The 72089-nt window shown below is 35.2% G+C and overlaps 4 protein-coding genes across 7 annotated transcripts; 1 reads left to right on the plus strand and 3 right to left on the minus strand.

Annotated features, from left to right (window-relative positions):
* Window positions 1-8942: 8942 nt before the first annotated feature.
* Window positions 8943-27868, plus strand: LOC125652337 (uncharacterized). Its single transcript, XM_048881454.2, has 23 exons — window positions 8943-9070; window positions 9362-9473; window positions 11306-11437; window positions 12649-12762; window positions 13286-13405; window positions 14404-14517; window positions 14760-15047; window positions 15174-15392; window positions 15596-15739; window positions 16085-16204; window positions 16494-16631; window positions 16715-16834; window positions 19911-20027; window positions 20257-20388; window positions 20569-20688; window positions 22147-22272; window positions 22966-23091; window positions 23272-23391; window positions 23532-23663; window positions 23777-23902; window positions 25912-26034; window positions 26839-26973; window positions 27338-27868. Exons 2-23 carry the CDS (start codon window positions 9389-9391, stop codon window positions 27469-27471), a joined length of 2985 nt encoding a protein of 994 aa, XP_048737411.2. The 5' UTR covers window positions 8943-9070; window positions 9362-9388; the 3' UTR covers window positions 27472-27868.
* On the minus strand, window positions 27704-36723 carry LOC125647939 (annulin-like). The gene is made up of 15 exons (XM_048874842.2): window positions 36435-36723; window positions 36109-36351; window positions 35688-35957; window positions 34731-34849; window positions 33989-34102; window positions 33318-33492; window positions 32653-32797; window positions 32419-32522; window positions 31627-31789; window positions 31402-31505; window positions 30383-30465; window positions 29493-29697; window positions 28957-29117; window positions 28739-28878; window positions 27704-28467 (listed from the first exon to the last, which is right to left on the minus strand). Exons 1-15 carry the CDS (start codon window positions 36721-36723, stop codon window positions 28296-28298), a joined length of 2487 nt encoding a protein of 828 aa, XP_048730799.2. The 3' UTR covers window positions 27704-28295.
* Window positions 36724-48333: 11610 nt separating this feature from the next.
* On the minus strand, window positions 48334-55844 carry LOC125652338 (vacuolar protein sorting-associated protein 4B-like). 2 transcript variants are annotated; one of them, XM_048881480.2, is made up of 11 exons: window positions 55652-55844; window positions 54667-54778; window positions 54428-54569; window positions 54224-54306; window positions 53147-53266; window positions 52969-53006; window positions 52714-52832; window positions 50269-50499; window positions 49460-49679; window positions 49236-49376; window positions 48334-49030 (listed from the first exon to the last, which is right to left on the minus strand). In XM_048881480.2, the coding sequence occupies exons 1-11, from the start codon at window positions 55673-55675 to the stop codon at window positions 48929-48931; spliced, it is 1332 nt and encodes a 443-aa protein (XP_048737437.2). In that variant the 5' UTR covers window positions 55676-55844; the 3' UTR covers window positions 48334-48928. The 2 variants fall into 2 exon arrangements, with proteins under 2 accessions (XP_048737437.2, XP_048737427.2); XM_048881470.2 differs by having other exon boundaries at window positions 54870-55811.
* Window positions 55845-63773: 7929 nt separating this feature from the next.
* On the minus strand, window positions 63774-69475 carry LOC125647866 (uncharacterized). 3 transcript variants are annotated; one of them, XR_008799546.1, is made up of 7 exons: window positions 69364-69475; window positions 67790-68179; window positions 67536-67577; window positions 66272-66407; window positions 64169-64224; window positions 64047-64074; window positions 63774-63911 (listed from the first exon to the last, which is right to left on the minus strand). XR_008799546.1 is itself a non-coding variant. In XM_056152537.1 (6 exons), the coding sequence occupies exons 1-4, from the start codon at window positions 69431-69433 to the stop codon at window positions 66286-66288; spliced, it is 624 nt and encodes a 207-aa protein (XP_056008512.1). In that variant the 5' UTR covers window positions 69434-69475; the 3' UTR covers window positions 63774-63911; window positions 64169-64224; window positions 66272-66285. The 3 variants fall into 3 exon arrangements, 1 of the variants encoding a protein (XP_056008512.1); XM_056152537.1 differs by lacking the exon at window positions 64047-64074; XR_007361546.2 differs by lacking the exons at window positions 66272-66407; window positions 67536-67577; window positions 67790-68179; window positions 69364-69475 and having other exon boundaries at window positions 64169-64241.
* Window positions 69476-72089: the final 2614 nt, after the last annotated feature.

Consider the following 72089-nt stretch of genomic DNA (forward strand, 5'->3'; position numbering starts at 1 on the left):
ATATTCATTGTTTGATTCAAAATATTCAGTGAATTGTGGATTCATTGACCTCAAATGTTGCGATCATCACTTTAAAGGCCCATGCCTTAAACCACACAGCATCAACTTATGAAATGGGCATAAACTCTCTTCAAACTTTTGTACCAAATATGAATTCCAGCTATGTTCACCAGTTCACCAGTGTATCAACTATATTGCTTTCTTAAGTGTCACCTAAGTATCGTTTTCAACGGCTAGGTGCATTAGTTAAAAAATTCAGTTAGAGGGCGGTATTGACAACACAAATTATTCATAGTAAGCTAAATCCTACAGGGATTCCATAGGCTGAACCTAGTAAAGCATGCCGGTTTCCCTATCACTCTTCGTATACTGAACCTAGTTAATATCTATCCTACCAATAGTTTGTTCAAGTTCATACGAAGCCGCCACGTTTCCCACCGCATTTCAGTTGGCATTTTTTGCATTGTTGCGGGTTGTTGTTAGTCATGCCGCTCCTACACTATTGTACAATCACGTATCAATAGGCGATGTACATATTTCGTTGTTTATAACTGTCTCAAAACATCAATGCAATAGGGGTTCTATGTTGCACATTTCACTCAACTCGCGAGCAGATTCATTGTTCAAGCACATTCACAACTTTTTGTCCATTAGACCAATCACGTGGCCCATTTTACTGCCACCTTAATGCCAAACCGCTCACAAAATATCAACGTGCATCATTATTGCACAGGCCTATTGAATTCATCGGTCTAGCTCCCCAACACGAAATTGAGGCTAGAGGCAGATGGAATTGCCTATATAGGAGCCTAAAAATTTAAATTTTTAAGTATACCTGCAATATTGTGTGTCCTAATTCCATCCTGCCCGCCGTATATAGATTTACTACAGCATATCTTTTTTGTGTGGTAAGAGTGGTATGGTGTGGAAGGAGGTGGAGCCTATTGTTGCACAAAGGGGCAAGTCTGATGTTATATTAATTAATTGGGGAGGGGGCCGTATTGGTACAACGCCATTGGCTAGATTGCAAAAATTTCTGAAATTAACTATTGCTATGATGCCTATTTACAAACTTCTTCCACAAACTCGGTTCATATCGTCCTAGATCCTCCCCAGGCGTTACTATACACATACGTTCTCAGTATTGCAGCAGACAACGCACGTACGAGTATTATCAAATCTTTAACTCCATTCGTAACATCACACAATGCCGAATACATAAAATACCTAGGTCTTCAATAATGCTTTTCCAAATTTCACAGACACAGTATGCAATGTCTGATGATTTTAAACACTATCTGGGATGGATTGCTCAGCATTGTCCAAAGAAACGCTAGAATATTTCCTTAACCTAACTGCTATTTGGTAACCAGTCTCCCTGTCATGGCTCGAGCAAAATTTTGCCCGCTTGTGGCGGATGTCTTCATGTACGTAAACATTTCTTATATATGAAGACATATGGCCGAATTTTGCTAAGCCTGCCACAGATTTTGTTTCGGTCCAGGTCCGTGGCCAATAATTGGGCTTATTGACATTGAATGATTGATTGATATATTGATTGATTGACACATTGGTGGATTGAAATATTGATTGATTGAAAATATTGAGTGAATTATTGATTGATTGACTCAAACATGCATGGACTATTGATGCTACATTACTATCCAAAAGTCGTTGTAGATCATGCATTTCATTACAGAGTGTATATGATATACATACTGATGGTTTGTATTGATATGAACATTGTCGTTGAATTGAAAATATGTTTTTATTAGACAAAGACTGCCAATACGTGTTATCGTTCTGTTCTATTGAAATAATCATACGAAAAAATCACAAATGCAAATATCATGCATATTCATTCTCAAGATATTCATGCGAAGATCATGAGCTAATCATGCGATTTTTTCCCGTATCATATAGGTTTCGGCGAATGTTATGTGATAATTAAACAATAAAATGCTTTCCTTGTTGTTTCATCGGGTGATGCAAGTAGCTAGCATTGCAGAAAAAATGCTAATTTTTTCTACATTGATTGCTACCTTCACCCGATGAAACAACAAAGAAAGACATTTTATTGTTTATCTTTATATTTTTATGCATCATTGAATAAACTAGAATTAAGATCTAAAATATCATATGGTTGACCCATATGTTACGTTAAATGGAACAGCCAATGCATCCTTTGACCTTGATGACACTCCATATTTGGTAATGAATTTTCAGACAGGTGGTACTAGAAAACCGGATCGAACTAGTTTGCAACAAACATGTATTTATTGCTACATTGAACTGTGAAGAAATGAAAGAACATAGCTTATAAATATCATTTTGGATATTTCCATGTTTTAAATGCACAAAACTGATATATTACGTCATTTATGATATTAATTTTCATTTGCTATCCTAATGCTGAGTAAATTCACATCTTTTTAATTATCAACAAACTTAGCAGTGCCTAGATATAGACAACCTTACATTTAATCCACCTACGTGTTCTTGTTCTTCATCTTCTTTCAACTATAGTCCAGCTGGACATGTCATTACTGGTCATGTTGATAGAGTTGAAAATGAGGACTTGAAATCAATTATTCTAAAAGGTCCTAAATACAAAGAATCTCGGCCTTTCAATTGGCGACAAAACTTCATCTCTATTATGAATTCTGTCGACGATTATGCAGACGATGGGCTAAATATGAAAAAGAAGAACTTATACATTATCAGAATGGGTTAAAAGCATAAGAGGAATATTAAAATCCCGTATTAGACTTATTAAAACAAAAGTACTTACCATCTATCCTTCTGTGTTTAGTAAACCAGAAGTAATAAAAGAATTTGATAGGTTACATGAGGAATATGTTTTGGTTCCAGCTGACAAAGCTTGTAACAACATTGTCTTTGTTTGTAAGGCTCATTATTACAACTGGCATTCATTCCACTTTTTGTAATCGTACTTATACTCCAACTGCCCTTTCAAAAGATGAAATTCTTCAAAACCATTATTCAGTTTTAGACACATTTAATATCCCCCAGACCGCCGCGGTGCCGAGAGGTTACAGCGTTCGCCCCGCATGTGGAAGGCCGGGGTTCGAATCCCGGCCGCGACAGACCTATGTCGTTAAAAGAGGCAGTGACAGTTCCATCGCCAAACGATCGGTATAAGGTGTGAATGTCACGGGTCCTCAGAGATGACCTTTAAAACGGATGCCCCGTGTCACAGTAGGTGTGGCACGCTAAAGAACCCTCACTGCTCAATGGTCGTAAGCGCCAAGCATAGGCCTAAATTTGAAGCACTTCACCGGTCTTGGTGACGTCTCCGTGTGAGTGAAAAATTCTCGAGCGAGACGTTAAGCAAGATACAATCAATCAATCATTTAATATCCCAGTCAATGGGTCGAATGACTATCAGATACCGGACCAATACTGGATTCCTAAACTACATAAAACCCTTACAAACAAAGATATATATTTGGATCCAGTAAGTGTTCTACCAAGCCCCTATCTTTGCTTCTCGCTGTATCTCTTCAGTTTCAACACTAATCCACTGGATATCGGTAAATGTGCGAACTTTCACAAAGATTCATCCCAAATAAGGCAAACCTTTTTTCCTCATCGGACTCGTTTGCTTTAAGATTTGATGTGATGCATAAATGTATTTTATACCAGGTGTAGAACTAAATTCAAATTCAATTATGTTAAACATATCTAGTTCGATGAAAATCACGTTCGATTTAAAAAGACCATGTTTGGGAAAGGCGTTCAAAAAATTATTTTATCTTTTGCAATGTTGGTTGGGTTTTTTTTTTGGGGGGGGGGGTACGTTTTATTCATTGGATAGGCTCTTTAAATGTTTTCTTAAGGTAGTTGCCAGATTAAAGTAATAGAATATGAAAGGGTTTCAATTATAATTCAAGTCTTTTTCAGTATGTTTATCTTATGTTTTTCTTCATTTGTGAAACAACATACTGTCACAATTTGAGGAGGGGGGGGGGTGACAAAGCCGGGAAAAAGGATGATACCAACAGGCGCTTGCTTAATATTTCTATTAAGATTTACTATGCAAAAACTAACCAAGCGCCTGTTGGTACATTTATCCACAAAATCCACCTTTTAAAATACATTAATGCATTAGTTTGAGGTATTGGTATGAAATGGTGGATTCTGAGTATGACTTTCTGTTCTCTCTGTAATTTCTGCTTCCCTTGTTCATAATAAGCCTTTTGATTTTACAAAATGCTGACCTCCTCAAAACATTATTGTATAAAATATTTTCCGTTCCGTTCCATTTTCCGTTCCGCGTTTTAGCAACACCCAAAAACCGAGGCCCCGTGTCACAGCAGGTGTGGCACGATAAAAATCCCTCTTTGCTCAAAGGCCGTAAGCACCGAGCATAGGCCTAACTTTTGCAGCCCTTCACCGCCAATGGTGACGTCTACATATGAGTAAAAAATTTCGAGAGGGACGTTAAACAATATTTAATAAATCAAACCAATCGCCATCAACCGCTATACAATATTTACATGTATTTACTTTCTTCCCATCACCAACTGAATTTATACCCTGCACAAATAAAACTGGATACATGTATATACATATCGTTAGCCAATTTGTATGTTAGCATCTAATAATATGTGTTTAAAGGACAAGTTTGTCACCTTTAGAGGAATTCTTTAATATGACTGTACTTTCTAAAGAGAGTTTGGGTATATTGTTGTTATCCTGATCCGTCCTTCCGTCTGTCACCCATTTTTCTTCCTCGGACTACTCTTTTATTTTTTAAGCAATAACCAATCAATATTTTGGGATATGATAGGTGGTATCCTGTAGATGTGCAATAACGTTTCGGAAGTTTCATTTGTGGGGATCAAAATACGGCATTTTTTCAACCAAAAACAACCTCCTGCTTCGCAAAACTTCACTTTCGTTTAACGCAGTAGCCATTTCATCTCTTCGAAGGTAATTGGTAGTATCACATAGTTTTAAAATTTTCATTTTCACTCTGAGGGTCATTTAGGGGTTGAGAAAATGATGCTTTTCTATAGAAAAACCTGTTTCCCAAAACTCGTCTCACACTTTATACAGTAGCCAAATTATCTTTTGGGAGGTTATTGGTGATGCCCTTTTATATGTGCAATAAGTTTTCTTTTACACCCTGAGGGGCAAATGGGTGGAAAGATGAACAAATACGTGCTGTTCAGTGCATTGTGTCATATGCAGCAAGAATATATTTACATTAAGGGCTGGAATCGCAACCATTTTAAATATATTTGAACAATAAAGAAAATGATAGGAGTTGGGATGACACCAGGGTACTTGCCCACCAGAATTCTTAATGAATCTGGATATGTGAAGCAGGGATATATATGGTTTAGGGTTCAGGACCTAGGAAATAGACATTTGATTATGTATTGACTCCTTGATGGCAAATATCATTTTCATACAATTTTAGATAACGAATGAAGGTATACCGTAGAATAATGACCACGACATTCCTTTGACCTATGCAATAACCGTGGTAGAATTATGGGCAAACACTTGCGTGTGGGTATCCCCCTTTTATATACATCTAAGCGGTAATAAAAGGTTCTGATGCTTGTTTTGTACGTGCGGGGATCTTGGTGTAAAACAATCTTTGTTTGGCGTTAGACCTTTCAATGGTGTGCAAATATGTTTTCTAACAGATGAGAGCGATTTAAATACAGGGCTTAGAATAGATGGTATACATGTAGTTACAGTTTGCAGCTTTTAAGTTTCAGTTTTGCGGATAGCCCACTTTTCGTGCTATTCCTAGTAAGATTGTAATCTTTCCAATCATATTTTATTCTGAAATATGAAAAGAAAACTGACAAGTATGTGATATAAAAAGGATCATGGTAAACTTCATGTTAATCAGCCCAAAGGTCAAAAGTTTTAAAAGGCTTCACAATACAGTAAAATATATGTAGCATAGTCCTCGTGGGATGCCAGATTTTAGTCGTCATGCGACACATTACAAATTGGTATGATTTTGTGCAAATTGCGTGTGAAATGTAAGTAAAAGAGTTATATAATCATCAATAACCATGGTATCGGAATATACATACTATCTATCAAACAAATCAAGTAGGCAAAGAGATGAAATGACCGAGAAAGATGGGTTTAAATCATGAACTTCAACTTTTTATACCTACTCGTGAAACGCGAACGAGGTGTTTGAGGTAAGTACGAGAATCTCAGAAATTCGGTGAAAAATTTGATTGATCATGATATATCTACCACACTCTATGCAATATGATGTTTGCAGAAATATGGTGTATTTTATGAGAAACTCTGTGATACTGCGTTTTCTCCACTTCGGAGCCGAGCCCTCATGCTCCACAGAGACGACTCCGTGAGTGTGACGTTGTATACGGTGTGTCTTGGACCATCATTTTCAGCCTTGAAATCAATGATATATGATTGAAGTGTGCTTTGCATGACCGATCATGATCAGATGATTTCCCTACTAAATATTTCGCATAAAAATCATGTGAATATTTCATGCGAATATCACGTTTGTATTTTTCATTTTCTTTTCATGCACAAGATTTGCATACGAATTTCAAATGAGAAACATGTGAGCCACGTTTTCTTGGGCTGAATTCATTTGTCCGAGATCGGAGTACACATAATTGTGCCGGTCATATGACCTGCGTAAAGCGGCGTACTGACAAATGCAACAAACTGGCGAAAAAAATATGGCATAGCATGTTGCTGTCTATGATATATTTAATTCATCCAAATCCTTGACATGACCCACAAAAATTCCATAAAAGCATGAAATCCTACGATAGATATAAAAATAAACATGGATTATGTTTTGGCACAGTAAAGAAAATTTTCAATCTTTTGCACTTTTTATCATGATCGTTTAACATGATTGAATATTTGCGTAGTAATGTTATTTGCATCTCTACATACTGCAAATTGCACTTACTTGTGTTATCCGCCAATTTTATAAAGCGACGAGAAATTCGGCAGACCAAAAACACGTAAATGAAGTGTCACAACGGGTTATCAACACATACCGATTTGACAAATGACATCCCACCCTTGTATAGGGTACCAAGCTTCTTCCAATACAAAATCTACTATTAAGTTTGAAAATCTGTAAACGTTTATACATTTGAAAATCCTGTGACCAGAGGAAATATATCATTTGCTAATGCTATATTGCATTACCGGTATAAAACGAACCATCAGCATAGCAAATAAAGCAATATGAAAAGTCATTTTGTAGAATTATCCAACAATATCATTATTATTTATTATTATTACATATTTATATAGATTTATATAGCGCTTTATCTAATTAAGACAATTACCCTAAAGCGCTTTACATGTAAGACAATAAAAACTAACTAAAACAAATAACAATGATACACAGAAAAAGACATAAAATAAAATAATACTAAAACTGATGTTTTCTAAAAACTGTATACATAAATACCCAACTACAGATTAATTGCAAGTTTAAAAAGATATGTTTAAAGTTTGTTTTTAAAAAACAGCTAATGAACCCTCGACACGAAGATTCAACGGGAGGCAGTTCCACAGGGTTGATGAAGAAACAATAGACTACTCTAAACACAAATAAAAACAAAATTTTTAAATCGAGGTAGGCTACTGACAAATAAGTTTATCATGAGGGATGTAATAGTTTCACCATTTCGAAAATTTTATGGAACTTATTTGCAAATGCAACCTGTTATGAGGTCGAAAGCCTGCCTTCGCTCAAATATTGATCATATGCAGAACATGATCTCACTTATCGAATCAAGTGAGACATAAACACCTGATGACATTTCAGTATGAGTGAACATTTCTCGAAGGGACGTAAAAAAAAAATGAACAAAAACAAGCAATATTTTGCTCTTGGTCGTGATAAAACTTCTGATTGACATTTTCACATAAATCAATAATCTAAAATTGTATGAAAATGATATATGCCATCAAGGAGTCAATACATAATCAAATGTCTATTTTCTAGGCCTGGATTTCTCGAGAAAATAATACAATGTCCAAAGTTGGACTTCAGGTCTGGGAATTTAACTACTCAAATAAAAGAAAACTCAAACTTAAGTTTGAGATTTTTTGGAGAAACCCAAGCCTGCTTTCTCAAGTCTATTTAATGACATATTATCGCTTGAGGAGTCAATATAATTCTCGGTCACTTTCAAAATCTTCGATGAACAACGATAACACCTCGGCTTGGTGAAATGTCCCCTATTGTGATCAAAGTCTTTTTCTCCATAGATCAATATTTCATGATAGTGACCTCAGAAATGTTAAATAATTTTACATTAAATGTTGAACAAATAGAGATACAATTTGATATTCTGTTTATCACGTGTTACATGTAACCTCTGAGTAGGATTAAAAAAAAAACCGGGACCGTAGCAACACGGAAGGGATAGAAAAAAAATTACAACGAATTAGATAGAAATCATCATCCAACCACAAGACATGGAGTGTGTGACGTTATGATCTACAATGTGTACACGTCTGTGTAGCAAGAGATCATGCTTAAAACCCAATGATGTTCTTCCTAATCATCGCCATTGCATTTCTTGGGGGGGGTGGGGGGGTTGAAGATACTGCGCGTATAACATGCTTATGATAACTTGTCAGAACCGTCCATGTATCATATTTTCTAATGATAAATCTCCTTAAAAACAAAGGATAACATAAAGATTTTAGATCATCCCTTATTTGAGGAAGAGATGTAATTGAATTTAAAGATCAACATGGTGTCCCTTCATCAATTATATTTTTTTCACGGCTTTAGACACAAGTAAATAAGTAGTATAATACTTTGTTAATTGATTGTGCAGATGGCAGCGAGTTCTGACGGGGCCGGTATTAGATATTGACCAGACATAAATGGAGACCACTTAAGGAGGTAACAGCTGGGAAAACGACTAGTAAAGAAATGTTGGGGCATCAATCGATTCAAAATATATCATAAAAAACGGGAGTGAAAGATTTCATTACTTTGGGTGTCGTATTTAACACTTTACGTTAACGACACATTGGATATACGGATTGCGAGGTTAGTTCCTAGTAAATATGATTAACAAAATATTAAAGATATATGTTTATCATCTACGCTTTTGTCTAACGAAGATAAAAGAAATTCAAACATTGATGAGATGGAGAAAAAAGATTGTAGAATTCAGCAGTTTAAATGGTTGTTGTAATCATTTTTTTTTAAACCATGTAATTTTCATACATATTTCCACCGTCAACAGAATGATACCCTAAGTGGTTATGACGTTATAAGATTGAAAGGTATATAAGTGTATCGCGCGTCCTTTCTAATTGGAATTTTGTATGTGTTCAGAATGATGCAGTGAGACAGCCGGAGAAGATGATTTTACCCCTATGGCTGATAGCTCTCGTCAGCTATGGTCAGTCAGATGCCAGTAACCCTCTCATATTTGGAGGGGCACAAGGTAACAATAATTGTTTTTCTATTTGGACAATCATAATAAACGGACTAGCTTTTTTTTTTTTTTTTTACAACTATGTACCGGTACAAACTCATGATTACATTAATATTCTTAAATGAAATAGAGAAACAAAAGAAATATAAGTAGCTATCCAACTATCTGCATGTAGAAATGACCTCCAATAATAATTCTCAAAAACATGGTCCATAATTACTATATGTTAGCGACAACGTTTATGTCGTTGTTATATATTTGTTTTACGTCCTATCGAGAATTTTTCACTCATGTTAACACGTCACCAGCTGTAGGTGAAGTACCACAAATTTAGACTCACGTGTATGCTTTTTTGGTTCTGAAACATGTGGGTAGGAAGTCAGATTATGACAGACTAATGAAAAATCGTATTCCCTTTTATGTCAATACTTGTATTTCATATAGGGGTAGTTAATAAATGATGACCCTGAATTACATGCAATCCATACATACTGGAGTTGGTGTTCAAAACATGCTCTAAGCAGGTGCCCCTTTCTCACTTTGATTTTCTCTCATTTGGGCTATATCCGCACCACCCAAACCCCATCAGAGTACCGTGTGAGGGGATTTAGACACTGATTTTGACTGCGGATAACTCCGTTTACCTGATCAGGATATGGGGCTCACGGCGGGTGTGACCGGTCAACAGGGGATGCTTACTCCTCCTAGGCACCTGATCCCACCTCTGGTGTGTCCAGGGGTCCGTGTTTGCCCAACTATCTATTTTGTATTGCCTGTAGGAGTTATGAGATTGATCGCTGTTCGTTGTCTTCGCCTTACAATCAAGAACTCTGTCGGCCATTCTTAAAAATCTACCTTACATCTTGGGACATCCACCTTCCCTCCCAGCTATAGACCTTTTGCTGGACCATGTAGGTTTTCGTCTGAATTTCTTCAGCAACTGACCAAGTGTCTTAGTTTCGTATTTGCTTGCACCCATCTATATGCTAGGATTCAGGGTGACACGCCTATATGTTGAATATCACCTTTTTTATTAAGCACTCGGCTACACTTGACATGTGTCCTAAAATTATTTTTACACAAGTAATATCACTTCGAATAAGGGGTATTTCCATTTCTCAAGGAAATGACCGGAACTATAGTGCCTAACCATTCCCTTTGCTACCTCATGGACGTAACAGTGAGGGTTATCATACGTGCCAATGCCTGTCGCGACACGGGACCTCCATTTTAAAGGTCATATTCAAAAGACCAGTGATTCTCACTTCTAAATGCCGAGCGTTTGGCGTAGGAACAATCACTTCCAATATTTACATCTGAGGCTTGACGCGGCCATGCCACGAGCAGAGCTGGAACTCATAACCTTCCGGTTACGAAGCGAACGCTCTACCACTGAACTACCGCGACCGATTGAAAACGTGTGTGGGGCACATCTATACTCGTAAAAAAACGTTTGTTCCTGTTCGATGAGTTCATCGTTTTACAATTCGTCTCAGCAATCTGTAATAAATTTTAAACATGAATATCTATCATTTATATGTTTAGTACTCCTGCAATATAATTTTTCCCTTAGCTATGTAGAAGATTTTAGGTCTATCAATTCATGGTTTATACGTACTCTTTAATAATAACTATCTGTATATGCGTCCATGTGCATGTTTGTCCAATGTTTGATATGGTTAGTAAATCTTATAAGTCCCCGTATATTGAAAGAGATTGTAAACCAAATTATATGTTCACGTGTATTGCAAAAAGTCTTTGTACGTTTTATGAAATTGTAAACCTACCTGTCTGATTATGATATGTTTAGCACTCTTACAATAACTAGATGTACATTTTAGGAGACTGTAAACCCATCTGTCCATGTTTGATGGATGGTATCAACTATGACCATGGAGAACAATGGAAGAAAAAAGGATACCCCTGTACCACTTATGAATGCTTCAACGGATTTTACAAAGCTATCAAAGAAGGTCCACCATTACCAATGCTTAACTATTTATCTATGTCTATACCCACACGTCTTGATGGAAGTTCGGGTATACTAGTATATTAGTATCGTTGTTGTCCACGTCTGCAGTCCATCCATCTGCTCGTCAAGTTTTCTTGTCAATGGACCTTACATTTTAAGAAATTGTGAAAACATCCTTTTGCAGATGTACAACGAGGTATTGGAATCTTAAGTTCAAATGTCCTGATACTGGACAATTGGGGTCAAATTCTAACAAGCGACCGTCAATGAAACTCGTTTAGGGTTTTGATTTTGAGAAAGAGTTGTCGTTTTAGGTTGTAGGTGTGCACTATGGTTTCCAATGCAGTAACTGAAATAACGATATAATTTCTGGTTAAATTTCGACAGAAGGCAAGTTCAGTCCAGAGTACATTACACTATGTACCCAAGAAATTTAAAACTTGCGTGGACTATACATGTTAAAATGCATAGCATAATACAATGTACTTGGCTCAGATGTTGTCATGGCCTATATTTGACAGTTGAATGACCAAGTAAAATATTTTGTAAAGCCTTTATTCACAAATAACTTCCTCTTCAAGAAAGATGAATTGTACAAGAGCATACCAGATGAATTGGGTAAATATCGTCAAACCTATTTTACGTGTATTTGCTTACTTCCCTTGACACCTGATTCCTACTGTGGAGTGTCCAGGGGTCCCTGTTTGTCCAACTCTCAATTTTATATTCTTTATAGGAGTTTTGAGATTGACCACTGTTCGTTATCTTCACCGTTTTCATACTGCAATTGGTTTATGTTCTCCGGATAAATGATCAAACTAAATTTTGGAGACCAGGTTCAATTCCTGGTATCTATGTATGCCATACTGATAAAACTTTCATAAATGATGCTTATTGGGATCGATGCAGAATCAATCAGACTGACTTCTGATATGTGGTGGACTTATTTTTGGACTAAATCATATTCCAAGTTACTGAACAAAAGATTCTACATAGGATCGAGACATGAGAAAATATTTCGTGTGTTCAAATATATCAAAATTTCATGATTTTCATAGGCAAACATCAGGATGCGGATGTTATAGTCTTAATTATTTGTAAAAGCTTCCTTCGTTTGCCAAGAAAGAGGGGACTAGCATGGTTTATTGATACTGCATTGGTTGCTATTAATATGATGAATGTGTTTAGTCGTACTGTCAATGTATTTAACAGGCTGTGATTACAAAGGAACATGTAAGAGCTCGGGAATCACCTGGACGGAAAATTGTTTTACATATAAATGTGACACTTCAGATGATATATCCCACTACTCTTTAGTGGAAGGAGGTAAGATGTTACATCAATGACAGTGGCAATCTTTGATGGAGGAAGGTAATATGTTTCAATGACAGTGACAATATTTGATGAAGGAAGGTAAGATGTTTCAATAACAGTGACAATATTTGGTGGAGGAAGGTAAGACATTTCAATGACAGTGACAATGTTTGATGAAGGGGGGTAATGTGTTTCAATGACAGTGACAATATTTGGTGGAAAAAGGTACGATCAGATGCTCAATGTCAGTGAGAATATTTGGTGGAGGAAGATCAAATGTTTCAATGACAGTGACAATCTTTGGGAGGTAAGATGTTTCAATGACAAAGTCTTTGTTGCAAGAATATAAGATGGAGGAAGCTATTTCAAAAACTGTCGTTCTTTTCATATTTTCCATTTTACAGAAAATAAACTGAAATAATCTTCATCATAGAGTGAAACTTTTATCGCATGGAACTTTATCCAAGATCTGTGTTTTGCCTCTTTGCTGGGGGATTGTGTTGTGATACTAATCGTCCCAGTATTATAATGACAGGTTGCTTAGACTCTTATGGTAACTGCCGAGCTGTTGGAGAGAGGTTTTCTCAGAACTGTAATACGGTTGAGTGTCAAGTAGTGAATGGATCCTGCTTCCATTTGGTTACAATAACAAAAGGTAAACAAATACGATTTCGTAATTGGCATACAAAAACTTGATGCAATGTATGACAAAGCACACTATAACACATATCTTATACACTGCAAAGGTACTACTAGACAATTCTTGATAATAACTAAATCATATATATTATCATATACCTATCACATGTCCTTGTGTCGATACTTTGGGTTTTACAGATTGTAATCTGGCTTTCCGGAGCAACACACTGAGGACAACCTCGACTTGGACTATAGTCCTTACCATCATGACGACATTTTATTTCTAAAAATGAATTTTGCTTAGTACATGAGGCAATCATAGCCGAATAACATCAGTGCGTACCCGAGTATATTAGACAGTGGCAGACTATTTTCTGTCTCTTTTAATATAATAATTCCATTTGTAATTATCTCATTGAAAGGAGTAGATTTGCTTTCAGATAAATAATTTCATTTTATGTTTTGATAGCTTATATTTTTCAAAGATTCTCCACCTTTTCCCGCCACCATATCCTAAAATTCCATCACCTCTGACTGGAAGCGGGATTAAGATTGAAGGGACGCAATTTTAGTAGGCTGTTACTATAGTTACCATACTATATTTACATACTATTTTAATAGTTCCAGTCAAATTCATCCTTAGTTTTTTAACATCTTCAGAAATTGACGTCACAATAGCGTCAATGCAAGTTTATGTGAGAAGTCATTGACCGCGTTACAAACAAAGGAATACACACACACACACAAATTTCCTTTTATTTTTGTCGTTTTGCTAATCAGGTCATCTATACATGCTATACGACAAAAGTTATCATTACTGTAGTAAGTTGGATCACGACTCGATGATAGGAGCGGATCAATGGATCAAACGCGATGCTTCGCGTCTCGTTTTATTTAATGATCCACGCCTGTCAAGTCGAAGTGATCAGAATCCTCTAGTAATGATATATATTTACATCCTGTCTAAACGTTAACCAGGTTTCCAAATGCATACAAATGTTTCTTCTAAAACAGGGTGCATCTTTGAGGGAGATTGTCGGACTTTGAACTCATTCTGGCATGACGGCTGTTCGGTGTATCAATGCATGCAGACTCCGGGGAGTGTGACGTACCAAAAACTTACTGACGGTCAGCAGCAGTATCCTTAATTACGTAACCTTATACATACACTATTAAATACGTCAGTATACGACGGTGTATAAATTATCTGTATTAAGAAAACTTAAATTCTAAGCATCATCTGTGTCAAATAGCAGGGTTTTACATCACAAGAAATACCAATTAAAATATTTAATGGAAAGTTAAATAAACCCGTATCGGGTGTATGAACGAAAAGAAACTATATGAAGAACAAAATACACATGTTGTAGAGGTAATGTACTGGCCACAGGGACCTTATGGCTTGCTGATGCCGGAGAATGGATGTCCTGACGACATTCCGTCAGCCTGGAGCAATGGCAGCCGACTCCATTATAGCAATGGACGCTCCATGCCGTCGTTCTCCTTCCATCTTTACGGCAATTATTCAAAGATAACTTTCCAGCACTTCTTCTGCATTCATGATCATCCGGGTGACCCTTTCCTTTTGCCTCGATATCAAACCTACTGGGACGCGGGGAAATATTGCATATTCAGGGTGTCAGGGCAGTGTCCAAATGGTTAGATTCTGCGGGATGATTTTTTTGCTAAAAGAACTAAATGCCAGTGTTTTCTTTTAAAACTTATTACTGCAAACACGAAAAAAGCAATGACGTGGTTTAATAATGAACATTCTACTTTTGAAGGATTTCAGGATGGTTTTATCGGAATGGACGACCTAAATGGTTTGGAATTCATGCAGACCATGAATGGATCGGTCCCTGACGGGGTGTATGATAAAGACACAGGGTTTTTCTTCTGTTGTCGATTCGATGGTGACATCGATAATCCAATAGTTTTACCAAAGGATGAACCATTCGTTTTATTTAAGGCCAATGGTAGCACTGATTGCCAATCGGTGCGAGGTAGGTATATTATAATGTACATTGCAGCTTCTTTATTTAATGTCTGATACTTTTATATATATATATATATATATATATATATATATCCATCTTAATTGATTATCTATATATATAATTTCCATCTTCGTCCTTGTGACTATCTAAAGAAATATTAGTACATGTAGAATATAGCGTAATGTTATTTATGTGTGCTTTCTCCTAAGGCATGGTTCACCAACTAGAGTTTTTCTTGTTTGATGATGAGAATATCAATACCAAACTGTATCAGAATGGTTCTCTGCCGGAAGTCAAACGTGCAACAAACAACACTGTCATCTATTTCTGTTACTACACACCTATATCTTGTGGTATGGTAATTCTTTGTCATATCCGATTTATGGTTTCTGTACTCTAAATCCTTTGTTGCTGGAATCTGTTTGAAATAGTATTTTTTTCAAATACTTTCATGTTATATTGTCAACATCTACATGTATACTGTTACGTGGTTATTTGTTTACTGTACGATTCTATCAATACCTGTACAATCTTAAAATTCAAAAGAAATTTTGGCCAAAATTTAGACTTTTTACATAGTGTATATAAATTTAGATTTCACATCTATTATCACTGATTTGGCTTTACTTACCATGATCGTTGCCAGGGATGTCTTTCTCCCAATTTTATGCAGTTGTATATTCATTTTGCGATTTCAGGTTGTGAAGATGAAAATGGAAACATGATAAAGTTAGGTGAAAAGGTCCAAAAGAACTGTGTGTGGTACCGGTGTAAAAGATTCCAAAATAATCTACGTTACCTGGAGGTTATAAAGGGAGGTAAGAGAGAAATTACAGACTTACTCAGTTAATTCCCTGTTTGCGACATTTATGTCCACTGTGCTGTTCAAGTCCACTTAAATTCCTTTACAACAATAACTTCTGAAATTACCAAAAGGATGAAAGAGAACAGCATTAAGATTACAAAAATAGTAAGAAATATGAATTAAAAAGGAATGAAAGAAAACAAAAACTTCAGTCTTTTTCGTAAGAAAATAAAGGTTGGAAAATTTTCAATATCAACTGTTTCTATTTTTTGGTAAAAATCGCTTTACTTCAACAAGAATAGGTTGTTCGTTGAACGGGAGATGTGTATCAGAGAACAAAACGTGGACGGTTACGAAAGGAGAAATGTGCAGTCATTACATGTGTATCAGACAGAGGAGCGGACCCTTTCCAAAGTACTTCATAAAAAAGCTACACGAAGGTAGGGAATGTTAGTCGTACAATCGGATGTAAGTAAAACAATGATCCATCAAAAATACAACAACTAAAGAATCTATCCTTTAGGCTGTATTGATGGGGGCTCCTGTCGAGGGCTGGGATTCAGTAAAAGACGTGGCTGCTACGAGTTACAATGCAGATTTCATCCCCAGGTGCAAAGACCTTACTACAAACTCGTCCGTGCAGGTGAGTCTTTACCTGATAATAAAATCCCTTTAAAAAGTTGGATTTTTTTTCAGAGAACGTACAATCAATTCTTTACTATATGAGATTGTGTAGAATATATTTACAGAGTTTAGATAAAAAGTGATTTCGCTCACATATAGCCAGTCTCAAACCAAAACATATCCTTTCTTGATTATCTAGAATGGCAATACTGTCTGTATTAAACTTTCGTACTCCATAGCTAGTAGTTCCATGTTACTGTGTTGTGTAAGCTAAGTTCTTTAAAGTATGGAACTCTGGGATCGTATTAGAATGCTCAGAAAAGACAGGTAGTCACAGGTGATGCACGTAAGAGAGAGAGAGAGAGAGAGAGAGAGAGAGAGAGAGAGTATCAAAATTATCTTGAATTATATTTATAAGAAATCCTAAATGACAAGTATGTTAGCAATTTTATAGCATTTTGTGAACATTAGAGACTGGTTTTATATACATGTATTGTAATATAAGGCACTTATTATGATTCTAAATCGATGAATTAATAAGAATGAATATTTTCTAGGCGAAAATACTTCGTGCTATGTGTACATAACAAATGTCATGTAAATTTCGGATTGATTGGGTAAAAATACAAATACATCGCGACAAATCAAAGGATTCAGATAGGAAAAGATATTGACGTATTTGGCGTCAGAGGGTTGCACATTGATCGAACTGGGTGTGTCAAGAATTAAAACCCTATTCAAGTTTGTCAATCCATAGAGAAGGTTTTTTCAACAATAAAATCTTATTTGTTATTGTTAAAGAAATTAAAAAAAACTTATATCAACATTATATATAGTTTATCATGCATGAACACGTTTTGTTGACAGTTTAGAGTTAGGTATTGTAAAATAAGTACAAATTCATATATCTATTCGTGCCCTTGACAACAATTGAAGAATAACTATTTGATGTGGTGCCCTTCTCGATGTTTTGATTTGATAAATGATGGTTTTATACACCTTTTTTACAGAAATATTCATTTATAATTCATCTTTGTTTTCGATGTATTTGTGGAAATTATTCTTTCCCTATGGACTTCAGTGTTAAAGTTTTTATGCGATTATTTCAAAGATGATTACTACTTTTGAAAAATATATTGGCGAATTATTTTCATTTGCCAACTTTCAGATGGACTTAAAGGATGTAATAATCTAAATTACCATAGATCGATAAAAAAAAAAAAATTCAGAAATAAAAACTGATTAAAGAAAAGTCATTATGGATGAATTATTACGATGAATCATTTTAAGGCTGTAGTGACCTACTTATGTACATCGCCAAGTATTTAAAAAAAATATCATTTTGGATTGATTACCATAATCGCTTATGTAACAATTACATTTTTGATATACTGCAGGTATACGATAGTTATACAACCACTTATTATCACTGCATGGGACTAAGAGTATCGTCTAACTTGCTATCCAGCCTCGCCATTCTATTAGCTCACCAGACCGAAGGCCTGGTGTCCGTCTGTTGTTGTCTGTACATAATTACATTGTTAGGTCTCTTCTCCAGAATGGTTTTATACCCAAGGCTGAAGCGCTATACATTGCTCATGTTTGTCTAGTGTTGTTACTTTTGGAACTATTCGAATTTCAATATTGTCACCATAGCGTGTGATTTAATAACACAATTTCGATTTTTTTCCCAAAACGACTAATATATTATCGATCACCATAAAACGTTTCAGAAATTGAAGATCCAAATATTAATATACCCAGCGTGGCTTTCAATTTGCTTAATTGTTTAAGCCGGGTTAGCAATTCAGGCTCACGATAGCCTTTTGTATCACGTAAGAATTCAAATGACCTAGAAAAATCCTCAGGTCTCTATATGTGTAATATACTGAAAAAGTTACATGTATATAACATGTCCGCAAGAAAATCTTTTAGGGCTACGATGCATAGCTCATTCTAATCTCATTTACTGTATCTATATCTCATTCTAATCCCATTTACTATATCTATATCTCATTCTAATCTCATTTACTGTATCTATAGCTCATTCCAATCTCATTTACTGTGTCCATAGCTCATTCTAATCTCATTTACTATATCAATGGCTCAATTAAATTTCATTTATTCTATCTATATCTCATTCTAATCTCATTTGCTGTGTCCATAGCTCATTCTAATATCAATTACTGTATCTATAGCTCATTCTAATCTCATTTACTGCATCTATATCTCATTCTAATCTCATTTACTGCATCTATATCTCATTCCAATCTCATTTACTGTGTCCATAGCTCATTCTAATCTCATTTACTACATCAATGGCTCATTTAAATTTCATTCATTGCATCCATGACTCATTCTAATCTCATTTACTGTGTCTATAGCTCATTCTAATCTCATTTACTGTATCCATAGCTCATTCTAATCTCATTTACTATATCAATGGCTCATTTAAATTTCATTCATTGCATCCATGACTCATTCTAATGTCATTTACTATATCCATGGCTCATTTTAATCTCATTTACTATATTAATGACTAATTTAAATTTCATATACACTGTAATGTATCCATGGCTCATTCTGATCTCATTTACTATATCCATATCTCATTCTGATCTCCTTTAGTATATTCATATCTCATTCTGGTCTCCTTTACTATATTCATACATGTAGTTCATTCTAGTATCATTTACTGTGTCCATGGCTCATTCTAGTATCATTTACTGTGTCCATGGCTCATTCTAGTATCATTTACTGTGTCCATGGCTCATTCTAGTATCATTTACTGTGTCCATGGCTCGTTTTAATCTCATTTACTCTATCCAAAGCTCATTCTAATCTCATTTACTGTATCTATGGCTCATTGAAATCTTGGTAGTCTGAGATAGTTTTTATGAATTCAAAGTCTTCGGGGACAGGAGGGACTGAATACGAAAGAAACGACATCTCTTTGACAACTACGAAATTATAAACTACCGATTATAGCCCTATTATTCTGACACATTAGTCCTTTCTGTTTTCAAACATTTCTAGTTCATGAGAGACAATTTAAAATCTCTACTATGACAAACAAAATGTTCGTTACTATTAAGGTTGTAGTGACGGAATGGGCGGATGTTTGGCAATCAACACGACAAAGGTCATTAACTGTATATCGTACCGCTGTGAGAGGCATTCCTCCAACTGCGGGCTAGACTTCTATAAAGGAGGTAAGAATTCTTCTATTGGTGTTATAGTAATAATATCCCAAAATCTTATCCACTCACTTCTTCTTGTTCCAATTATATTCCTGTCCAAGACACTTGTTATTTTGACGCATTTCTGATTATATAACTTTATTGACGAAGAGATTGTTACCGACAGCTTTACAACGGTAATGTTAAAACATAGATTTAATGTGTGATAAAAGTGAGAATTTATTTTAACAATTGATAATAGGATGCAATGATGGAGGAGAATGTCATGACGTAAATACCACGTGGACAAGCAAAAGCTGTCACGTGATGAACTGTAGAATGACAGCCACCAAGTCGGGACCTGTGAGAATAAAGACAACCATAAAGAAATATGGTAAAGTCATTACTTCTTATAACAAAATGTTTGAATTTTTTTAAAGCTGAATTCACAGAGTATCTCCATTGTTTATGTTATCCGTAAAAATCACTTAACATGTCTCTTATTTGTTTCTTACCAATTACGATGACATCTATCATTGAATAGACAATTGACACATTCTGTGTACTGTTTTAGCCTGCAAATTTTACGGAAAATGTTATAAAGAAGGACAAATCGTGAAAGCCAGCTGTGTGACGAGACAATGTAAAGTGAACAGGGAAAAGAACACAGTTACAATGGAGGCCGTACACGCTGGCAAGTTTATCATAATAACCACTGAAAGTTCATCTATAAAAACTTCTATACATGTATTAATGATGATGTGGTACATTGACTATATAACTTATATAACTGATATTTCTATTTCAAATTCACGCTGTCCAGTCAGATATGAGCGATAGGACATGCTGTTACTGATTAAAGCCTTAACGCAATATACATGTAAGCTGTAACTGACGGTATTTTTTAAACTATTAAATTATGCACCAAATAACACCTATCGGTATATCTAATATAATTCCGAAGATCTGAAGAAAAATTCAGCAAAATATACAAGGGGATATTGTTTAAGAGCACACCTACAATTAGCGTTTTGTATATACCGTCATGCGTTGTACACAGTGACATGGGAACGATGATTGCCGAACAGAATCAGGTTGCTGAAACCGAGGTCATATACTACACGTTCATTTGTTTTAAAATATTACATCGTTTCATGAATGACAAGAAGTACTATAAAAGTAAGAAAGTAATAATATATTACACAAATGTGCCATTAAAATGAAATTTTAATTGTGAATTTGCTATAAAAATTGGCATGTTTTTAAAAATTATTCACAAATTGACACGGGCTCAGTGCCTCTCTTTTGCAATGTTCCGAACTAGGCTATGCACATCGAAGATTACGAGCAGGATTACTGAGAGGATGACAATAATTCACGAATCGACATTTTCTGCTGATTTGACGAGTTTGTTGATTCAGAATCACTTGATTCTATGAATTTATATATATTCAATCACAAATGTTAGATATTTGTTTTTGGTGGGTTTTTTTTTTAAATTATTATTTTTCAATTTATTTACCGTCAGTTAGAGCTTGTATTGCTTTAAGTGAAAAAAAAATTTAATGATAGTTCGGGGGAAAAATACCATATGGACTGTATTTTTCTTCACGGCATTTTATATACAATTGTTTTATGTGCCCTTTCACCAGAAGCTTGGGGGGGGGGGTAATTTTGCATTCTTTTTCTTTTATAGAGTTCAATGTTAAACTCGAAGAGCAAAATTTTTAAAGAAGGTGACCATTTTTCTAAAATCTAATACCTGATCATTTCCTATGGTGATGTCCTTCAAAATAATACTGTTTCCTGTCATTTCATTTTTTCATTTTTAAGGGCATAAGGATAATGGATACCTAAGCAAATATTGTTTCTTCTTAAGCTTAGATTTTCCTTAGCTATATATCTGATCCCACCTGTCCAGGGATCCGTGTTTGCACTACTCTTAATCCTGTATTCTTCATAGGAGTTACGAGATTGATCGCTGCTCGTCATCGTCACTTGTTTTTTTGTTTTAAACATCGAATGATCTCATGTTGGTCGTGGAAGGTTGTACATTTGTACATGCACCTTAATGAAGAAATTAAAATTATCTTTAATCATCCTATATGAAACTCTTAACAACGAATACGATATCAGCTTTCTTTTCTTTCAGATTGTAAGGTCAACGGAGAGTGCGTCCCTGTCAATACAACGTACAGAGACGGATGCTCTGTCAAGCGATGCTATTGGCGAAAGCAAGGGAACGTTTATACCTCTGGGAGTGATGTCGTCACGTTTGGTAAACTTCAATGAATTCGATATCCCACTTGCTTTGGCTCCATGAACTTGACTGTTATGTGTATTACCGATATTGCTTATCTGAACTTATTCTGTTTTACGTCAACAGCGTGCGCTTATAGAAATTTTTAAAACTCCGCCGTCCAAAAAGAATTAAGTCACGAATAGTAATTATTTAAGTAAGAAAATTTTAAGAAGTTGATATTTATGACATATTGTCAATGTTACAAAATAATGCATTTAAATATTTGATTGATCTTTTGTATGCGAGTTATTTTAGTATCAACAAAGCTATACCACCAATCTCTATATCCATTGCCCTTTACTGAATTCAAACACCAGCCTCATTGTGGTTTTACAAGAATGTTGTAAAACTCGAGAAAATAACTGAAATGTAAATGAGGTGCGAACGATAACTCTGGATAGAGACTGCTACTTTACTTTTTTTATTGCTTGATAGTTCCACTCGGGTACACTCCAAGTAAAAAATTTGACAGATCATTTAGAAAATGTGTTCATTTTTTTCACCTTTAGAAACGTTTACTACATGTAAAACGTAATATTTATTTAGGTCAGTCTAAATATCGAAATATGAAGTATTGACCATAAACAAGGGATTACACAAAGATGTCGCAAAGCTGATCAAATCTAAATGGCAACAATTACGTATGCCGACTGAAATTCTTTATTGCAGGCTGTAAATGGAAAGACAGCTGTATTAATGAGAGCGAGATACGACAACATGATTGTACTCATTACATCTGCCGGGTCTCTCAGAAAGGACGATACAAACGCACAGAGTTGGCTGTCTACAGTCAAGGTCAGCAATTCTCCTCACGTCGTCATTCTTATCAACGAATATAAGAATTGTTTATTTTTAGAATAGATCATTATAAGTGTGTAATTACTTCAGTATTTCCTATCCATATTTATCAGTTATAGTTTGTATTTTAACCATCGTAATTAAAACCTTGACAATGGCAAACAATATTTAATATAGATTGCAAGGACAAACAAGGAAAATGTATTTCCGTCGGAAGTCAGAGTGATGGACAAAACTGCAAAAAAGTTAAATGTGTGTCTAGGAATGGTTTATCGATGCTGGAAAACATAGCAACGGGTTGGTAGAGAGATTTTAGATAGAGCTGATACATGTATATCAGTATTTTTCAAATTAAAGCAAGTCCTTCTTTGTGCGAAAAACAACATGCGAATACATTGGTATTTGTGAAAGAATTTAGCATGTTGTCACTATTTCAGGATGTTTAGACAAGAAAGAATGCAGAGAGGACGGGGGGAACTGGACACATCCCGGAAATTGTGTCACCTACGGTTGTCGCATAAAAAGTCAAAATGGTGGGCTTTATCCTCAAGTACAAATTGTAAACGTTGGTAAGTCCCACTGTGAAAATCTGAACTGCATGACTTGGCAACATTATATAGACAAATTGAAATACCAAAAAGAATTTTCCAGCTCGTCCAGTACATGATGTTCTTAAATTTAGGATGTCAGATGGGTGGTGTTTGCTATAGTGCTGGAGAGACATGGGACTCGGGGTGTTTGGAAAGAAAGTGTGTTGTCAAGAGATCAACGAAAGGTTTCTCCCGCTCAATAACGGCAAAACTAAGAGGTAAAAGTGTAATATCGCGAAAATGTATGGTTCAAATTATTTGTTCTTGATTATAGTTTCAATTGATGTTTCCTTTGATGTCATCCATTTTACTGATATTTTAAGTGATACAATGCATGCTGTGAGACACAGTTAACAAAAAAATATCAATTGATGTATTTTGGAAAGAAGTATCGCGACCCAAAATTAGGTCGAAATAATTTATTTTGGAATGGCTTAGATATATGCATTTTTCAATCCTATCCTTTCAACCTCTAAAGGCCCAGGATCAGCAAACTTTGTGTTCATTTTCAAAGGGAGATCACTTTGATCTTGGAATGAAATGAATTATATGAAATAAATACATTACTTAATTATACAATATCATTTTTAAAAATTTTATGTACAATAATCTTGTAAATTGTTTAGATTCTAAAGCACTTAGACTGTAAGGTGATCTGTAAGATTAATATTTATACCGGCTACAGACCATATGTTGTCACTTTATTTGTATACGAGTATTTGTCTACAATTTGTTTTTAAGGTGGCTCACTACACCCTGAAATAGTTTTTCAAATCAGTACGAATTGATTTAATCACAAAGGATATGATGATATATGATAGGTATATATGCCAAAAAGGCAGAACAAATTTGGATATAAACATGATTTTCAAAACATATGAACAAAAGACTCTGCCGGATTTGAACTTCAACTCGAGATCTGCGGTTCACCAGCGCAATGCTTTAACCACAGAGCTACGATAATTGGCAAACAAATCGATCAATACAAATAATTTCACGTAACATTTAAATCGCCATCTTGTGACGTAGTGTCATAAAAAGTATAAGCTTTAGTGTAGTGAGCTACCTTAATAATTGAAATCAATTTAGAATCTAAAATATTCGTTACTTGCCATCTGTTTGTAAGATTCGAATGCTTCACGTCTTAAGGTGAAGCATTTTGTAAACCTACATCAATATAAACATAACTTCGAAACTTGAGGTCAGTGTCTCGGATAAAATATGGATTACATCAGTCTGCTTCATGTAAACCTTTCACTTTGCAAACTTCTTCCAATGGAAATGATTAGATTTAACCAACTTTCCACTATAAAAGCATTTAGGTCAGGTAGATCGTTCGTTTCGTAACCGGGAGGTCGTGAGTTTGAGCCTTGCTCATGCCATGGCCATTTCGAACCGAAGACGCAAACATAAATAGTTATTGCTCTTTCGCCAAACGCTCGGCAGTTAGAAGTAAAAATTATGGGTCTTTTGGATATGACCTTAAAATCGGAAGTGCCATGTCGCGGCAGGCGCGCTAGCACGTTAAAGAAATCTTACTGCTACGACCCCGAGCGCTATGCATAGGTCTGACTTGTGGTACTCTAGAGCTGGTGACGTCTGAACACGAGTGAATGTATTACAGTACCGAATTCAAATGAAATTTATTTATTTTACAAGTTATTCTCGACGGGATGTAAAACAAATAAAAGCATTTCTAGCAAGTTTGTACACATTCTTTCACTGGGAAAATAAGAAAGGAATCGGGAAATGTAAAATATGTGAAATGAAAATTCTGAAATGTCAATTCATGCCAAACGACAATGATCAATATTTAAAAGTGTTATCTTTCTTTTTTTATTTTTCCCCGTTTATATATTTAGATCACAACGTTGAGCATTTAAAACTTGTCATTAGTTATTAAAACTTGAATACAATTTGCATGTGTCCTTATCTTAAAGGACCTACTTGTCATCTTTTACTATTCCATGTGCAAAATAAATCTATTCTCCTATCGTTTAGAATCAAAAACAAGCAAAAAAGAAAAAGAATAAAGAATTGACCATAAAATCATAATGTGTTGCTCATTCTTATTCAATGTAACTTTATATGTTACTCGGTTATATATGCCTAATCAGCCAAATCGTACAACAAAAGAACCGTCAATGTGCGTCAAAAAGTTCCGGACTGAGCCTAAGTGAGTGGAATCTTGCAGTTCATGCAAACAATCTCTGAATATGTTTACTAGGGTGTACTGTCAATGGGAAGTGCCTGGAGATTGGATTCCAAGAGATGAGAGACAAATGTTTGAACTACGCTTGTATGCTGGATAAAGTATCGAAACGACCCGTGTACAAACTACTTAAAGGAGGTAAATTAAAAATAAACCCTTTCTGTTTTGCTTCAGCATGCAAATAGCTTTTAAAATCCGAAGTTCGGAAACTAGCAAGGATATAGTTTGCTTTATACGCAATTTTTACTTTGTCTATTTGCTTTTCTTACCGTCAAAACTGGCTGGTTTCAAATTCCGCTATTTTGATAAAGAATTGCTTTGAAATACAGTTTATACACAAAATATGTACTTGAAATGTACTAATAATTTTGTGTCTTTGTATTTTGGTTTTGTTTTGGAGGGATATTTGGTTGGGTTTTTTTTTATTATTTTGGTTGGGGGGGGTTCTTGTTTTGTTTCGTTTTTTTTAATGTAATTTTTTGATTCCCTCCTGACTGAAAACAAAAATATATACTCTGGGCTACCATAGATCTATTAGTTTTGAAAGTAAGAAAATGATCAACCGTAGAATCGCAGTTGAGCGCCAATTTTTCTCTTTTATGAAATATCAGAAATCACATGTTCCTAGACAACTGGTGCCATCTCTAGTGTGTTCAGGGATCAGCGTTTGCCTTACGCTTAGTTCTGTATTCTTTATAGGATTTATGAGATTATTCACTTTTCGTTATCTTCACCGTTAATCGTGCACTCTTTCAGTTTTTCCACCTTTCCACCATGTGTCCAGTCATCTATATAAAGATAATATTTCAAATAGTGATGTTCTCATCTTAATCGTTGATCCACACCATACTTAATCAATGCATTGATTTAAGATTTAATATATATATATATATATATATATATATGATAAGACGAAACAATAATCTTAAATTACGATTTAAGCATGCAGAGATTTAGACGGAAACTGTCGCGATGTTGGTGAAGAGTGGAACCACCTCTACAAACCTAACAAAGTCTGCCTCCGTCTAAAGTGTGCGTACTCGGGCGGAGTTTATCGAATTTCTACACTCAAAATACGTAAGTTGAAAGCGCGCCTCTTCTTCCATATTTAAAATGATACTATAGATTGGAAAATTGATACGATGGTTTTAATTTCACTATGATCAGGATTTATCGATCATCCGCGAAATTAAACCCATAGTGAATAATTCATTAAAAGTATTTCAATGCTTTCGTAAGCAAATTTAAAAGTTGGCATTCCTATAACGTAAAATTAAAACAATGCGATTACAAGTGTCCTTGTAAGAAAGCGCGAAATTTTAGCACCGTGGAATTAAAGCAATGAACACTAATCAGTTTTGAATATTTCTAGGAACGAAATCTTATACGTATACAATATGTATTTGTAAGAGGTAGATTTTTTTTTATTTTTTTTTTGTAGTGTGTAAAGATAAAAATGACAACTGTAGACAGCAAGGAGAACGTGGATTTCCGGGAATGATCGGAGGGCGGACCTACAAGAACTGTCAGTGTAAAGCCTATGGTCGCCAGTCAAGACTATCATGCTCTCCTTAGGATTATGTCAATTTCAACAACGGGCCAATCTACATTATCTATATTTTTTAAAATTAACACGAGAAATTAATAATCCCTAGGAAATTACTTTCTCGTCTATCACAAACTGCAAAACTGTATTTTGAGGAGGAATATTATATCTCTAATTCCTTTTTCTCCCCGAAAAGCTACAGTTTTTCAGCTTGTCTGTTACAAATGCAAAGCTTGAGGGAGAAATATATTTTTTTGAAAATGACAGTTATATTCATATATCGACGTCATTACGATTGTACTGCAATTTCATATGCATGTACTTGCAGTACACCGTTGAATACATATATTGTCAGAAATTGGTTTCAAAAGTTTATTCTATGTGAATTATTTGTTGAATTGTTATAAATCGAGATACAATAAGATATAGAAATATTACTTGGTTGTTTACACAGCAGAAGAAGAAACAAAATACAATACAAATGTACAGATCATTTTCGCCCCACTGTTGTAAATACAAGCTATCATGATATAAAACTATAGCATGAAACCTAAGCATAAAGTATTCTTATTCAGCATGAAAGACAAATACTGAAACAAAATACCGACTTATGTAGAAAATATTACACAGCAGAGTGCATTATTACAAGACTTCAGTGTTTCCAAAAAGCTTTTGTTGAGATATCTGGATTGCTAATTGTCGGGAATTTACACTGAAAAGAATTCGTAATGTCATATTTTGACACTATCCATGTACGATTTGCGATGCTTGATTAATTATAAAACAGGGATATTAAAGGTTTACTGGGGAATTTCCTTTGATCGTTTTGGCACTGTTGATGTTGATCTGCCTGTTAAAAACAATCAAACCGATATCCGTGTTTAGGCATGGACACCAACACGTCAACTGTTCCATTGACATCATCTATTTGGTCACTGTTGAAGGTCACAGTAATTTGCTTCCGGCCAGGTGTTCGAGGAGTCATCGTCATTTCCGCCACCCACTCGGTCCGTGCTGCGACGTCACTATAATTTTAAACGTTACGAAAGTTAATGTACAAAGTCACTTCGATGACCATTATGCTTATTCTTTGATTTTGTTTAATATTGGATAAATTTTAAAATGTTGGCAGCTAAAATGTGCACTTTGATATAGCTTCATATAAGAACGATGCACATTTCTCATCACAATTTTTTAAGAGACAATAAAATTTCTAGATGCCATTTCCTATTAACAAAGTCGGAAAATGTTCGTCTCGTAAAGACATTAAATCTTTAAGATTGAATTAAAGCTGACCTGATTCTCTGGTCAAAGTCCCCGTCTATCCCCGGTCCGTCCACGCTAATGGAGCAGTTCCTTAGAATAGAATTCAACGGGTTTCGGAATCGAAGGCGGCACAGGAATGACTTGTTAATCTCAACCGAGGAAGACAGCACCTACAATTCCAGAAGTATGTTAACTATATCGTGATATCTCACTATATTGTAATCAGAATAATGTTTGTGTATATTCACCTGAATGTCCATTTCCGGTTTTCTAAGTCTGAAATCATCGTCCCAAGTCACAATCTGTCCCGTTTCCTGAACTTCAGCCACAACAGACACTTTAAGGGCGACATTTTCACTTATTTTGTTCAGATAATCTGCGGCCAGGATTTCCATAGACATCTCCCCATCTGTAAATCAGTGTAACAATTTACAACATTCCTTTAGTCTGGTATTCAGGCAATATATACAAATGCAAGTGCGAGTTATGTTAAACGTGAAGCAATTTAACATCTACTGCTATAATGCTTTTAATAATAATCAGCAACAATTGTGGCCAGTTGTATTTCTTTAGTGCAGTGTGAAAAATATCAACCCGAGTAATATTCATCATGGTCAGTCATAAACAGTATATACGTAGTTTAATGAACATAACTGAATTGAATATATTAATACGAAACTATGACACATCGTATGACTTAAAAAGGAATAAATTCGGCAATATTCAAATATTTCTATCATCATACAGACAATGAACACTCTTAATAACTTAGCTAGTAACTGACTGGATGAAGGTGGAACCGGTATCTGATAGGACTGCTCCTTGATTTTTTGGTGCCGCAACCCCGTATATAAGATCGCCTCGCACATCATCTTGGCGTTGATCGTTCTATTCTGGGTCCCAGTGTTGGTGAAAGAAAAACTCACGACGAAGTCTTGTCCCAGATTAATGTAATTTCTGTCCACAAAACCATGGAACCGAACATCTTCCTAGATAGATTTGTTCTCTTTATGTATGCAGGGCTTCTATGATTTATAAACAAGTTTGAAACACTTGCATGCAGTCCTTGAATAATCCGCATACTAGAAAACTTACTTAGTGCGAACATACAATGTCATGCTTTATCAATTTTAAACTTAACATAAATTTACATCAAATAACGATATTCTTTTTCCTTTCTCAGTGACCGTCAGTGTTGCGAGAATTCCATCGTTATCGAAAGCAAGTTGTTAGACTTGCATAAATGGTGTTATATATATATATATAATTCAATAAAAAAAGCAGGAAAATATACAGTTCCAAAATATATTTAAATCACTAGCGCTTTCTGGATTTTAACATCCATCCTCGGGTGAATACAAATTAATAATTATCATTATTAATTTGTATTCACCTGAGGATGGATGTTAAAATCCAGAAAGCGCTAGTGATTTAAATATATTTTGGAACTGTATATTTTCCAGCTTTTTTTATTGAATTATTTTGACTGTGTGATATCAACTCTTTCTTTTTGGATTATATATATATATATATATATATATATATATATATATATATATAGGTACTTTGACACTTTCATTCATCATAGCTGAATTGACGTGCCGTTATGCATATACATGACTTCATTTAATTTCGTGGGCATACCCAATGACGATCTTATAAAATACTACTTACCACTTTGTCTTCGTTGATGTAGGAAGTAGCACTATTTCGAGAACGACTGGCCTTCTTAACTGCAAGTCTTCCTCGGGAAGATGCTGAAAAATATTGTAACAAACAGTAACATCATATATTTTTCATTTGAGTCAGAGAACACTATAAACTGTTTGGGCCCTTGCCTCGATGTGGAACAGACCCTTTTGTGACCCCTGTCTGGCACCGTGGGTACGATTTCAATAGGCTTGATTCTACATCATGTGTCGATCTGTAAGGTGAGTGTTACCTATGACAAAGGTGGTCTGACGTCACAAGATGATGGTCTATCAAATGACATTTGATTACACTGAGATACGATTTCAATTTTGGTAAAATAGTTTTAAATTTGACTTACGTCGCTCCAGTATGGAACAAGAACAGTTCATTACAAAAGGGGCGACTATTTTTGGATGGTGCATGGTTAAAAAGGCTTGTCAAAGATTATTTGATCACATGTTCATAAAGCATCCTAATCATACATCGTCACACACCAGACCAAATGCAAATGGAATATCATTTTGGATAATACTGTATGTGTATTTATATTAGCGAGATTCAAGTTTTAGCGGATTTGGTGGTGAAGTAAGAGTGCTAATTTATAGTTGCTCTAAATTATGAAAATCTCTATTTATCCATTACCATACATCGAAGAAGTGCTAAATCATGATTACGCTAAATAATGCATTTATTTAGATCCGACTGCGCTAAAATTTGGATACGCTAAATTACACATACAGTAATGTAAACTGCATAACGCCTCATCCACACAATCTATCCGTGATTATCAGTATGATGTTGATTTAGAAAAACTTGATGAAATTGCTCTCAGAACTCTTTACCATTTATACTGATATGGCATGAATATAAATAATTTACAATCTGATTAAAACCAGATCCTGAGATCCGCTCACTTAGATCGCTACACTAGTGTAGCGATTGTGAGCGGATCTCAGGATCTGGTTTTAATCAGATTGAATAATTTATGTTTTCTAATTTACCGTCTGGGTATTTGTAATCATTTGTAACATCCTCACGAATCCTAGACCTGTCTCCTCTAACTGGAAGTCCATCAGGAACTTTAGTGCTGATATTTTTGCCTATTCTAATTATACAAAAACTTTGAATTAGGGGGAAATAGTTCGCAACTGAATGTCGATTGAAATCGAATAGCGATTTAAAAGCATGTATAATGATTCAATCGTTTATGAACAATATATACTTACGCTGCTGGATCTAGACTAACTATGGACCATTTACCGCCTTCACCTCGAGCCCAGACAACTTTATCAGCGTTCACTTCAGCGAATACAAACGGTGTGTCATACAGAAGCTCACACCTGCCTTCTTTGATAGCTTTAAGTGATGCTGGGCCACACTGGTTAAAACCTTCAACAAATATTATGTAAGGATTGCAAATTCCGTGGATTAGAGTAGTGCACACGGTATGCTCACACACACAAAAGAGCAGTGTATAATAGAAATGGCATAAACTAATATGTTTTTCAGTAAATCTATAGTACACGAAAATGGACAATACAAAAACTTCCGGTTATTAACTTCGAATTCCTTACAGGGTAGATATCTAAAATGCAACACTAGAAATTTTTCTGTAAAAATTATCTCCCTTGGGATTATTCTTTGGTCTACTGGTGCAGAATCTATTTTACCAAAACTTGTCTTGCAGCTACCATTGATGGTGATTTGTGATGTATTCTATTGTTAAACTATCTTGTATTGCGTATAATAAAGCATTGATTAATCACTAGAATTTCATTATATATTGTTTAGCATAGTTTCCTCCATACCATTATTGAATACATTCATTTATCAATTTCATGTTTGTAATAATTACTGCGATTTGTCCGGAGCTCTTTATACCCCAGTTTGTAGCGTTTTCTCATCATTCAAAGCACTCCCTCTGGTTATTGATACTGTTATTTTTTCCTATCCTTGTGTAACAAAATGTCATCAACTGACTACAATTATTAAGCAACTCTTCCAACTGCTTGCCTTACCGGAACTTTCCTCTTGCGGAGTTGCGTCGATTATCTGCCATCCGCCATATCCTGGTGGAAGATCGGGCCGTTCCATCCAAGCCTCATTCCAACAATGGAAATTCCTGGAAATCAAAGTTTTGAAAAATAGTAATAGAGCCATTTGCTTGATATCACCTCAAACTGGTGCTAGGGATTCCCATGATGGATGTTTTCCCAATAGTGATCGAAACATGAGGAACAACTCTAGCTTACCAGATGCTCTCCCGCTCATGGTTCGGTGGCACCACCTCTCGTCTGGTTGCGTCTACGTATACGTCTATCTTAATGTTACCGTCTGTGTCATGGGCTGAGGAGAAGTTCGTGATGGCGCGACACGGAATTCCTAGAGCTCTACAAACTGGTTACAAATTGGGTGAAACATAAAAAGAAAACGGACAGTACCAAAAATCATATTCACTACAACTGATTACAACATGCAATGAAGAAACAGGTACAAATACATGTACAATGTAGTGGATAATTGGCGTGATCTTCCGTGATTTTGTTTTTTAGAAGTATCCTCTTAAAAGGAAAAAACTGACCTATAACATTCTAATCAAAAACAGTTAAAACACAGATATTTTCAGTGACCACAAACTCCCGCCAAGGCTACTAACATCTTATAAGATTTTTAAACATAAATCTTATCTGTCTTTGTATGCAACTGTTATAAAGAGCCATTTATCAACGATTGCTTGAATAGACATCTTAGTAATCGTAAATCTCAATCGCATATCACTTTCACATCTTATTGGTGATAATACCTATCTTTTGTGAAAATTGAAATAAAATCTACGGAGTATCTTGTCCACATGTAAAAATTAACACACAAATCGATCATAGTCTCCTTGGCGGAAGTGTCTACTCGGAGCACTCACTTGTGGTCACGATTCCTGCGAATGTGAAGCACTGCCCCCATTTTACCGGCTTCTTTGAGTTAACAAACTGTCGTAGGATGGACACACTTCCGTTCCAAGAAGAGGGATTCTTTCCACCGCTATAGTTGCCGCTCCAGTTTCCCACCAACACCCCATTGTCCTGATTGACATTAACCTAGAAAACGATGCTTGTTATATCGTTGCATTAAAATTGCATATATCGCAATATTTTCCTATAGACATAAAACCCGGAAATTGCGTAAGTTACATTTGACATGCAACATATAGATAAACAGATTAGGATGATATATATAGCGATTGTTAGGCCGTTCTCGGCACATTGATTTTGACAACGGATTACTCCGTTTACCTCATCAGGACATAGGGCTCACGGCGGGTGTGACCGGTCGACAGGAGATGCTTACTTTTCCTAGGCACCTGATCCCACCTCTGGTATATCCAGGGTTTCGTGTTTGCCCAACTCTTTATTTTGTATTTCTTATAGGAGTTATGAGATTGATCACTGTTCGTATCTTCACCTTTCATCCTTGTAAACTGCAACGCCCATGCTACACCCATTTGTTGTACTCTTTAAAGTACAGTGTATAGGGATTATTATTATTATATGGACAAAAGACACAAGGATTTCCTGCGATATAGCAATTACTTACAATCTTGGAGATTGTTCTGGACACTCGGATTGGGTTAGACATGGCGTAACCGAAAAGAGAGTCGAATCCTAGCTGAACACACAACAGGGAAGCTTCCAGAATCCCGGACTCAAACTGAAAGAATTTGTTTAAGACTATAGTTCTACAACGGCTTTATAGGATGTTTGTAAGAGCAGTTCTCTGTAAGATATTTGTGAGGATACAGTTCTCTGTAAGATGTTTGTGAGGATGCAGTTCTATGTAAGATGTTTGTAAAGATACAGTTCTCTGTAAGATATTTGTCAGGACACAGTTTTCTGTAAGATGTTTGTAAGGACACAGTTCTCTGTAAGATGTTTGTAAGGACACAGTTCTCTGTAAGATATTTGTCAGGACACAGTTCTCTGAAAGATGTTTGTAAGGACACAGTTCTCTGTAAGATGTTTGTGATGATACAGTTCTCTGTAAGATGTTTGTGAGAGCACAGTTCTCTGTAAAATGTTTGTAGGGGTACAATTTTCTATAAGATATTTGTAAGGGTACAGTTGTGTAAGATATTTGTAAGAGTAAAGCTCTGTAGGATGTTGGTAAAACAACGATTTTGATATTTTTAATCATAAAGAAACCGATTTGTTTTGGGTTGCTTAACATATATGGGGGACTATTTTGGTTGTATATGCTATCGTATGTAACGATATGAAGTATCGTCCAGCGTGAGAGATGCATTGCTACTGATACTGCGCAGCTGATGATCAATAACTACCTGGCCGTAAAACCACGGCTTTTTGTCGATGTACTTGGAATCGCCGTTGAAGATAGCCCCGCTATCGTTTAGAATATATTCGTTTAGTTTGCTCATATCCGGGAAGTAAACATCATCCTCTGGAAATAAAGACACATTTACACGTACTTCAAATCTTTTTCCTCCATATATTGGGACTGGAGACTTTCGATCCACAAATATATAGATTTTGGGAGTGTGGCATACTTAATCACGGATTTCCTCGGACTTTACGCAATGAGTGAACTTAATGATAAGAAAGAAAGTTCCGCTATAAATCTCAGTTCTAACATTTTGTATGGTCGTCACAGTAACGGATCGAAAATTTTGAGATAATTAAATGTTCAGTTTTGACTTTCTTCAGCAAAATAACATACCAATGAATTTTTATTCTTCAGCAACATAACCTACCAACGAATTTTGATTTATCATTAAAAGAAAATATCAAAAGACTGTTGCAGAGATGGTCACTTAGAGTTGTAACCATGAAATTTTTCCCTTTTCCTATCAAATTCAAAATTTTATCTAATATTTCCATGGTAACGTCTATAACTTGTCATTACTCATTTTAATAAAAGCATAATACATATAGTTGTGTGCATTTTTAGTCAATTTTTCAACATAATGAAAAATTATACATGTACATATGTTAGTTATTGAACATTTCCTATTATTCTTGACATGGTTTTCTGATCTTGTTGCCATGAAAACATCTAAAAATCACTTCATTCCCCATAGTTTCTATGTATACATTGGTGTTCTAAGGTCAAGCTAAAATTCAAACACGTTCTTCAAATTGCGCCAAAACGGTCTTCTGAACCTTGTCTGCCTGTTATTGTAACCAAAGTATGGTATATAACAAGATGTATCGTTGTATGAGAAGAAAGTCTGCCATTATGCGTATCAAAAACGCTTGAAAATATGCTAATATATACATACCTTTACACCAAGGGTTAAAAAGTATGAATATGCTCTTTTTCAGGGAATACTTCAGTGCTTTAGGCTTTACGGAATCCGGCAAGATATTCTCCACCGTGAGTCGCCATTCTGCTACTATACAGTCTGCAGGTGGCGTTACTGAGACAACAATCTCGTAATCCTTGTGTCTGCCCTTCAGAACGGCGGTCCATTCGCTGGGACCGGCGGCTTTCCGTTCAGACTGCAACAGGCACTGAACATGGGTCCCTTTCCCAGGCTTTGGATTTGTGCCTGATCGATAGAGGTCACATTAGAATTAATGGGACCGCTTAGTGAAACCATTGCTATTGTTTATATGGTATACTATGCTCGTTTATTTTCAAACATGGATATTTGTGGTTCTTACAATTACTAGTATTATACTTGACCCTATAAAACATACCAGCTTTGAAAACCAATCTGATAGTATTTTTCTTGAAGTTGAACTTTTTGTCGAAGTGTAGAATAAGATTGAAAGGTTGTCCTCTCCTAATTACCAGCCCTCCTCCCTGTAACATGTCGTATTGTCCTGTATGATGTGATCGGCCATTCTCCTCGCTCAGAACGTCAATCGCAGAAATCCTCGCGCGTTCTGCAGAGACGTTACCTTCACCAGCGTCAGTTACATTAAAATGAGCTCTGTTGCCTAGATAAAATAATAAACCCAAAGCATTGGTAGAAGTCATTCAGCAATTGAGATATCATTCAAACTGATATGTTACTGTTTACCTGGCACGTCTGGCTCCGATGGAAACGACGTGTTCCAGTCTGTCATGGGTCGTGTTGTGCCTACCCATTCTGGACGGTGAATTTCTGAAGTATGAGGCGGTGGCACTGATGGAGACCTTTCAATGTTCACCGGAATATTGTAAGTTCGATTGCGAAATGACGGCGCACGGTTAAAGAAGCGCTCCCTGTAAGACGGACCTCGAAAAATATCGCCTTCTGACATGCGATGATCTGTAAATGCTGGGAGGTTTCTGAGTCTAGGGTCCCAAGTTTGCGGATCGTAAGTCATCTGAAGCAGAAAACCAATATTATATTCTCTTTTTGTAAGATGTTTTGGTAGTTTATGTTATTTGAACTGAAGGTTTTCTGATGGAAGACTGCTTGTCACATCTTCAGCTGTCGTTTTTCACATTTTCATCTGTCGTCTGTCAGTTAGTTTTTCATATTTTCAGCTGTCGTCTGTCAGTTAGTTTTTCACATTTTCATCTGTCGTCTGTCAGTTAGTTTTTCACATTTTCAGCTGTTATCTGTCAGTTAGTTTCTCACATTTTCAGCTATCGTCTGCTAGTTAACATTACACATTTTCAACTTCTTCCCCAAAACTAATTTTATTCTTTTAAATTATATATATGAAAGGTGAAGATAACGAACAGTGATCAATCTCATAACTCCTACAAGCAATACAAAATAGATAGTTGGGCAAACACGGATCCCTGGACACACCAAAGGTGGGATCAGGTGCATAGGAGGATTAAGCATCGCCTGTCGACCGGTCACACCCGTCGTGAGCCCTATATCCTGATCAGGTAAACGGAGTTATCCGCAGTCAAAATCAGTGTGTCAAGATCGGCTTAAAAATTGGTATGAAACACGTCAGACAGCATTTGACCCAATGATAGGTTGTATTGACTAACTAGATCGTTTTAACGACCATATAATTTGCGAAATGCTGACTTCAATCGAGACTATTGAAACCCCTATACCATCAACTTGTTTGTCGGTAGCTTACCTCGATTTAAAAACTGACTATACGCAGAACAAGCTCTTGCATATCGAATCAGTTGAGATATATAAACACCATATGCAGGTGATAATGGAATATTGCTACATAAATAAGTTCACGATGGAAAAGCTGAAATTTAGCATATCTGTAAAATTTACATTAAAACTATCGGCAACATACACTTTTTCATACTCATATCTAAACAATACCAACATTTGTTGTACAAGGCCCGACTGACTTTCCATAATCTGTTTTCTAAAATCAAAACCAAAGCTGTGAGTGGGTAACTTTGCTATGGGGGAAGATGTATATAGTAAACTTCCCTCCTTAGTAGCCTTTCCCCCTAGGGAAAATGACACTATATAGCCATTTTTCCGGGAGAAAAGCTATTATGGGGAATAGGCTTCATAAACTATAAAACACCATCACTGGTATAACTTGGCCCCAATTCAACTTTTAATTCAAAACTACACACATAACAAAATTTCTAGCATAGATTTTTTGTTACAGTGATACAATATACACAAGTAATTATGATTAATTTAGTTGTGGGGTATGATTTCACACTACAAATATGACGTCACAAACACATTAATTTCCCACTGCTTTCTTTAGAATGATTAAAACTCGCTATTTTCCAACACATGTTTAGCTTCACAAAATAAATGGATCACATGCGTTGATCAAGACAAGATTAGCATATGTTAATTTTTATAGCTTAATGTTATAAATTCTTACGTCTGATTTGGATCGACACGTGCATGGGACTTTAGATAACTGATCGACAAGTTGACAGTTTTGATAATGTTTCAGAGTAAACGCAAAAATCACCAACTGTGCGATACAATATTTCAGAAGAATCCCTTTTAGGAAAATATGATTAAATTTTATATATCTTATGTATTACCTGATACTTTCAACGTTGAAATCACTGGGGAGTTTTTCAAGTTCTTCTTCAGAGAAAATCAAAGAAGAGCAGGGTGGACCTAGTCCCTAAATAAAAAATTGAACCCCACCCCGGGGCAAAATAAAAATTGTTTAAAATTAATTTGCATATACATGTAAAATATTTCGAATTCCTCCGGTAGTGTCTCTTTGATAAAGTAATCATTCAATCTTGGACGAATAGAGTCATCTTTTTATTTATTTAAAACAATATCTCCAATTCGGTTAGAAAGTGCTCTCGATCAATTTAGAGTATGTTCAAATAAAATCAGAAATAATGCAGTTTTTATTAAAGACATGTACATGTGGACGTGTACATCTATATTGAGTATCCCATGTATAATGGACAATGGTGTGGAAATGGAAAATTATTATTTTTTAAATTATTTACATTGATTCAGTAAATTAGTTTTAGAGTTTCATCAAGTTTTACGATTACATAAGTGAACTAAAGAGAATTGTCCATGCATTAAGATAAAAACAAAGGGGGTGTACGTATTTTAAGTGATCACACATTCTGTTAATAACAAATAGTACTCTACGTTAAGTGATCACACATTCTGTTAATAACAAATAGTACTCTACGTTAAGTGATCACACATTCTGTTAATAACAAATAGTATTCTACGTTAAGTGATCACACTCATCCTGTAAAATGTGTTTTCTCTTGTTTCTCAATGTTTTCAGATAAAAAAAAAAATTAAATTATAAAAATGGAGTAGGCTAATAATTGCTTGAATAAAAATGTTTTAGATATTCCTTCGATATAAAAATGGCACAATTTGTTCTACCGTCAATATATGCATATATCTAACATTTTATACCCCACTCCCTTATTTCTGAATCTAATTATTGTGAATGCTGAAACACTATTTACACCAACTTTAGTATTTAATATTTATATTCAAATACTAAATGAATTGCAAGTAAACATAACCATCTCAACAATGACCTTGACCTTGAAATGACCTTGATATTTAGTATAAATTCTGCAATGTCAGAGAAAAACACACTTGTAGTGGCATACATGTATATAAAATGTCTTTGTTTTATTTATTGATAATACATTACTGTTATAAACACTTTTATTTTACAGAAGTCTTTATAAGCATAAAATATAAATATATACAGTATATTTGTGTCATGACTGCTCAATCAATAACCATGAACTTGTACTTCTATGCAGTCTTGCTACAATATGAATACTATAAAACAGAATGGATTCATGTGATGTCCCTAATTCAAGTCCTTTCTAAGTCAATAGAAGATATTCATAATCATTCGAAGCCCATATTCAAGATACAATTTAACGTAGCATGACACTGTTTATAAATATTTTTCAAATGAAAATTATAAAACATAACATAAGAAAATCGAAACATTTTATAAAGAAATATAATAAATACATGAACTTCACAAATCCACATTGGGAAACTCGCACGCCATGGTTGTTCATAATTTTTTTTTTTTATCTAAGCAAAAACACTAATTTTTTGGTTTGAACTCTTACAACGAAAACAATCCGAAATTAATTTAATAGATTTAAAACTGAATAAGATAGAAAGTCTGGAACTCTCACATTTTTATTGTTTTATTCTAATAAATGACTAACAACGTATCTTCAAGCGACCATGTGTTGCAGCCTAACAATAATTACGCAATCGCTTTGAACATATCTACATACTTACGTTTGCAATGCAGAAAAATCCTTCAGACCTATGTGTTGGAAATGTAAAGCTACAGCATCAAGTCTGTTTTCGGAGAATTCATCAGTGTAAAAAATTAGTAAGGGCAAGTGTAAAAAGTCGGTATTTAGCGGGTCTGTATTGCGACAAGCCAAACCATTTTCCCCATCGGGTTAAAGATTGAAAAATCCAGATAAGCATTTAATAAGCACTGGTAAGAGATCCTCCAATGCTTGTTTTTACGTACAAAAAACTGCTAGCAATGTTTGATTTCATAATATGATAAATGGTAGATATTTTTATCAATGCATTTGAAAGAAAAAATATTATATATAATTCATATTTCATACGCAGCCACAAGATTACATTTAGTATGATTGACAGCGGAATAACATATTTTACAAATGTCTCTTTATCGTTGTATTTTGGTTTTGGACACTCTCCCCGCGTTGGTCCACTGTCGGGTGTGGCAGGTGCCCGGAGATGTAGATTTTTATCTGTCGGTACATGTGGCTCTTTGTTTGATGTGGACGTCTTACGATGGTAGGTGACATTAAACCCGCAGCTGATGCATCGCTCGCTATACTGCCAATAGGGAATACACAGACTAAACATGCAAGGTGTCTACATATGGTATGTGACCTTAACAGATTTGATAACACTAGCTATATCACTGTGAAGAGTTGATTAATCAAGGGAATCATAATAACTAAGCGTCTCTGAATCTATATTTTCATATGATATTTTTTCTGAGGTATAATGATGACAACATATGAAATTAAAAGGTATAAATTATGCAATATGTATCCTGCTAGATATTTATCCTTCCTATAAAACAAGAGGCTCCCCGGGGACCTTCCCATTCGCATCGATTTCACACCATTTTTGGATTCCGCGCATTTATATATGGAGCGCCAAATTAACTAAAATAATTGAAAATATTTTTAATCAATTGAAGATATTATCCATTCAATTATTGCGCGCAATAATTGAATTAATGTGAGCATCAATTCAACTGATGAGAGCGATAATTGATTTGATGCGTATGCATTTCTTCAATTGATGAGAACAATAAGTGATTTGATGCGCACATAAATTCAATTATTGCTCTCGAATTGATGCGCGCATAAATTTGTTGCAGTTCGATATAAATGATGATCTCTTTAATTCAAATGAAGATATCTTTAATCATTTACAACACCTTTGTATAGGAATTATTGCGCCAATCAATGTTTTTAAAGAGAGCAACAATTCAATTAAAGAGATCATTAATTCAATTATGGATATGTTGAATTGAAGATATCTCTGATTATATAGCTGCTCTCTCCAGAGGAATTACTTCTCGCATCAATTGAATTAATGATATCATTAATTCAATCGGAGAGAGTAATTATTTCAATTATTGCGCACATTAATTGTTTTGATGCGCATTGCAAATTCAATTGTAGAGAGCAATAATTCATTTATTGCGCGCATTAATTGAGTCCTTGTTCTCTTCAATTGAATGGTAGTGCACATTAATTAAATTGTTGATATCATCAATTCATTTGAAGAGAGCAGCAATTAAATTATAGCGCGCATCAATTCAGCAGAATGATTAATGTTATCAACATTTCAAATGATGCGCGCAATAATTCAGAATTGAAGATATCATTCATTATTTGAAGAGATATTTAATTAAATTGTTGCGCTCATCAAATGAATTGATGATGTCTTTAAATAATTATTTGAGTTTATGTTAATTTGGTACTCCATAACTATGACCTTTAAAACCATTTTCTTTAGATTAGATTTATATTTGGTGATTATGTCTCATCACATTCCTTCAGTAATCATCCCCCCAAGACCTTTTTACCCATAAATCACTGCACCATCTTTTTCATGATTCATTTTCTGCCCTCCATAAAGAATTGGCACTTAATTTCTATTTGTACAATGGACAATGCCATAAAAAAATTAAAAAGAAATAAAAAACAGAATTGGCACACTGATTTGTAGTACATGTATATGGCTCACCTAGTCCAGCTTTGGGGTGTCATGAATCTCATGATTTTGGTGTGAGTATCCATGTATAGTATATCTATGTGTTCAATGCTCAAGAGTTAAAGATTATTTTAAAGAAATGTACATACACAATCCATATAACACCAGAACTGGGACCTGGCCCAAGGGCCAATACTTTTTCTTTTTAATTTGTTCATCAAGATAGTGTATTCAGATTGTTTAAAAAATGTTCAGGTGCAGAAAAGAGTATACAATTCAAGTTTGGATGCTAAGCCTTTTCGGTGTACCAGCCATATAGCCCGACACTTGGACCTGAATCCTGACCCAGGGGTAAGGGGATTCGCAATATAGCTAGGAAATCAGTTTGTCTAGGGATTTTGACTTGTGTCAGACTTAATTATGTTTTATGACGGCGGGGCAAGGACTCGCGAAATAGAAGTGATATACAGATACATAATCAATTATATACGAGGGCTGTTCGATATCTAATATGTATTGTACTACAGCGCGATAACGCTTTGCATGATTTCGTGGATGACGATATTCTTGAATAGCTCTATTCAATACCTTTCAATACCTTTTCAAAGGAATAAACACGAGCCTTCAGCTCCACATAGTTTTAAACTTATAGTCATTTCAATAGAGCCAGTCGTTGACCACTGTTGTAAAAAATGGGTGGGAAACGGGTTGAGAATATTGAAGAAATTAGATCTTATATAAAAGTTCGCACAAAACTCGGTCATTCGGTTATGCAGATTTTTACTGAATTGGGGGAAGTTTATGGGTCTGATAAGGTATCTTATGAGACAGTTCGTAGGTGGAGAAAGAAATTTCTGACTGCCACAGAGTCCTTCAAATATGCAGCAAAATCTGACCGACCTGTGACTGTAACAGGCAAGGCAAATGTCTCAAAAGTCAGGGAAATAATTGAAAGTGATGACATATACACGATTCGTGATATTACCAAAGCTGTTGGCATATCGCTATCGCGGGTGCATTTCATTTTGAAGAGTATTTTGAAAGTACGAAAGATTTCTGCCAGATGGATACCGCATACAGGTCGTCGCTACAAGTTCCGACAAGCCCTTGGCTCAGCCATCAGTCAGTGCCTCAGAGGTCTACCTAAATCAGCGTACCATGACGCATTTCAGAAATGGATTCAGACAGTACTCTTAATACTGTTGCTTTTGTATTTTACAGTAATGTGTAATTATTATACTTTTACGTGATATTGTTTAAATTTTTCATATTTTACACCATAGCATTTTATAATCCATGTGGTTATCTCCTTATTGCAGGTTGTGTTGTGACCTTCCTCTTTGTTAATTAAATTTTGTTTTAATTACATTCTTTGCATCCATGACATCTATCCCATAATTGAACTTGATAAAAAAAAAAATGGAACTGAAATAAAGACACCATATTGAATTTGTAGCGGTCAGCCGGATTCGATCGCCGGTGGCCAGTTATCTCAGTTGGTAGAGCACCTTACTAGATATTCAGGGGCCCCGAGTTCGAATCCCGGTCTGGTCCGTTGCATTTTCTCCCTTCCTGTTACATTTGGTGCCGTAGACCAGCCCCTGGAACTGACAGGTAAAAATACCTGCCAGGGGATAAAAATCCTGGGTTTTTGTCTTAAAGTGTGAAAACATTTAGGGAGGGGGGAGTGTAGCGGTCAGTCGATCGCCGGTGGCTAGTCAGCTCAGTTGGTAAAGCAACTGACTAGAGATTCAGGGGGCCCGGGTTCTAATCCCGAGCTGGTCCGTTACATTTTCTCCCTTCCTGTTACAAATTAAACAAACTTTTACTTTACTAGTTATTGCCCGCCGACAGTTGAAGCTTGTCATTGACTTCGATAGGTCTTTATGTTGTTTACTCTGAATGCGTCTGTAGCAGTCATTTTTGTCAGCGTGACTACAGCTGAAGTCCCTGTTGCATATGCTGCAAAACACCATGTGATCTGCTTTCTTCGATTGTTGAAGGCATGGCCAAAGCACTCTGTATGAGTCCTTATAGTTTTGGATATATTTATGTTCTCCAAACAAAGTTTGGGAACATGTTTTACTCTGTTTCTTACTATTACTATTACTTTTCTCCGGTACTTTTTTGTCCGGGAGTGTTCTCAGAAACTACAAAAGGGATTGATATGAAACTTTCCAGAATGATAGTGTAGCATTGGTAGATGTGCAGAACGATATTCATTTTGTCTGCACGTGCACGCACATGCATTGCAATTTTGGTACCAAAAATTGAAATTCAAAATACACCAGGAATCGACCTGAAACCGCAATAGGATGATAGTATATCATTTGTAGATGCGCAAAATGACCCTTAACTGATGTGTATGGTCAAAATTACTAATCTGCACGCGCATGCACTTCTTTTTGATTGGATGATACTAAAACGTCCGTAACTCTCCTATGAATGAAGCGAATGAGTTGATATTCACAGCATAGGTAGATAATATGTTTATCTAGACTTTGGTGTAATAAAAAATGTCAACACACGCGCGCATGCATCGTGTTTTAAATTTCATATTTAAAGGACGATAACATTTTTATTTTTCATTGAATTCTTTTGATGTTAAGGTTTTAGATACGTCTTCGTACTCCTTATAAATTGCTGTTGTTAAAATTACTGCTCAGCACGTGTGCTGATTTCTGATTGGACGATTTTAAAATCACTACAACTTTCTTATATGTAATGCAAACATTATGAAATTCATACTGTGGGTATATGATACAAATGGCTGTTGAATGACATCAACAAAAGTACGGAATCATACTCGCGCGCGCGTGAATGCATGTGCATTGCTTTCTTAGTAATGACGGTATTAAACGTACTTACTAAAATAAAATATTTTGCTATAGGTTTACAATGACACCACTTTTTAATTGGGGGAGGTTTGGGGAACATATGTAACGGTCCCCGTTACAATTAAAACAAGTTCAAGTTTCTTGTTTTGAGCCTCTGGATGGGTTTGGATGTTTCGTTTCCATTCTCGTCAATCTGACATTCGCCATCCATGCTTTTTCCAAGTTTGACATGAATCAATATCAATTTGTGCGCTTTTTTAAACAAGAGTTACTTCAATTGACTAAACTCGCTCCCCAAGTGACCTCGCTTCTCTCATCGTTCGTGTGTAGCACCAGTCAGTGGGGAACCAGTTTATTCAATTGACAAGCTGCTTTATCACACCAATCGGCACAAATTAATTTCAGGAACTCACCCCCCCCCCCCCACCCCCCACTCGTGGAAAACCATAGATTCCGTAGAGCATATTTTGACCAAACAATCTGTGGAAAATACGGACAATCCGCTCTGCTGACAGTCCAAAAACTATATGCCCCGAATCTTTGATTCCAGGGTCATAATAAATCCTTACAAAATTAATTAATCAAAGGCCTGAAGGGCCACAATGGCGTCGTGCCTCGAAAGCAGATTATAAAAGAAAAACAAGAGGCCGATGGGTCAGATCGCTCACCTGAGTTACCTTGGCCCATATTCAAAGATTTTCCAGATATATTCGCATGTAAAACTTTGATCCCTATTGTGGCCTCAACCCACCCCCAGGGGCCATGATTTTTACAAACTTGAATCTGCACTATGTCAGGAAGCTTTCATGAAAATGTAAACTTCTATGGCCAAATGGTTCTTGAGAAGATTTTGTCTATAAATTTGTATGTAAAACTTTGATCCCCTATTGTGGCCCCATCCTATCCCCATTGGGGACATGGTTTTAACAAACTTAAATCTGCACTATGTCAGGAAGCTTTCAAGTAAATTAGTACTTTCCTAGCCCAGTTGTTCTTGAGAAGATTTTTAAATATTTTCTCTATATATTTGTATGCAAAACTTTGATCCCCTACTGTGGCCCCATCCTACCCCCGGAGTTCATGATTTGAACAAACTTGAATCTGCACAATGTCAGGAAATGTTCGTGTAAATTTCAACTTTGCTGGCTCAGTGGTTCTTGAGAAGATTTTTGAATGACCCCACCCTATTTTTGCGATTATCTCCCCTTTGAAGGGGACATGGCGCCTCATTTGATCAAACTTGAATCCCCTTCACTCAAAGATGATTTGTGCCAAATCTGATTGAAATTGGCCCAATGATTCTGGAGAAGATGAAAATATTTAATATGAATTTCATATTAAATATTTTCATCTTCTCCAGAACTATTAAGTTTACGGACAAACGGACGAGACAAAAGGCGATCAGAATAGCCCACTTGAATTTTCAGCTCAGGGGAGGTAAAAATGGGGGACATGTCCCCCATCCACCCCTGATTCAACGTGCCTGAATTGTTATCAATTATTCTCGGATGAGAATCTCATATATTGTTTAATCTTCCGTATATTATATCAAATAAGTTCAAACCAAAGTGGATGGAAATTATTTTCTCAGACCGTCCGCGATCAGTTGTGCATTGTGACATCAAATGGATGAAATCACGAATGATATATACATCTTCACGCCTGAAAGCACACAGATGCCCAGGGTAGGTGATTGACAGCTAGGTCAGTGTTAAGCATTAATCTACTTATCTTTAACTTTTTTGTTTGCATTTCCAAAGGTGCAATGCATAATATCATTTAGAAAAACAAATGGTCGGGATTTTATTCAACTGTCTATCACAACCACACTCACACATATTGTTGGGTGTTTTTTTTTTTTTTTTGTGAGGAATGTATTAAGAGTAAATTTTCATAAATATCTATAAAAGTTCAATCAAATTCCTGAATAATCAGCAACATCATTTGATAGATTATATAAAACATCTGCACATAATTGACTCTTGGCAACTCACTCCGTATTGTTATTCTAATCTGGGACTCTCTAGCTTTTGTCTCTGTATGATATTTAAGCTTGTCAACTTTTCAATGTTAGGAGTTTAAAATTGACTCACATACTGTCTGTCGAAAATTTAGTCGGTCTCCAATATCTTTTCAATGCTACACTCAAGGAATAAACCAAGTATATGCAATTCTTCTGCTCTACATCACTATGCATTTTTGGGGCTTTGTTTGAACAGATGTGTGGTTGGAGAGAAGGTTCAATCTGATTACGATCAGATCTTTGATCCACTCATTAATCTTTCTTCTCCCAAACCCACGCTATCTCAGACATCACGTGAATTCATGAAATCTAGTCTGCATTGATATTGAAACTGAATAATAATTCTTAACTCCTTTTTGCAAATGTTCATATCTTTTAGATAATTGCTAACAAAATTTTCATGAATGATTTTTCTTATTGTTCAAACTTCTCGTAATTTGAATAACTGTGCAGATACTTTCGCGCCTTCTGTCAGTGGTCTTCACTCGTAATAACTTGGCCACTTCCGTAACCTACAATGGCCAACATATTCATCCGCTACAATGTCCAAAGTGTGTTTCATATATATATAGAGAGAGATGATGTCGTTCATAGACTAAAATAATGTAAGATTTCTACATTTAAATGAATTCCTTGTGGTTTGTATCAATATTGTCATGTCATGTATTTTATTTCTTCTGTATAAGCAACTACTTTTTTGGCGGATGGGTTAACAGGAAGTCAACTGCGGTTGCGTAAAGAATTTGAAGTCGTGCGATTGCTATATGGCTTTCGAGCTTCCGCTCGACGACATAAAAAATCATGCACTGATGATTAAATTTCAATCAAAGTACCAGTGCTTTTTTGAATGAATGAAACACAGACATCTATTGATCAACCTATCAATGGCAATACAGACAGAAATCATATCAATATCACAGGTAGTTGTTACTGAAAATAATAACATCCTTTTTCTTTTACTTCACTTTTTCCAAAGCACTACAAGAAGTGCAAAAGACATATTGACATTAAGATTATTTCAACCAAAAACAATTCTCAGACCAAAAAAATTCTCAACTCTCATTTTTACTCAGAATTTTTATTTTTCTCAACTTGAGAAAAATTCGAGACCATCAAAAATTCAAAGAAAAATTTTGTTCTCAGAATGGAAAAATTCTTAAGTACGGTATGCTCTATAGCCGAGTTAAGAATTTTCTCAACTAACAGATGGCTGGCGTACATCATCGTCACTATAGACGAGCGCTGTCAGCACCACAGGTTTTTATTCAACAAATATATTATGTTCTGTTCACTGAAGATGATGAAAGGTGTGTGGTTTATTTTTTTTCACTGGCTACAGGTCTAAGAAAATGGGCCAGCTAAACATTACATTTTGATTTAAGTCATAGTTATATAACCACAGTAAACAATTTCAAATTTATGCTGACATTTCCATACTTTAATTTTACAGTTTATACATCTTATTAACAACTTTACATATCTGTCGCATATTTTCTCTGACCAATGTTGATATTGTTATACATTGCAAATACAAGTAGATTTAAAAGTCACAAACAGCATACTACTAATGCCATGTTTACAAAACTATGCATGAATCAAGAAAACACACAAAGTGTACATGAGGAGGACTGAACATTTCTTACAGGTATGTTCAGAATCTTACAGAATTATCACAATGAGATTAACATTCTCTAGGCATAGCCTGAAAACAACACGGTATACTCTCATTCAGAAAAAGAACTATGTCTCACACAATCAATCATACTATAAGCAAAAAGAGGACATCCTGTGTTCATCTATCACAGTTTTCTTTAGTTCCTAGTTGTTACCCACTGAGGGGGTACAGTGGTCTATAAATATGAGCAGCTCACACAACTGAACAGTTCCATTCATAACAGATATTTGGTGTAGAGGGTAGAATGGAGAACACCCTCTCTGTTTTTAACTTTGTCACCTGTCATAAGGGTTATGAATCTAACACACAGTACACAGAATACAAAGAGGTCCATAAAGATTCTCTATCCTTCCTGTCCAAAATCAGCAGTGAAGTCTTCCAGCTTCTTCAAATCTGCTTCATTCACTGTAGGTTTAGATGTGGCCAGCGACGACAACATATCACTCTAAAATAAATTCAAACTCCTTTTACACATACACATTATACATGCAAGTAATCAGAAAAATATTATAAATACATGTACATGTAATTAATTCCATCTATTGACACACTGTGTCATAAAAACTTGGAAAAATTCACACAAAATAGAAGAGACTGCCCTATATCAAGGGTGACAACTCTTAAACATTTCATTCCTTTAGTACACCTACCCTCGACACAATGGGCTCTAGTAATTTACTTCCTTCGACTTTTGTCCAGCTCATCTCAATGGCCCCAGGGGCCCCAGGGGAACAGGGAGTCAATAGGTCATCCATTATCACATTGGGATCTTCTCTGGAAGGACCTCGAACCTAACACAACCACAAGACATTATAGTTATAATAAAAAGCCTCATTGTTAATTTTTCATGGATATCTGATTATGACGGACTTACATGTCTGAAATGTGTGGCTGTCTGAACTTTTCTGACAGGTTGCATTAATGCATCTCGAACCACAATAGATATGTCTGCTCCTGAGTATCCATCCGTTCTCTTTCCCAGGTCTCGAAATTCCTCCTCACTAATATTATGGGGGGTATTTCCAAGGTGAAGTTTAAACATTTCTGTTCTTGCAGGGGCTTCAGGCAGGGGAATATAAATTCTCTTCTCAAATCTGTTAAAAAGTGAGTACTAAATGTATATAAAGGAGTTTGCATGACATTCGCCAGATATTCATTACCAGTGTACTCATTAAAAGACAGGCTCATGATTCAATATTTAAATTTTCAATGTTTTTATCTTTGATACCTTTACCAATTGAAATGATGAATGTGAACAATGTGCATATAAATCTTGATAAATGTAGTACACTATTTCAACAGCTGGGAATATTCCGACAGATATGAAAGTAAAATCCAATATTAAATATTGATATAAAAATAATCATGTACTTTATGATGTATGCTGGCATACCCTCATGTAACTTTCAAAAATGAAATTTATTTCTTATATATACAAAATTCACTCAGCCATAAACTAAGTGAACCTTAGTGTTAACATCTGAGCCGTCAATATTCCCATAAATACAAAACACACTATGGTAATGCAAGCTGTTAAATATCACATCTCTCCCATAATGCACAGAAGTATTATGGTGAGGTAAACCAAAAGTACTCTCCTCTGACATGAACGTGGTAGATTTCTAAATAATTATTAAGAGCAACTGCTCAGGTGTTGATACTTTTCAAATAAGAATCACCAACCTTCTCCTAATGGCTGAGTCCAAAACCCAAGGTATATTGGTGGCTCCTAAAACAAGAACACCATCATTGTCAACGCCCACTCCCTGCATCTGGACCAGAAATTCTGTCTTGATTCTTCGGGCGGACTCTGACTCATTTTCACTTCGCGACCCACACAGGGCATCCACTTCATCTATGAAAATAATGCTGGGCTTGTTTTCACGAGCTAGTGCAAACAATGTTTTCACCAATCTGAAATGAATGACAATAAAAATTATATTAGGCATTAAATATATTTATTAGAAAACGGAATAAATACATGGGGGGGTCGGGAGGCACCTTTTGTATATACCAAGCACCCATAAAAAAAAAATGAAAAATTACCCCATGACCCATCAAATTGATAAACTCATTTTACAATGACCCATCTAATTAAAAAAAAAACTAACCAGACCCACCACAAAAATATTTTTAAAAATGAAAACGGTACAAATCTCGCGAGGTTTTCGGGACAAACATTCTAGTCAATGACGCGGTAATGCCTGTGCGACATTGTATCACAGTAGTTCTGAAGAAACGATGTCACATCAACAATCAAAGGCATCTATGGCGGGAATGTTGGAAAGATTGGGAGTCCAAACGATGCTATTATCATGAAATGGGTATGGATATGTTTTTCCACAAATCGTTCGTCTTCTAATGGAGCCCGCGCCCGGAGGCCTCTATATCACCATCACACTGACTGATAAATATAACGCATCGGTACCCTCGTATAAATCAACTAAGGTTTGCCTATTTTTATTAGAAAACGGAATACCTATTGGTTTCAAAATATTCCCAAAATCGATGCACACAGTTCGCCGCTAGCTGCAATAATGTAGCCCAATCCAATTTTTTTTTTATTCTGACGTTTTCAGGATAGGGCTACAATTCCATAGGATCTCTGTAATGGTGCAAAATAATTTTATGAATAACCGATAATAAACTCTGTGTATTAGTCCCAAATGTTGTTTACACCAAAAGGAGTACCAACTTTGTACTTGGGCATGTCTAATAAAGATGTTTTTCATTAAATATAATGTGCAGCATGCGAAATTCTTCGTCTGCTCCGCCATGCTTGTTATCGCGAGATCTCGTAGGTGGATCTAATGAAAAGCCTAAACATTGACAATCAGCGCGAAAATGTAGTTACTCGAGCCACTTCGACAAAGGAAGGAAAATCATATTGTTGCAGAAAGAATTTACACTCTGTTGTTCGGTTTTTAACTTGATATTAAATTCAAACCTTCTCAATACCGACGAAATAACTTTCGCCTCCATACTTGTCCATTGATGTAAATACCACCTTATATGGCATATGCAAATGACTTGACAACCAGAAGTTGAAACTTCAGTACATCAAACATGGCGCACAAATATGAATCGAGAAACTGGGATTTATCGAAATTGTTGAAAACAGTAGAATAGAGCCTCACAAATCTAAAGTTGCAGGTTGTAAATTTATATATTGACTAAGAAACATAGAATATCATTTTATTTACGTAAAGAAAGTCAGGAAATGTTTAGAATGAGCGTAAATGTTGCATTTGCACCATTACGGAGATCCTAAGGAGTTATAGCCCTCTCCCTAAAAAAAAAAAAAAAAAAAAAAAAAAAAAAAAAAAAAAAAATCAGAGGGCTACATTATTGCAGCTAAGTTCACCGCCATCACGTCCAAAGGGACCCTACTAAACACGCCTCTAATTTGAAGAGTGCCGTAATGGAAAGTTATGTGCTGCAAAGAGCGACAACTCGAATAGTTCTATGTTACTTCCGATTTCGAAAGCACGTTTTCAATTTTCCCTCCGACGTTTTGTAACCAACACGACAAGAGCGACAATAAAAATATTCTGAAAACTCAACACCCACGTGGCACAAAATAAAACAATAGAAACTACCCACTACCCATAATAAATATTTTTTAACAGTCCAACCACGGACCAAATAAAATATGAAAAAATACGACCACCCACACAAAAAAATATCATTTGCCGCCCGACCCCCCCATTTGATCATTTCTGGAACAGCCCTTACACAATCCTAAACTGACCAGCACCTCATAATGTAAATTCTTAAACGTATACAGTACAAGTACTTCAAAAATCATACTTTACACAGAGGTTTATTTCAATTTTCCAACAAACATAAAATTTGATTTTGTTTTTAAAAATTTCTCAATAAATACATGTAAATATAGTTATTCTGTACAGTAATTGATAAGGGCTCACAATGGGTGTGACCAGTTAACGGGATGCTTACTCCTCCTAAGCACTTGATCCCACCTCTGGTATGTCCAGGGTTTCATATTTGCCCTTCTCTCAATTTTGCATTCTATATAGGATTTACGAGATTGACTGAGATTTGTTATCTTTATTCTGTTACACATCTCACTTCCTTTGTAAAATACAATTTATACATGTGACCTACTTTTCACTTTCTCCCAGCCACTTTGACACTAAATCTGATGAAGAAACAGAGAAGAAGGTAGAATTGTTAGCTTCGGTAGCCACTGCCTTGGCTAGGAAGGATTTTCCAGTACCAGGAGGCTGTAATTAACAATGAAAAATGTAGTTACTTGAAAATCAATGGCAAAATTTAAGACCATACACTAACAATTAACATGTTTTCTAATCCTGTATCAACGATTATATTTTCAAGGTTTTTAAAAGTATGAATACTCACACCAAACAATAAAATTCCTCTCCAAGGTTTCCTTTTACCTGCAAACATAAAACAATTCAATGAATAATGATGATCTTGTTATAAATATTAGGACAACAAAATGTTCTTCATGTAGTGCATCATACTTCAAAAATTCATCAATTCTGTTATAAAAAGTTTAATTTGCATGCATACGTACCTGTGAAGAGGTGAGGAAATTTGACTGGTAGAATTACTGCCTCTTTAAGAGCTTCTTTAGCCATATGTAACCCAGCGACATCATCCCACTTTACATTAGGTTTCTCCATAACAATAGCACCTGTAATATCAAATCAAAATTTCATATTTATCTTCAATAAACACTGGGTGGTAATACACGAGCAGCTGTTGGTAGAAATATCTAATATTACTATCTGACAAATGTGTTCCAAGGAACATGTATCGCCTGCAGGTGGACAGACAGACAGAACCACAGTATATATTTTAAAAATGGCTTACTCACAAAGAATACATATTCTACATATCAAAGTCCTATCTCTTAGGCCTAAAAAAATTATTGCTTAGTTCTCAAGCCCACCTGTATCTCTTCAATGTGCATTAACCTTTTTTATCATTAAATGAATCAAATAAAATTTCTCTCTTGCACTCTTCTGATGCCAAAAAATTCAGAATCCAACTGCATTTTAGATAGTAACATCAGTAAAACTAAGTTTGCATCATCCCAACGTTTGCATACACTGTTAAAATTTTGCAAATGGTCTACGATGTTATGTAGTTCCAAATATTTCATCATAATGGCGTTAAAATTTGTACAGATGTAAAAAGGCACAACAGATACTCTGCCATTCCATGTCACATTGTGGGAGATTTTACCAATGCTTGCTCAATGCTGGAGCAGTTTAAATGTCAATTAGTCGCGAGTTTTTGAATTGACAAAAACAAAATCCTTCATATTTTTTTCATCTAGATGAAAAGGAAAAAAAAAACTCTCTTCCTCAATCATTTTTGACAAAATTGACCTGACAACAAAGTAATTCTAAAATTTGTTTGGGCCTTACAGTCATAAACTTCTAAGTTATCCAAGGAAGAAGACAAAAAACATGACAAAGCAATCCTCAGATGTATGCTGCTATACAGCAAATATGTCATAGAGGTAAGAAATTATGTGCAGTCATATATCATTAAAAATCAAGAGAAGCAGTTCATAAAATTAACTTGCTGGTTGCCTAAAGAGCTGGTCACAATTTCTCTGATGTGAAATATTGACATGACAAACCTGACAACTGATTTTCAAACTTCTTTTTGTCTGGATCGCCCTCCTCTTCGTCACTGTCAGAGTCATTGTTCTTTGTTGATTTCCTACAATCCCATATCAGAATTTGATTAATTTTCTCGATTAGAGTCTATATACTTCAGTAGTATTCTAGGAAATGGGAACATGTCCAATTTTACACCATCACAATATTGAATGCTCACATACCCTTTGTTATTGGATCCCCCTCCATCTGCTACAGGTTTTTTGGACTTTTTGTTCAAGAATTGTTTCAGTTTCTCAGCTCTATCTAGATACTGTGCACATTTAGCTCGGATACTGTCTTTAGCTTTCTCACTTTGTGCTTCATCTACAATCAGTTGCACACATTTCTCTAAATATCAGCAGAGTAGCATGATTGAAGTTTGCATAATGAATTTCTATAATAAAACCTCTGATGTACTTACATTTCATAGCATGTAAAAAGTATTCCACTGAATGTTCATAAAGTCGTAAGGCTTCTTCATAATTCTTATTCTTGTCTTCTTCTGTTGCTTTGGTCACCAGCTCTATGGCTTTCTGCGAGTAAAAAAGAAATATGCATCACCCTTTCTTTGAATGGTTTAATCTTGTAGTTCCACTTTAATCTAGTGCTACATCACATTCTTACAAGTAAAGCAGCACCAGGCACATATGCCCCACATCCATTCACATAGCGTCCAAATACAGTATTCATACTGAAGGTTTAACAGCTGTATATCCTCACCCTTCTCATATGAAATATATTACAATGTCATGAAGGTACCCTTTTATAATTGTTGATCACCGATATACATAGTCATTAGATATAATAATGTAAATATCACATGCCTATCATGGGACTCGCAGACTTCTAAAAATAGATATTGCTAATATAATTCCAATACCAATTGTAGAAAATCAATATTCAAAACCAAACACACTAAAATTAAAATTCCTTGACTTAAACCTAAATGTACAATACATTTCGACATACTTTTAATATATAATAACTAACATAAATACACCTTTTAACATATGTAGCAATCCTATGTAGAGCAGCGTTTTATTTAATTGTAATGTAAATCAACCTTTGATAACTTTTACTTCATTTGTGAATTAAGAAATATCACAGAGCATTTTCTTCTTCTTCAGAGTATCAGAACGTGTAAAATGACGTCTAAACAACATTGTCAAACTAGCCAGGCCAAGTGACGTCTAAATGTCAATGTTTTTTAAATAAAAATATCCCGAATTGATTATTACCTCCAGAATAATATTTGATTTAATGGTCAAATATGATATTTCAAAAACTGTCATGACCAAAAATCTCACGACCTATGCCAATATTTCATAAAATCCCCCAACGAAGCGACAAGCGATCATAAACGAGAAAATTAGATTGTATATCTGAAAAACGAACGAGTACTTTACCTGTAAAGTATTGCCTGAAGACATTGGTGTTAATTTATTTAACAATGTTCGTATCTGACAATATAAGATTCATGCAAAATTCGGGTTTAAGCACCCTTTATTATTTATCAATTCCTCTTCTGATTCATTTCAAGATGGTGGCTCTCTAGTTCCGTATCACATGACCATTTATCATGGTAACTATAATGACCGGAAAGTCATTAAAGAGATAGTTTATCTTATTTCATACATCTCCTCTCGTTCATACCTTTTCATAATGTTAGAACATATTCAGAAACAATTAACTATTACAGAGTGTTGTCAGCAAACGGTTTTTAAAAATAAATAAACTTAGAAACAAAATAATCAAAGTACTGAAAGTACTAAATGCCAAGGGCCAGTTGCACTTAATCTAATTTTGCTGATTATATGGATTTTACAATATTTCCATATAATTTTATAATTATTATTATTATATACAGAAAAATGGGAAAATGAATATGTATGTATGAGAACAACATTGTTACCCTCTTACCCAAGGATGACAAAATTGTGACTGCCCCATTAAAATCCTTGCTTTTCCAGAGTGCGAGTAAGAAAACGTAGAAACTTACCTCGTGTGGATTTATCCCGTTGGTTTTTTGGGGTGGTTTTTTTTTCTCTTTCTTTTTCTTTGTTTTTGTCCAACTCTACATGTTGAATGTACATTTAAAAGAATTATTATCTGAAGTTGTAGGATTATTTTTGTAACACTCGGCCATGTTTTACCTTTACATTGTTATCATAACGGATTTTCTACCTCACAATTAACCAGGTCATAAACATCGTATTACCAACATTTAGGAAATACTTATATAAATGTTAATAAAGTTTTTAATGGTGCTGATGAATTAAATATTTTGATGACGACAAATATAATTGATTTGCACTTCTTTATATGTATAATGTTAAATCTTACACTTTTGCTATTGCTCTATTTTTTCTTTTTGGTCACAAAAAGGGGGAATGGACCTCAGCCCCCTCTAAATCCACCACTGCTTTCATTACAAATTGTCAACTTGTATTTTTACTTAAATTATCATATTTCTCCACCAAACTACTTTTCCAGAGAAAATTTTAATTCTTAACGTGCTTTCAACTACAACAGTCGTACGTCTGTCTTAATTATAAATAAGTAAGTAAGTAAGTAAATGATTTATTATAGTGACATGTGTTTTATACATTACAGAATTGAAAAATACATTAAACAGAATAATAGGAATTTAAACACCCATCGGGCCTATATGTCACTTTTAACCAAAAAAAAAACCCCATTAAATAATAAATACAGTGGTATATGTATTACGCATGACTTTTACTATTATGGTATATGATAGACTGTCTGTAGGTGTATGCGGAGAACAGGAATTTTGCAGTTTGTCTTGGAAAATTTAATAATAGAAGTTTTGTTTTGTCTAAATCTGACATATTGATCACAGTGGGGTTAAATCCGATACTGGTAAAAAAGATCACTCTAAGATTTGAATAAGAGGAACAATGAAGTAAAAAGTGACATTATCTTCTACACTATCTGAAGAACATAAAGTACACAGTCTATCCAATAACGCCTCCCCCTTATACCGTCCTGTGTCAATTCTTATAGGTAAGACACCACATCTGAAGTGGGCAAGTATAGAACGGTGACTTTTTGGAATATCCATGATTACATATTTTTCTGTTTGAAAATCACTCATATTTTTTACGGTTCGGTAGGTTCTAAGTTTTGGAACGTTTTGGACTTCTTCATTCCAGCCATTCATAAAATCCCGACGAAGTTTTTCTTCCAATGTGTTTAAGTTACAGACCATACGATTTAGGAAATATACTGTCATATCAAGAGATTCAAGGAGGAATTTGACTGTATTTGACCAATTTATGTTGTGTGATTGTTCCATATCCCACATAAAATTCTTTTTCGTAAGCCTGTCGTCCGGCATTGTAACGAGTCGATTCCATAGGCGTAAAATATTCATTTGATGTCGATAAAATGAAGGAAGCCAACCACATTCTCCTTGAATAGCTAAAATTGGAGTAAAACGATGTACACCAAGAAAGTACCGCAATGCACGATGTTGTACAGATTCAATATCATATTTGCAATACCCTCATACACCACTGTCCACTGCAGTAATCCAAAATAGGTGCGACTCCGCTAAGGTACATTTTCTCGTATGTTCTGAATCCTACTGATTTATTCGTATGTAATTTGGATATAACAGCTCCTAGGGCTCGTCCCCCCGATTTCACAAGATTTTCGCTGTTGTTCTTGAATGTGGAAAATTCATCAAACAATACACCGAGATACTTATAAGATGATACATAATCAAGAAGATCTTCTCCTATGTTGAATATATGATCACTTCGTTTTCGCTGGGTTTTTTCCCGAAAATGTACTACTTTACATTTAGTAGAGTTGATATACAGCCTCCATTTCTTACACCAGCTAGATACAACATCGAGCATTGCATCCATGTCGGCCTCATTCTGTGCAATCAATGCTATGTCGTCTGCGTAAAGGAGGACATTTAGTTTGAAGTCGCCGATTTGGATTCCATTCTTTAGGTCTTTTAATTGTACAGCAAGATCGTTGATAAACAAGGCGAACAATGTTGGAGAGAGATTATCTCCCTGTCTAACTCCCGATGTACAGCCAAACCAGTCGGTATAATAGTTACCTAAGCGAACACAGGACTCGGTATTTCGATACAAAGATTTCACCGCTTGGTAGAAATGTCCATCCACTCCATTCTTAAAGGCCGGCAATTGGGTATAAAAGCAGCCAATTGGTGAAAATGGTGGAATATATGAATTTTCTGGTCACATTCAGATTGCAGCACTTATTTTGCAAAAATAAAGATTAAGTTGTTGTACTGAAATTTTAAAATGGGTATGCTTGTTCCCCTCATAACTGTGCATATATTGGCCATATCTATTTTAGATATAAATTCTCATGAAGTTTTAATTTTGGCCTCAAAAATCTGAAACAGGGCTAAATTTGTATTTCAAACTAGAGATTGGCAGTTTGTGGGTGTGATTATCTTTTGTTATTGTTTACACCGGATGTTGACTCACATATTGCACGGGCATGCTTGTCTAGTTCAACGGGGATTGTACCAAAGGAAACATGTAATCAAATCACTGTATAACGTGGGAAAAAAGTACTTACTCATATATCATTGGTAAATCCAGATTTTATTTTTTAATCATATATAATCACATTCCTTTAAAAAAAATGGTTAACTTTATAAAAATAACTCATTAGGACTGTTCAGTCTGATCGCTGTTTCAGAGTTTTGCAGGATTGTTGGTACCTTTTCTCGAATAATGTCAAGCATGATGTTTGTCTGTATTCCATCAAATCTCTATCCGCCATATCAAATGCCTTTTTTTAAATCAATGAAAGTAATAAACGTAGAGTTTCTGTTTTTAATAATACTATTTAGAGTAAATACGATCTTTCGCACCGGAATCCGTTTTGCTCATCGACTAAAAGATCATTATCCTCTAAGTACGCGACCAGTCTTTTGTTAAGAATGGAACTATAAATTTTGGTTACAGCAGAGAGAAGGCTTATTCCTCGATAGTTCAATGGAAGCAGAGGGTCGGAGGATGGGTCCTTCAATAACGGGCAAATTATAGCTTTACGCCATGTTGAAGGTATAATTCCGGTATCAAAGTACAGCATAAACATCTTATGTAGAATTTTTATAACCGTGTCCGACTTAAGTACCTCATACGGAAGCCCGTCTACACAACACGATTTTCCAGATTTAGCTTTCATCAAAACTTTCTGAACTTCATCCTCAGTAATTTGGCTATTGAGATAGGCGTTTGGTACGTAAAGAGGATCAAGCATATTACGTTCAATGTGATCTTTATGCATTATATCGTTGGTTTTAAAATCTTCGTCGAATGCGTCATCGCTTTATATGTCTACCACCATCCCAAGATGAAATGTAGAATATTTCTTGTTCTATGCTATATAGTCGGTTAAAGAGCTTTTGGCTCATGTTACTGATTCATAGTAGATAGCTCCAATTTTGAATAAAAAATACTTATTTACTTTCTTTCGATATTTATTTCCAAGAAATTTAAAACTCCAAGATTAAGATTTTTAAAATTCTAAGTTCAAAGAAAATTCGCTCTCTCAGTTTTATAAATATGTTCAACTCCAAGAATACACGAAAGATCAAATCCAAATGACTTCAATTTTTCTCACTGATCTTTCCTAAAATGTTCAACTCCAAGAAAAGTGAAAGTCCAAGAAAAATGTTATTATACATTTTCAAATTTTCCATTTCAAGAAAATTTCAACTATCAGGAAATAACATTACAATCTTGTAGTTTTATTTTAAACTCCAAATGATTTTAGGAAAGAAAAAAAACTCTCATTTCGATCCTTACGCGATCAATGTCATGAGAAATGAAATTTCAAGAAACTTACTTGTGTATATTTTCAATGAAATTATAACGAAATCTATGTCTAAAAGTTCCTCAAAAGCATTTAATGTCATTTATTAAGATGGTCATTGAAATTATATACATGTATATCATAAGTGTTTATTTTCTCTTATATGGCAGTTTCTGTCCATAGAAGCAAAACTTGGGTTAGTAATGGAATACCCATTTCATTCATAAACAAGAAAATGTGCGAACTTAAACATGTTTAAATAAGAACTTTGATATTATAAGCTGTAATATCACGTCTAAGCCAAGGTTGTTGGGTTTTTTTTTTCAACAACTGAAATGTCGTTTATTATCGTTTTAAAATTAAAATGCTCATCAACATGTGCACGGCTATGGCGTGTAAAACGTTGCTATATTCGATAATCTTGTGATGTATGTTCAATATCTTTTGATGTATATTCGATAATCTTGTGATGTATATTCAATATCTTGTGATGTATGTTCAATATCTTGTGATGTATATTCGATAATCTTGCGATGTATATTCAATATCTTGTGATGTATGTTCAATATCTTGTGATGTATATTCAATATCTTGTGATGTATATTCTATATCTTGTGACGTATGTTCGATTATCTTGTGATGTATGTTCGATAATCTTGTGATGTATGTTCAATATCTTGTAATAAAAAATTCGATAATCTTGTGATGTATGTGCAATAATTGCACTATGGGTAATATGATGTAACAGCGTACTATTAAAGTAAGGACAATTTTCATAGGTTGGAAATAACGAAATTATCCGGTGATGCAAAATATGATACACTGGTATGTTAAATATAACACTGTATGACTTCTTAGGTCCTGTCCTAGACATAGACACCTGAAGTACGGATACTGCTTATCCCCCCCCCCCCCTTTGATATTTTTTGCAGCGATAATTTCTCCGAAATGTGTCGATTCCCTGTTAATCTCATCCTCTTTCGATTATGTAATCGTTTCACGCTTTTTGTAAGCTATAGAGATTGGTCTTCTACCGGTATACACATTTCAGAAATTATAAAAAGGGGGGGGGTAGTATCCATACTTCAGGTGCCTGTGATCCTACAGTCAGAACTCTGGGGGTTTAAATTTAAAAAAACTGTTTCATTCCTTTCTGGGAGTTTTTTCTATATAGGCATAAATTTAGCTTTTATCAAGCTTTCACATGTCTCTGCTTCATTTTATATAGTATCAGAATAATTAAAGAAGTCCTCCAAATGATAAAGACATTTAATCACTACGACAATTTTGGTCCCACCCTGGTACCAATTCTAGGATCATGAAATTTACAATTTTGGCGAAGGGTTTCCTGCTTCATTCCGTTTCAATTTCATATCATTGGAATTAGAGATGACGTTACTCTTGCATCACCGGATACTTTCGTTATTTGCAACCAATGAAAATTGTCCTTACTGCAATAGAACGCTGTTGTGTCATAATACCCACAATGCAATTATTGCACATACATCACAAGATTATCGAACATACATCACAGGATTATAGAATATACATCACAAGATATTGAACATACATTGTACATCACAAGATTATCGACCATACATCACAAGATATTGAACATACATCACAAGATATTGAACATACATCATAAGATTATCGAATATAGCAACGTTTTATACGCCATACACGATCACAGTTGCCTTAGATAACCATCAAATTCCATTACTTACTGAACAGGGGCGAAACCATTTAGGGCGAACAGGTTACGGGGACGAACCAAAAAAAAAGGGGGGGGGGCGAAACCACTCGGATTCAATAGCTTGATTGTATATTCGAATACGCACACAGTAGTGTATGTGCGCAAGATGATTACTCGCGTCGTTATGATATCAATAAAAATTTAAAAATTAAGAATTGCTGTGCTCTACAATTCAATATTGAAGAGCAATAATTCAGTTGAATTGAATTGTTGCTCTCTTTAAAAGAATTGACGCGCACATTAATTCCTTATACAAAAGCGTCGTAAATGATTACAGACATCTTCATTTGAATAAAGAGATCATCAAATCATTCATACCGACCTCCAGATTAGATTTTGCGAGCAATAATTTCAACACGTTGATGCGCGCATCATATTTAATTAATGAGATCAATAATTGAATTGATGCACGCACCACATTAATTATTGCTATCATCAACATTGAATTAATGCACGCATCAAATCAATTTTGCTTTCATCAACTGAACTGATGCGCGTATTTATTCAATTATTGTGCGTTATTATTGAATTGATGCACACATGACCAATTGAGTTCATGAGAGTAATAATTGATTTGATGCGCGTATCAATTAAATTATTGCGCGTAATAATTGAATTGATGATATCTTAAAATAATTTAAAATGAATTGATGTTGATTTGGCACTTCTTACGGAAACCCACGGTCCGTTATAGAGCGCCAAATTAACATAAACTCAAATAATTGAAGATATCATCAATTCAATTATTGCCCTCTTTAATTGAATTAATGCGCGCATTAAATCAATTATTGCTCTCATCGAATGAATTAATGCGCGCTTCAATTCAATTATTGCTCTCATCAATTGAGTTAATGCGCGCATCAATTGAATTAATGAGAGCAATAATGGATTTAATGCGCGCATTAATTCAATTATTGCTCTCTTCAATTCATTTGATGAGAGCATCAATTTAGTAGAAATATTGCTCGCACTAATTAATTTAGAGCTCGGTATAAATAATTTGATGATCCCTTTAATTCAATTGAAGATATCTTTAAATCATTTACAATGCTTTTGTATAAGAAATTAATGCGCGCATCAATTCTTTTAAAGAGAGCAACAATTCAATTAAAGATATCATTAATTCAATTGTGGATATGTTGAATTGAAGATATCTTTAATTATATAGTTGCTCTCTCTAAAAGCATTATTGCTCTCTTCAAATTAATTAAAGATATAATTAATTCAATTGAAGAGAGCAATAATTGAATTAATGCGCGCATTAAATCAACTATTGCTCTCATCAAATGAATTAATGCGCGCATCAATTCAATTATTGCTCTCATCAATTGATTTAATGCGCGCATTATATCAATTATTGCTCTCTTCAATTGAATTGTAGCGCGCATCAATTCAATTGTTGATATCATTAATTCATTTGAAGAGATCATTAATTCAATTAAAGCACGCATCAAATCAGCTGAAGAATTAATGCTCTCATCACTTCAATTAATGCCCGCAATAATTCAGAATTGAAGATATCATTAATTATTTGAAGAGATCTTTAATTCAATTGTTGCGCGCATCAAATGAATTGATGATATCTTCAAATAACTGAATATATCTTCAATTATTTGAGTTTATATTAATTTGGCGCTCCATGGTCCGTCTCGCTTACAGTGCCAACAAGACGAACGCGAAATAGATCGTGGGTTTCCGATGATGCAAATTATGTGGTCTACAAGATAGTTTTAAGTTTTCATAGCAAAATTATGTGGGAATGTAAATATTTGTTCATGCTAGTAAACTGTTTTATCACACTGTTCTTAAACTGCTTACCCAGCGTGTTTTTCGACAAGTTGCTAACCAACTAAAGCCACAACTCTTTCGGGAAATTCTTCTCATTCGTATTACTAGTACCTTTCATCGAGAATTCATTGATAAATCAGAAACCCTGGTAACACATGTACGTGTATTTATTCATAGTCATAGTGTAATAATTTTGTTATTGCACGTGTGAGATTGGTTCTAGATAGGGATGAAGCACGTCATAAGTATTCTGATCCTGCGAATCGTCCAGTTCGTCGTATTGTAACCTTTAAAACAGAAAAAAACCCACATATTTTAACATTTGCTGAAAGCTAATGATGAAAAGTTCAGAATTGTCCATTTTTAAAAATCATTCGTTGATAAAGCGATTATTTTAGCCACGTGATAAACTCTTGGTATACCTCTCAAGTTTGAGTGTAGGATCGAATCCTACAAAGAAAATACAATAAAGAGTACCGTGACTTTCCGTATAGCTAACTAAGTGAATTGTAGTTGATTATAGAAAGTAAAATATCAAAACAACCTTGTGTTGTTGTATCTGCAATTTCACTTTGTCTTCTCTCAGTGCGGGTTAAATGGCTGGGGAAAAAAGATAACTGTGCTATAGTCACGTGAGCTACAACCTACGACAGCTTAATGAAATACCTGTACACGTCAGTTCATTTTTATATCAAAATGGCTAAAATACAATACATATGTATTAGATTATTTAAATATGTATATTTCCAATGTTATTTATTACAATTGTTTTGAATGGACAAAAATAAAGTTGAACAAGAGTTTATACATCAATAAATCCGAAAACGCGGTGTATTCGTACACGCCAGAAAACAAATAACATAGTGCGGGGAAACTATTCAAATGTTTGCAATTTTTAATAAAGTGAATGAAATTGGAATTATAAGAATCAAACATTCTTTTTGAAGAATTTATCGATGTGTAAACTCTGGACATTCGCACTTTTATTCAATTTGTGAGTAAAATGTCCGGAGTTTACACATCGATAAATTCTTCAAAAAGAATGTTTAATCCTATAATAAATCTAATAGTTGTGATGGAAAATAAAACAGAATATTGCTCAGTGATGAGTCTTATTGTTCATAACGTTTAATGATCTGAATCGTGTTCGTATTACTTATAACAGTATATATATATACATATATATATATATATATATATATAAACACCTATAGATGACTTACCTATTCAGAACATCTGCAAAATACAGAGAGGAACATCAGAAATGGAAACTTCAAAGTATGACAGTAAAATAGAAAAAATAAGAGTGCGGAAAGTTGGACCATTCTCCTGCAGCTGGTCATAGTGTTCAAATCCAATACATTTTATATCGGTGTTACACGCGCACTATTTACCCAAACCACCCCGGGATCGGTCAAATATGTATATTTTTGTCCACTAATAAGATGAAGTTTCAGTTGTGAAATACTGAGTAAAGTTTCTTCTTAATACTGAGCTGGGCTCTTCTAAGAAAATATTTAACTCAGGGGCATGGTGAGGCGGCTAAATCAAAAATCCATTTTATTTACAATTACAATATGGTTAAATACTGCTAATCATCTAAACTAGGTCAGGGCTTTGGGGCGCCAAATTAACATAAACTCAAATAGTTGAAGATATTATAATATTAAAAGTATTTGAAGATATCATTGATTCAATCATTGAATTGACGCGCGCATCATATCAATTATTGCTCTTATCAATTGAATAGATGCGCTCATCACTTTATTGGAATTATTGGTCACAAAATTAATTTAGAGCTCAGCATAAATGCTTTGTTGATCTCTTTAATTCTTGAATCATTTACAACGATTTTGTAAAAGGAATTGATGCGCACATCCATTCGTTTAAAGAGAGCATTCAATTCATTATTGATATGTTGAATGGAAGATACCTCCTAATCAAAAATTGAATCATTATTCTCATCCATTGAAATGTTGATGACATAAATTCATTTGAAGTCAAAGAGTGCAACAATTCAACAACTGTGCTCATCAATTCAACAGAATAATTAATGCTATCAACAATACAGAATTGAAGACATCATTTATTAATTGAAAATATCTTTGATTGAATGTTGCGAGCATCAAATGAATTTATGATATTTTCAAATGATTAAGGATGTCTTCAATTATTTGAGTTTATGATAATTTGGCGCTCCATACATGGCCCTAGCTGTGGTCAGCTGGCAGCCTGCCTAGCGTGACCTTGATTGCATCCACTGCGGTTGTTGTGGCCGTTTCTGCAAGGAGGTGGTTCTGCTATATTAAAAAAATCTTCCTGTAAACATATTATATTTACAGGAAGACAATTTTTTATCATATATATTTAAAACGTCGAGTGCATGTGTTTTGAAGAGACAGTTGCAAAGTCAAATAATTAGAATCATAAGATGAGTCTCTCTCTCTCTCTCTCTCTCTCTCTCTCGCTCTCGCTCAAACACACACACGCACACAGAAAGATAGATAGATAGAGAGAAAGCTTTTTCTCCCATCACGTTTACTATATCGCTCTTACTTTATAATTGACATATCGTGTCAGCATATATATAATGTTCGTTAACCACAGCAGATGCACAACTTACTGCACATCAAAGTGACATGCTTACCTGTAAGTCTCATATTACTTACTATGATATTTTCTCCACACAGCAAAATTGACACCAGCTCCTATGATAACTATCACTATGGCAACAGTGATGCCTATTATAATAACATCATTCTGTGTGTGATTGTCAGAGTTATCTGTAAAAAAGATTAACTAATTTCAGAGGTTCAGAATTCACAAGGTGTGTCCAATTAAAATGTATACATTTACTACGGATGCACGTGCTGTCCGTGGATATTTGCACAGTATTCCGATTTTACCAAAATAAATCCTTTTAGTAGACATGATGTAAAAGGTTTCAGTAACTTGCGTTGAAATTACATATCGAGATTCCACAATGTGATAAGTTCGATGAAAGATACACATTTTACCTTTAATTAAAGCACCCTAAGCAACTGATCAAGACATAAAATGAAATTTAGTTTTTCTCATTCTATTCGTAAATGTATACGGTAAATATAACACGTGATATCTCAATGTCTGTATTTGTACACTACACGTGATATCTCAATGTCTATTAGTACACTACACGCGACATCTCAATGTTTGAATCAGTATGCTACACGTGATACTACACGCGATATCTCAATGTTTCAATCAGTACACTACACGTGATATCTCAATGTCTATTAGTACACTACACGTGACATTCCAAGTCTATCAGTACACTACGCGTGATATCTCAATGTCTGTATTTCTACACTACACGTGATATCTCAATATCTGTATTAGTACGCTACACGTGATATTTCAATGTATTACTACACTACACGTGATATCTCAATGTCAGTATTTGTACACTATAGACGTGATATCTCAATGTCAGTATTTGTACACTATAGACGTGACCTCTCAATGTCTGCATTTGTACACTATACACGTGACATCTCAATGTCTGTATTTGTACACTATACACGTGATATATCAATGTCTGTATTAGTACACTACACGTGATATCTCAATGTCTGTATTTGTACACTATACACGTGACATCTCAATGTCTGTATTTGTACACTATACACGTGATATATCAATGTCTGTATTAGTACACTACACGTGATATCTCAATGTCTGTATTTGTACACTATACACGTGATATATCAATGTCTGTATTAGTACACTACACGTGATATCTCAATGTCTGTATTTGTACACTATACACTTGATATCTCAATGTCTGTATTTGTACACTCTACACGTAATATCTCAATGTCTGTATTTGTACACTCTACACGTGATATCTCAATGTCAGTACATTTACTTACAGGATGAACATGTGTCCTTTGCCCGTGTTGAACTGCATTTCACTGCATAACAAAACAATAGAAAGCACAATTAACAAAAGATCTAATAGTCATAAAATGCACATCCACTGAATGTATTCAGTTTGGTGGAGATATGACGTAGCTGCTCATCAGCTACCATAGTTACCAACTTGCTAATTTCAAATAGCTATTGTGCTACGACTGCTGAAATAGTTCATAGTACTTTTATTTAGTGTGCAGCTAAATGTTAGTACCTGCTATATGTATTGGCACTGCTTCTGTTCGCTGATTGACAGGATTAAAAAGTTGATCCATTCCCGCCATTGTACACATATACTCCCTGTCGTCATCTCGGCAATCTATGAAATCTTTAGCTATAGTGAGGCTGAGTTTGGCAGACCACAGAGGGTGCAGCGAGCCGCGGATCCGTGTACCAGGCCTGTGGGATGGGGTTTGCCCCGTGGCGGATAGGGCAGCCATTAGCTCCTCCCCGCCGTCTGTTTTGTTTCTGAGAAGCTGAATACTGTCCACCTTGAGAAGAGTATTGTATTGGAGGAGGGAACACGTGACCGTAAGATCCTCCTTTCCGTAGATTATGGTCCTCCGCGGGACATCTATAGCGATGTTCTGGGCATCAACGAATTCTGAGCAATAAAGACAAAGTTAGAATATACTTTTCAGGTTGAGAAGTACATATATTTTAAGAAATACATGTATTTTGAGAAGAACATGTATTTCTGAGTTTAATCGGATGTGGGGGTGGGGTGGGGGCACGATTGACGGAGACCCGTAGGGGTTTTGGGGGGAGGGGGAAGGGGACATAATAACTGCACATTAACCCGACAGAAAAAGGCTTCTTAAACTTATGGTCTATGAAAGGCTGTGCACAGTTAAATGCATGGTGAATATTTTTCAACTGCTGCAATATGCTCTACTGTTACAAGTATAGGCTGGGAGGGGCACGAACCCATGTCCCCCCTTTCTTATTGTCAAGCGATGTGGATTATAGTCTTTTTTCTAAAATCATCCGGAATTCCGAAACAACATCTATATTCAACCGAAAAATCTTCATGAATGATATGTTGGTACAATGTATACATGTGTATTTTAATTCAAGAGGAACGAAGTCTTAGGGATGAGCAGTAAAACATTGATAAAGGGGATTCAGAAAAAGTTTGCGTTTTATATGATATGATTTATTGATCAATTATAGACCCACAATGGACAATAACATAAAAGAACATTAAAGATTAGAGACATATACAAAGGGCATATGGAAATACAAACACCCCCCCCCCCTCAGTTATAGATCAGTCTTTGTCGTTACATGTACATGTGTGGTGGTCAGACGAGTTTGGTCACTCCCTTCCTGTTACATATTTGTACACCATGATGGTGCGGTATGTGCATTTCCGACCCTGCGAAGTGTGTATTCATGACCAACATGCCTCTAGGGGAGATATGATTTACAGGTATACTGTCTATATATTCAGTCGTCAAAGTCACCAACCCCGATTAATAGCTGATACACCCACCCCTCCAAAAAGATATATTGATGTCTGCATGGGTTACTTTGTGTATCAATGACCCCTTCCTTTTCTTGATAAAAATTCAACAGTTACCAGCCCATTTCAGTTGTACTATATCGTGTATTTAAGACAAATGACTGATTATTCTATTGAGAGTAAATAGGCTACAATACGAGTGATACACCATGCTGTGTCAAAAAATATTTGTTATGTTTTATAATAAAACAATGAAAGCCTAAATAATCAACCCTTTACTTAATTGTTTGCCTAGGCGTAATCGTAAATCAATTCACACTTACCCAAGAAAACCACACTGAGAAATAAAACAAGTAAGGATAATACGAGCAGCATGAATTGTGCTCTATCCATCTGTATTTATAAACAAGCGATCATTTTTATGGCCAATAAAACGGCTGGACGAATATTGCATGACGCTTATTGGAAACGTGTTGGTGGATCTAGTTACTATATGATACACTGACAAATTGAATTGGCACTTGACACTAAGCAGTGTTTTGATTTTTAATAAACTAAGGTATTCGATCCACAAAACACCCATTTTTTTTCCAAAAAGTAATTGTTCCATGTACTGCAAAACTTGCATGGTACGTGGTTTATCAAATGAAAGACAGTTATAATGCACATGTACACAGTGATTCACCACAAAAATAGGTAAGAATTGACAAGACATATAGATTAATTTAATTCCCTCTATAACATACTATTTAGTCGCAAGACACTACGTAGGGTGTCATTTTGTAAATATAAAGTACACAATTTGTCAGAATAAAAAGTGTGTGTGGGGGGGAGGGGGGTGTCTACCCCCCCCCCCCCCACACACACACACACTTCTTTTTTTATAGTGATAACCAGAATTTCAGTCTGAAATGCATTAAAATGAATTATTTTGAATCAATAAGTCAAGTTTATTCATTTTGTTTAAATTCTATAAAGGATGTGGTGACTATAAATGAAAGGAAGAAGGAACAAGAAGTTCAGTCGAAAATGCATTACAATGCACCATTTTGAATCAATCTTTTTAAAAAATTCCCGGGTGAGGACCCCCTCCCATGCCCACCCCCTTCGGGCCTGCGAGATCAACTGAACAAGTGTCGAAGTGAACAAAAACCCAACAATATATATATATATATATATATATATATATATATATATATATATATAGGAATAAGGTGATTTGGGGCGAGAAAAAATTCACTAGAATGAGCTATAGTTACTACTTTAAAAGCAAAGTCTTAGCTATCTTTACATACAAACTACGATATATTGGCTGATCATCTCCCTTCACTTGCATGGTACATAGTGAAAAAGTGGAAGATGAGCCCCCCCCTCTCCATTTTTTTTAGGTCACCTGAGCTGAAAGCTCTAGTGAGCTTTTCTGATCGCCTGTTTTCCGTTGTCTGTCTGTCTGTAAACTTTTCACATTTTCGACTTCTTCTCCAGAACCACTGGGCCAATATCAATCAAACTTGGCCACAAGCATCCTTAGGTGAAGAACTTTCTAGTTTATTCAAGTGAAGGGGAGATAATCACAAAAATGCAAAAAATAGATGGAGTCATTTAAAAACCTTCTCAAGAACCACTGAGCCAGGAGAGCTGAAATTTACATGAAAACTTCCTGACATAGTGCAGATTCAAGTTTGTTAAAATCATGACCCCCAGGGGGTAGGATGGGATCACAATAGGGGATTGAAGTTTTACATACAAATATATAGGGGAAAATCTTTAAAAAATCTTCTCAAGAACCTCTGGGCTAGGAACGAACAAATTTACATGAAAGCCTTCTGACATAGTGTAGATTCCAGTTTGTTAAAATCATGGCTCCCGAGGGTAGGATGGGGCCATAATAGGGGGTCAAAGTTTTTCATACAAATATATAGGGAAAATCTTTAAAAATCTTCTTCTCAAGAACCACTGAGCCACGAAAGTACAAATTTACACGAAAGCTTTATGACATAGTGTAGATTCAAATTTCTTGAAATCATGACTCGGGGGGGGGGGGGGCAGGAGCGGATCCAGGAATTGTGGTTACGGGGGGCGCCATTTTATGAGGCAGTGGGTCCCCGGAAGCTCCTGGATTTTACAGATTTTATGGGGCTTGAAATATTTCTCCTATTAAGTCATTTGTACTATTTTCTATGATTTTAATAAGGTGAAATTAATAAAATGACCCAAATTTTAAGGGTTTTTTGGAAAAAATAAAAATTAAGTTCTCCCAATAAAGTAATTCAAGAAATCAAAGGATTTTGTCATTTATTTCTCCGAGAGTGGAAGAAATTATTGCTTCTTTTATCATTTAGTACATTTTCCGAAACAAGATACCGTGATTTACCTTAAATTTGAAAATTGTAGGGGGAGGGGGGCGCCTGTTGCGCCCCCTCTAAATCCGCCACGGGGGGGGGGGGTTAGGATGGGGCTGCAATAGGGGATCAAATTTTTACCAATCTAATTAAAATCAGATCCTAAGATATGCTTACAATCGCTACAATACGTAGAGTATACGGCGCGGATCTAAGAAGTCTGATTATGATTAGATTGATAGGAGAGGGACTTGTAAGTTGTCAGAACTTGTTCCCAATCCTTTTGATTTCATCAATAAAATATGTTCAAAACAAAACAATTAGATTGAAGTTTTACATACAAATATATAGAGAACCACTGGGTCAGAAAATTACATTTTCCTGACATAGTTCAGATTCAAATTTGTTAAAATCGTGGCCCCTGGCGGAAGGTTGGGGCCACAATAGGGATCAAAGTTTTACATGCGAATATCTAGGGGAAATCTTTAAATATGGGCCAATGTGACTCAGGTGAACGATGTGGCCCATGGGCCTCTTGTTTCGATTTAGTATTACGAAATTAAGCAGCCAACTTCTCCTCTTTATATCAGGGACCTATATACTAACTTAGTTGGTATATAGGTCCCTGTTTATATGAATAAACATGAATCTGCACTAAATCTAAATTTCTGGTTCCTTTGTAAAACTTGAACACCACCATCACCAAA

This window comes from Ostrea edulis, chromosome 1, assembly GCF_947568905.1.
Source record: "Ostrea edulis chromosome 1, xbOstEdul1.1, whole genome shotgun sequence".
Classification (NCBI taxonomy): Eukaryota; Metazoa; Mollusca; class Bivalvia; order Ostreida; family Ostreidae; genus Ostrea; species Ostrea edulis.

What these genes read in the sequence shown, in the direction of transcription:
- LOC125652337 (XM_048881454.2), top strand. Translation starts at nt 9,389, where the DNA reads ATGATTTTACCCCTATGGCTGATAGCTCTCGTCAGCTATGGTCAGTCA. An exon ending in CTACAAACTCGTCCGTGCAG is followed by an intron (nt 16,835 to 19,910) that starts GTGAGTCTTTAC and finishes GTTACTATTAAG; the next exon opens with GTTGTAGTGACGGAATGGGC. An exon ending in GCTGGAAAACATAGCAACGG is followed by an intron (nt 23,392 to 23,531) that starts GTTGGTAGAGAG and finishes TCACTATTTCAG; the next exon opens with GATGTTTAGACAAGAAAGAA.
- LOC125647939 (XM_048874842.2), bottom strand. Translation starts at nt 36,723, where the DNA reads ATGACTTACGATCCGCAAACTTGGGACCCTAGACTCAGAAACCTCCCA. An exon ending in CCAGAACAATCTCCAAGATT is followed by an intron (nt 33,493 to 33,988) that starts GTAAGTAATTGC and finishes ATCGTTTTCTAG; the next exon opens with GTTAATGTCAATCAGGACAA. An exon ending in CATGAGCGGGAGAGCATCTG is followed by an intron (nt 32,523 to 32,652) that starts GTAAGCTAGAGT and finishes TTTGATTTCCAG; the next exon opens with GAATTTCCATTGTTGGAATG.
- LOC125652338 (XM_048881470.2), bottom strand. Translation starts at nt 54,935, where the DNA reads ATGAATACTGTATTTGGACGCTATGTGAATGGATGTGGGGCATATGTG. An exon ending in GGGGGATCCAATAACAAAGG is followed by an intron (nt 54,307 to 54,427) that starts GTATGTGAGCAT and finishes ATGGGATTGTAG; the next exon opens with GAAATCAACAAAGAACAATG. An exon ending in TGGCTGGGAGAAAGTGAAAA is followed by an intron (nt 50,500 to 52,713) that starts GTAGGTCACATG and finishes CATTCATTTCAG; the next exon opens with ATTGGTGAAAACATTGTTTG.
- LOC125647866 (XM_056152537.1), bottom strand. Translation starts at nt 69,433, where the DNA reads ATGGATAGAGCACAATTCATGCTGCTCGTATTATCCTTACTTGTTTTA. An exon ending in TCTCAGTGTGGTTTTCTTGG is followed by an intron (nt 68,180 to 69,363) that starts GTAAGTGTGAAT and finishes TTTATTGCTCAG; the next exon opens with AATTCGTTGATGCCCAGAAC. An exon ending in AGTGCCAATACATATAGCAG is followed by an intron (nt 67,578 to 67,789) that starts GTACTAACATTT and finishes TTTGTTATGCAG; the next exon opens with TGAAATGCAGTTCAACACGG.